Genomic DNA, 72,089 nt, shown 5'->3' on the forward strand with positions numbered 1-72,089 from the left:
AACCCGGGCCATGTCTGAGTACATAGAGGAGAATCTGGCTAGGGGATTCATCCGGAAATCTACCTCCCCGGCTGGAGCCGGATTCTTCTTTGTCAAGAAGAAGGATGGCTCGCTACGCCCCTGTATTGATTATAGAGGACTCAATCAGATCACGGTAAAAAACAAATATCCCGTGCCGCTCATCTCCGAGTTGTTTGATCGCCTTAAGGGCGCCAGGATCTTCTCCAAACTGGATCTACGTTGTGCGTATAACCTGGTCCGAATCCGTCAAGGAGACGAGTGGAAGATGGCATTCAATACCCGGGACGGTCACTATGAATACCGTGTAATGCCCTTCGGTCTCTGCAATGCTCCCGCTGTCTTCCAAGAATTGGTCAACGACATCTTCCGTGATCTTCTTTACTCCTGCGTGGTGGTATACCTGGACGATATCTTGGTCTTCTTTCCGGATCTTCCTACACACCGGAGGGATGTTTGTCAGGTCCTGCTTAGGCTCAGGCAGAACCACCTCTATGCAAAATACGAGAAGTGCCTCTTCGAGTAGACCTCTCTTCCATTCCTGGGCTACGTTATCTCCCAGACAGGCTTACGAATGGATCCCGAGAAGCTCTCTGCTGTCCTAAAGTGGCCCCGTCCGGAGGGGTTGAAGGCGATTCAGCGATTCCTGGGCTTCGCCAACTACTATCGTCTCTTCATTCCGCACTTCTCTTCCAGGACTGCTCCCATATCTGCGCTCACCCGTAAGGGAGCAAATCCTAAGGTATGGCCGCCCGAAGCTGAGGAGGCCTTCCTCTCCTTAAAGCAAGCCTTCTCCTCTGCCCCGGTACTGCACCGTCCAGACTGCAAACAAACAATTCTACCTGGAGGTTGATGCTTCCTCCTCCGGAGCTGGAGCGGTGCTCACCCAAAAGTCTTCTTCCGGGAGAATGGTAACCTGCGGCTTCTTCTCCAAACTCTTCTCCTCGTCTGAGCGCAACTACTCCATTGGAGACCGAGAATTGTTAGCCGTTAAATTGGCGCTGGAGGAGTGGCGCTACCTGCTTGAAGGGGCTCTATACCGGGTGATCATCTATACGGATCACAAAAATCTGGCATATCTCCAAAATGCCCAAAGACTCAATCCGCGTCAGGCCTGGTGGTATTTGTTCTTCGCCCGCTTCAACTTCGTTCTACATTTCCGCCCGGCGGACAAGAATGTCAAAGCCGATGCCTTGTCCCAATCCTTCCTGTCCTCCAATCAAGAGGAGGAGCCTATGCACATCATCGATCCCTCCAAGGTGATGAAGGTGGCCCCCTTGGATCTGACTCGTCTTCCACCCGGTAAGACGTTTGTAGCAGTACCTGATCATGAGAAGGTTCTTCGCTGGGGTCATTCATCTAAACTAGCCGGCCATGCTGGCCAAAAGAAGACCTTCCTGCTCATCACCCGGCATTACTGGTGGCCTACCCTGCGCAAGGATGTGGTAGACTTCATCTCAGCCTGTTCGTCCTGTGCCCGCGACAAAGTTCCCAGACATCTACCAGCCGGTCATCTCCTGCCTCTTCCCGTACCTGATGCCCCGTGGCAACACATTGCTATGGACTTTATCACAGACCTCCCTGTCTCTGCCGGTTGTACAGTCATTTGGGTGGTCGCCGACCGCTTCACTAAAATGACCCACTTCATCCCTCTGCCTGGTCTCCCGTCTGCATCAGAGCTAGCTAAGGACTTCTTCCTTCACATCTTCCGTCTCCATGGCCTACCCCTCCACATCGTGTCGGATCGAGGGGTTCAGTTCACTTCACTTTTCTGGAGAGCTACGTGTAAGCTGCTGGATGTCACCCTGGATTTCTCCTCCGCTTACCATCCACAGTCCAATGGTCAAGTGGAGCGGATCAACCAGATCCTTACCAGCTACCACCGGCACTTTGTTAACGCTCACCATTCTGATTGGGTGGATCTCCTGCCATGGGCCAAATTCTATTACAACAACCATGAGAGCGAATCGTCTTCCAAGTCTCCGTTCTTTATAGTCTATGGTCAACATCCCCGGATTCCGTTTCCCGTCTCCACTTCTGTGGACAACCCTGCCGCGGAGTCTCTAGTCAGCGAGTTTTCCACCATTTGGGAGAATACTAGTTCCGCACTTCTTCAGTCCTCCGAGCGGATGAAGAGACATGCTGACAAGAGACGTCTGGATCCGCCTCAATTCCGTCCGGGAGACAAGGTTTGGCTCTCCTCCAAACATGTTCGGCTCAAAATACCCTCCTACAAGTTGGGTCCTCGGTTCATCGGTCCATTCGAAGTCTTTAAACAAATCAATCCAGTGGCCTACAAGTTGAAACTCCCAGCCATCTTACGGATTCCCAACTCCTTCCACGTATCTCTCCTCAAACCAGTTGTCTTTAATTCTTTTTCCAACAATCCAGGTTCTTCCCCTGCTCTGGTTTCCGCTGAGGACGTTTTTGAGGTAGAGAATATTCTGGCCACCAAAAGGGTAAGAGGAAAAACCTTTTTTTCTGGTGGATTGGAAGGGGTTTGGCCCAGAGGAGAGAACTTGGGATCCCAGGGAGAACATCCATGCCCCGCTTCTCCTTGAAATTTTTTTTTCTGGCCTAAAAAAGAGGGGGCGTAAAGGGGGGGTTACTGTAGCATCGGCATCTCTGCCCCCTGCCAAGCAGAGACGCTGTCCCTCTCACCTCCCCACTCCCCGAACGGCGTCCTCATACGCTCCTCTTCCTGCTGCGGCAGCCCTAAGGAGTCCCCGGCCAATAGCCGGAGGACCTCCCATATATAAGGCACCTCCTCCAAAATGGAGGTGCCCGAGCAATAGTTGATGCACAGTATACTTATCTCTGCTTCAGCCCTCAGGTCCAGTTGCCAGCCTGACTACTGTTCCAGTCCGCCAGTCTGACTACTCTCCAGCCCGACAGTCTGTCTTCCGTTCAACCCGCCAGTCTGTCTATGGGCAAGTCCGCCTGCTTACCAGGAAGCACCTGCCAGTTACCTGCCTGCTACCTGCCGTGCCCGCTAGCCCGCTCACCTGGGAGCACTCGCCTGTTACTCGCCTGTTACCTGCCTGTTACCTGCCAGCCTACCTGGAGGCTCTGCTGTCACTTGCCGTGACCACCCGTCTGCTAACCTAGAGACTTCAGCCTGCTCAGCAGTCACGTGCCGTGACCACCCGTCCACTAACCCAGAGACTTCTGCCTGCTTGTTGTGCCCATCCGCTATACCGGTCAGTCCCAGTCATCTGACCCGTAGTAGCCACCTGCTCTCTTACAAGGTCGTCCCCAGAGTAGCACCTGGTCCCTCTGCTCGGTCCCTCCCTGGTCACGGAGTCGTTAGCCGCCGTACGACCGGGGTCGGTCTGAGTTGATACTTAATTACGCCCCTCTGGGTCCCTCCTTGCACCGCGGCACAGAGGTTCCACCACCCTGACCCGTAACACATTGTCACACACGACCATGCCTGGATGTAGGTTCAGCGGTCTCAGCCACAGATCTGCCTGCTCTTTCACAGCTGTCCACAACTCACAAGCAGTGTGAGGTTTATCACCTAAGCTTATGAGTTTCAGCACACTCTGTTGCCGCTTGGCTGAGGCAGTACTGCAGTGCTTCCAGCTTGTAACTGATGTGGTGATATCTGAGATGGAGGCTGAACATGAGGAGGAGGATGATGCGCAGGAGCTGTACACTGTGGGGGCAACTCTGACTGACATAGGGCCCGCAATCCTCGGTGTGGGGAGGATGTGTTCCATCCCAAGGTCTGACTGGGTCCCGGCTTCCACTATGTTTACCCAGTGTGCCATCAGGGAGATGTACTGTCCCTGGCCACAAGCACTTATCCACGTGTCCGTTGTCAGGTGGACTCTCCCAGTAACTGCGTTGTTGAGGGCACGGCAATGTTTTGGGACACGTGCTTGTGTAGTGCGGGGATGGCACACCGGGCAAAATAGTGTCGGCTGGGGACCGAGTACCGAGGGACGGCCACCGCCATAAGGTTGCGGAAGGATTCCGTCTCTACCAGCCTAAAAGGCAGCATTTCCAACGCAAGCAGTCGGGAAATGTGCAAATTTAGGACTGTGGCCTGTGGGGCGTTGGCTGCGAATTTGCGCTTTCGTTCAAAGGTCTGGGATATGGACAATTGAACGCTGCGGTCAGACGTGGACGTTGATGCTGGTTCTTGAGAAACTGCCATAACAAGTGAAGACTGAGAGGAGGGGGCATCTTTGCATGCAGTATGGACAGGGGATTGCCTTGCACGCACAACAGGGGGTTCTCTTACATGCACAACAGCGGAAGAAGCAGTGGTGACACCCACTGACACTGGTCGTGGACCCTGGGGTTCGCCCCACAGAGTCGGGTGCTTTGCTGACATGTGCCTGATCATGCTGGTGGTGGTCAGGCTGGTAGTTTTGTCACCCCTGCTGATGCTGGCCTGGCAGGTGGTACAAATGGCCTTTTGGGGATAACAGCAGAGTCTTTAAAAAAATTCCTGACTCTGGAAGACCTACCGGTTGTACTGGCAACGTCCCTCGTGTTGGTGTTACGGGGAACAGTTGCCCGACTTCTGTGTGCGGCCACCACACTGCTTCTTCCTGCCTGTTGGGGTACTCTGCCTCCCTCCCCCTGTGTGCTGCTGGCCTCGCTCTGCGTGTCCTCCTGCCACGTAGGGTCAGTTACTAGATCATCCACCACCTCCTCCTCTTCCACTTCTGCACCACACTCCTCCTCACATCGTGGCAATTGTGTCTCGTCATCGTCCGCCTCTTGTGACAAATTGCCAGCGTCGCCTTCCTGTGGCCGTGGCTGTTCAAATATTTGGCCATCGCTACATGGGATCTCCTCTTCCACCACTTCAAGCGGAGCAGGCGAGGGGCCCAAACATGGAAATGGACCAGTGAACAGCAATTCAGAGTGTCCAAGTGTGGGATCAGTTGCTGACGACACTCGGCATGGTGGGAGGAAGGAGCATCAGGGTGAGGAGGAGTATGCGGTCGAGACTCATGGCTACTAAAACTTGACCGTGTGGAAGACAGACCGGAGGTGGTGGTGCCCAGGTGACTGGAAGTATTATCTGCTATCCAATTAATAACCTGTTCACACTGATCAGTTCGCAATAGTGGTGTTGTTGTGTGCTTCCCTAGTAATTCGGTCAAGAACTGGGAGCGATAAGATGTGGCTGTTGGTTGTGGCACATTTTCACCTTGGCCACGGCCCCGTCCTCTGCACGCACCATCACCAGAACATCCAGTTTCACGTCCCTTGCCACGCGCCTTGCCCATTGTAAATTAAGTAAAATAGCTTACACTCGCATTATCAATGGCAAAAGGGTAATAGAAAGGAGATTAGAACCGTGGAAGAGGAAAACCACAGTTCTATTTCTCTGGTCTACACCAGAATCTTTTAAACAGATAAATTTGTGTCTGAACAGTCAGCGAGACACTCAAACTGTTTTTTTTCATGTAAAAAAGGCAAAAAGGTGGATTACACCCAGATTTGAACCGTGGAAGAGAAAAACCACAGTTCTAGTTATCTGGCCGAAACCAGACTCTTTTAAACAGATATATTTGTGTCTGAACACTCACAGACACACTCAATTTTTTTTTTTTGGGGGGGGAAATACCAAAAGGTTAAGAAGACGGGTATTTGTACAGTCTGACTGAGGAAAAAAAAAGAGGATTTAGATGAAAAAAAAAGGATTTTTCCTGGCCCCTGACACCGGGGGATAAGTCTAGCAATTTGAGAAGCAGCACACAGGACTGTAATGCAGCGTTTGTTGGTATAACCACTGCGTCTCCTATACAGCCTGCCTGATATCTGGGATTGATATAAGTCCTGAGAAGGACTGTTTGTTTGATTTGGCAGGCTTTAGAGACCCTACACTAACTATTTCGCACTATATATCTCTCCCTAGCTCAGCAGCGCTGTCCCTACACTGTCTAATCCGGAGCGACTGTGTCCAAGATGGCGGTGCCCGGTTTTAAATACTCGAGGTGACGCTGTGCGGCCAGCCAATCACTGTAATGCCCACAAACAACATGGCTGCGGCATTACAGTGACTGGCTGGCAATCCCTGCATGTTCATTGGCTCTCTAAAGAGCGCCAAACATGCAGGGCGGAGACCCGAGCTCCCACCCGAGCAACCCGGAAATGCTCGGTGCTCGCCGAAGATCCCGAGTAGTGAGATGCTCGGGCGAGTACCGAGCAGTGTCGAGCATGCTCGCTCAACACTAATAATGAGGAGAAAATGTAAAAAAATATATAAATTACAAGAACAAATTATCAGTAAGAAAAGTAAAAAACTTGCCGTGACCCGGATTCGAACCAGGGTTGCTGCGGCCACAACGCAGAGTACTAACCACTATACGATCACGGCTGATGCTGAAACATCACAGCTTGCTTCACAGGAGGAAAGGCCTTTGATGTTCATGCACGTCTCCAGGGTGTAATCTGATTGACTGTTCCAGCTCATATGGATCTGAAGACGCCTCAGCTCACAGATCATGTGCATAAATCACTTGTGACTTCACACAAAAGTTTCCAAATGGAAAAAAATTGGGAAAATTCAAACTTTAAAAAATATGAAAAGAGTAAAATGTTCTAGTTCCAAAATAAACTTGAACAATGTCAAATGCTCAGTGTCTGGAATGTGTCCTCCCGGCTACTTGAAGAGTAAGTTTTGCAAAAGTTCTAAAACTTTTTTGCACCAAATTTGAATGATTAAATGTATTTCTATTTTTACATCCAGAACGGTCTTCAATATTTTGTGGTTTGAAGAAGGAAGCAAATAGCAGTTAGTCCTCCCCATTATCAGACATCGGACCCAGCAGATGAGCGCTGTCTTCTAAGACCACAATGATTTGCTCCCTGGTAACAGGAAACAAGCAAAATTCTGAGTTTACATAAAAAAATATGAACAAATGTACAAGAATGTACAAAATTAGCCACAGATGCTGAAACTGAGATCTCCATAGTAATCTATAAGGGTATGTTCACATGTGGCGTCTCCCCCTGAGGAATTTCTACAGTGTAAAAAACCGATGTAAAATCTACAGGGGTAAATACTGTTGCAGATTTCACTGTGGAAAAGGTTCAGATTTTTATGCACATTTCACTCTGTGCATTGCAAAGGGTGGAATGTGAATGGACATACAGGTTAGGGATATTCCCAACTTCATAAATGGGTAATGTCGGATAGTCCTTGCAAAAAAAGAAGCAACTTTGCATTTTACTGCTTATTAAAATTTTAAGCCCTGTGCGCCAGATCGCAGGAGGCTTTGGCACCAAGAGTGCGCAAGGTGCAGATCTGCACAGAAGATGCTACAGCAGGAAGTGTAGCGCCCCGAGGGTTCGGCTGCTACAGGGGTATTGCACCTCTGTCAGAGGTGTGGTATTCAACTCCCGGGTAAGTATGGAGTATGGACCAGGGCTCAGTTAGCTGCATGCATCACACGCACCCCATTTCCGGGGGACAGCTCAACGGTGCTCCCATTTATACAGTAATGCAGGCACGACAGACCATGTCCCTGGCTGGAGTGGGGAGGGGGGAGGAAAACCCAGTGATGTAGGAGCAGGAGGGGACTGTTTCTGAGCATAGGTAGGAGCTCATTGGGTGCAGGTCACCTGAGCTCACTCTCAGTGGGGAGGTATAAAAGGTTGGCACCATCTTAGTTCTGTGTGAAGTACAGGGAGAGGAGAAGACAGGGAGCGGAGGCTCTTGTTGGAGCTCTGCTCAAAGGCAGGCCTAGGGTGAAGGCCGGAGCCTGAGAGGAGAAGGAGAAGTAGGCCTGGAGAAGAGGCCGAGGGAAGGAGGAGAAGAAGGAACAGGAAAGGAGGAGGAGTGACAGAGAAACAGAAGGGCTCAGAAACAAGAAGGCAGAAGGGACCCTAAGGACCCAGGAAATTACTGGTGACGGGTCAGGCAAGAAAAGGGTACCGGATCCCAAGTTGGTGGAGGCAAATAATCCTCAGCCAAGAACCGGAGGTCGTGATCATCACTTGGTGCGACCCCCTGCTACACCTTGCTAGGAAGGCACCATATAGGATAGCGGGGCCCACCTTTACCCGCATAGATCCGCGGCAGCTGGACAAAAGCTTGGTCACTGGTGGGGCACGAGCCAGAGGAAGGATAGAAGGGAGTCCTGTGCCATACTCCGGAATTGCCTGGGGGTTGACCGAGCCCCTCGCCTGGTGGACACGGCACCGCTTGGGCAGTCATTGCTGACAGAAATGACATGGATAACAACTGTGAGTAAAAGACCCTGGACTGCAACATGTTGTCTTTGTGCTTCTTACTTCGCCAGCACTAACGGTACTGGGACTCCCTGCACCATCACCCCCACCATCTACTACATTGCCCTGGGGCTGCACTCTTCCCGTGGGGAGTTATACTAACTCAGCTGCACACACCATCAGCCTCGGGGAACTGCCTTGCAGCGGCGGTTCATGATAGCCGCAATCCACGGGTGGCGTAGTCGGACATTGCAGAGCACATAGTAGACTACCACTGGTCTGACCACCCTGAGCCACGGGACCGGGTCGCCACTACTACTCCCAGCATTGTCCTGAAGCCCGGTCTCGAGTGCCCCACGGCCCAGGGGGCGAGTCAGAAGCATGTGCCAGCAGGGTGCTGGCTGCTTGCAGACAGGACCCAGGCGACACCAGTTAAGATCCGAAGCACCGACTATGCCAGTCAAGACCCGAGGACCCGATCTATGCCGGTCCAGACTGCGCCGATAAAGGCCCGAATCCCCGACCTGCGCCAGGCAAGATACCGAACCCCGACGATGCCAGTCAAGATCTGGAGCCCAGACATCTTCTCCCCAGATCTGGAAGACAGCCGTCGTCAGTCAAGCAATGAAGACCCCTGAGGAGACTCTGCCCAGAAGAGGACGCCTGCGGTTACAGGAGGATGACACGAGTGAGCCGGACCATCGCTTCCAGCATGGACGTACGGTACAGGTGTCGGGCTGGGCTTGGACAGCAGACAGGGTGGGGGTCAGTTGGAGCGAAGGAGGCTCAGCTTGCATTGGTAGACTTTCTCAGAAGGACTTAGCGGGACAACCTGGTGACCCCTGCTATGGCCAGTACTTCAGGAGCCAACGCAGTAGCTCCCACAGGGACGGGTGTATCACCCGTCAGAGTAACACTAGTATAATCCCTGAGAGACTTTTCTGCCGTTCTAATTGTACTTTAAAACTCATTATTAGTGATGAGCGAGCACTAAAATGCTCGGGTGCTCGAAGCTCGGGTCGAGCACATTGGAATACTCGGGTGCTCGACATGAGCAACGAGACCAATGTAAGTCTATGGGAAACTCAAGCATTTTTCTGGTGGTCCCCCCCGGCGGTCTGTAGAAGGTCAAAGATTGCCCAAATCGATGGGAACGGTGCTCAATTAAACGTCAGGCAGGCAGAATATATAGGCAGACAGGCAGGCAGGGTATATAGGAGGGTGCATGAAAAACATAGCAGGGCACTTGGAACACACTAGTGCCCTCCGATTTTCATGAACCCGTCTCTTTAAAAAAGCCGGCCAGCAATTCATCAGCGGCATACACCGGTACCCGAAAATTTAGAACAGAAAGAATAGAGCATCACACATAGATTAGATAGATAGAAACATGTCAGTCACATATATAATAAGTACAGTGACAGTGTTGGTTACTGTACTTGTTATTTAGTGTTAAAATAAAGGATTTATTAAAAAAAAAATTGGCGTAGGGTTCCCCGTAATTTTAGTCTCTAGCGGAGGTTAAGCAGACGGCTGGGGCAGATGTTTGAAGCCTGGGAAGGGGGTAATACCCACGGAGCTTCCCAGGCTACTAATATCAGCCCCCAGCTGAATACCTAGCCTTTACCAGCTATTAAAATGGGGGACCCCAAAAAAAAATGACTTGGGGTTCCCCCTATTTTAATAGCTAGCAAAGGCTAGGCAGACAGCTGGGGGCTGATATTAATAGCCCAGGAAGGGTGCCATGAATATTGGCCCCCTCCCAAGCTAGAAACATCAGCCGTCAGCCACCCCAGAAATGGCGCATCCATAGGATGCGCCAATTCTGGCACTTAGCCTCGCTCTTCCCACTGCCCTGTAGCGGTGGCAGTGGGGTAATAGGGCTGGGCTTGATGTCAGCTGGCACTATAAGCTGACATCAAGCCCAGGTTAGTAATGGAGAGGCGTCTATAAGACACCCCCATTACTAACCCCACAGTGAAAGTGAAAAAAAACACCAACACCCAGAATAAAATCCTTTAATTGAAATAAACACACAATTCTTTAATGTTCTAAATTAAACCATACTTACCATCACGCCCATTCCAGCTGAAGCCAACGATCTCCTGCAATAAAAATAAAATAATAAACCAACCTCATTCTTACCTTTCCATGGTTCCCAGGACGGCTCCAGCTCTGCTACATTCACATGACAGGCTGGATCGCAGCAGAAAGCTGCCATGTCCCACGTCACTGACAGCGTGGGAGAATTCTCCTGCGCTTGCAGTGAGCGCAGGAGAATTCTCTCATGCTCACTGCATGCGCAGGAGAATTCTCCCACACTGTCAGTGACATGCATGAGGTGAGCTGAGTTCATTGGACATGAACTCGGCTCATCTGGATGCCGTCACAGCCAGACACTGAGGAGCGCAAGCATGCCTGCACTTCTCAGTGTCTGCGGCATGGCAAGCTGGAATGGCCTTTTGGGGTTATCAGCAGAGTCTTTAAAAAAATTCCAGACTCTGGAAGACCTACCGGTTGTACTGGCAACGTCCCTCGTGTTGGTGTTACGGGGAACTGTTGCCTGCCTTCTGTGTGCGGCCACCACACTGCTTCTTCCTGCCTGTTGGGGTACTCTGCCTCCCTCACCCTGTGTGCTGCTGGCCTCGCTCTGCGTGTCCTCCTGCCACGTTGGGTCAGTTACTAGATCATCCACCACCTCCTCCTCTTCCACTTCCGCACCACGCTCCTCCTCCTCACTTCGTGGCAATTGTGTCTCGTCGTCGTCCACCTCTTGTGACAAATTGCCAGCATCGCCTTCCTGTGGCCGTGGCTGTTCAAATATTTGGCCATCGCTACATGGGATCTCCTCTTCCACCACTTCAAGCGGAGCAGGCGAGGGGCCCAAACATGGAAATGGACCAGTGAACAGCTATTCAGAGTGTCCAAGTGTGGGATCACGACGACACTCGGCATGGTGGGAAGAAGGAGCATCAGGGTGAGGAGGAGTATGTGTTTGTAGCACCCCGAGGGCTCGGCTGCTACAGGGGTATTGCACCTCAGTCCAGAGGTGTGATATTCCACTCCCGGGTAAGGATGGAGTGTGGACTAGGGCTCAGTAAGCTGCATGCACCACACACACCCCATTTCCGAGGGACAGCTCAACGGTGCTCCCACAAGATAGAAGTGCAGGCACGACAGCATCTGTTCCTGGCTGGAGTGGGGAGGGGGTGGAATACCCAGTGGTGTAGGAGCAGATAGGGGTGGGTCTCTGGGCATAGGTAGGAGCCCATTGGTTGCTAGTCACCTGGGCTCGGGTGTCAGAAGGAGGTATATAAGGTGGGCACCATCTTAGAACAGAGTTCAGTTCAGTCCAGTCCAGTTCAGTTCAGTGGAGACAGTCTGAGGAGAAGACGGGAAGCAGAGCCCCTGCATGGGCTCTGCTCTGCAGGCAGGCCTTGTCAGGAGGCTGGAGCCTGAGAGAGAGAGAGAGAAGAAGGAACAGAAAGGAAAGTAGGAAAGGAACTGGAACAGAGGAGAAAGGAAGCAAGGAACACAGAGAAAGGCCCAGAGACACGAAGGCAGAAGGAACCCCATATGCCCAGGAGATACAGGGTGAAGGGTTGGCAGAGCAGGGTACCGGAACCCGAATTGGTGGAGGCGACTAATCCTCAGCCAAAACCGGAGGTTGTGACCACATCTTGGTGCGACCCCTCACTACATCCACCAGAAAGGCATACCGTATAGGGTCAGGGAAACCGGAGAGAGGTTTCGCCAACAGAAGGCCCGAGGAAGCTGGACAAAGGTGGGTCCCTGGTGGGGACGGCCAGTAGAAAGGAAGAGAGGGGAGCTCTGAACCACACTCTGGAATTGCCTGGGAGTTGACCGAGTCCCTTGCCTGGTGAACGCAGCACGGCTCAGGCGGTCCCTCATGTGCACAAGTGACCGGAATAACAACCGTGAGTAAAGCTTTGAAAACTGCAACTGCACGTCTCTGTGATTCCTCGCCGCACCAGCACCACAAGTACTGGGACGCTCACACCATCACTCCCATCATCTCTCTCACATTAGCTGCCCTGAGGCAATACTCCTCCCGCGGGGAGTTATCCCATACTCGGCTGCGCAAACAACATCAGCCTCAGCGGTCGGCAGCGCAGCGGCGGTCCCCACTGACCGCAATCCACGGGTGGCGTAGTCGGACAATTACAATACCAATAGACTGCCACTGGTTTGACCGCCCTGGGCACGGACCGGGTCACCGCCACGGAGAACTACAACCCCCAGCGATCCGGCTCCGGGTATCCCCCTGCACAGCACAGGCCCAGGGGGTGCGTCAACTTTGGCGTAGTCGGCAGGATCATTACCAACCCGCCACAAGCGGGTATTGCGTGCCTGAAGAAAACTGCACATGTACCTTAAAAAGAAGTCTCCCGCCATTTCCAGAAGTTTCCCACTGTCCGGAGTCGTTTCCCGCCATCCGGAGCCGATTCCCGCCATCAGACGCCATTTTGGACCGTTTCCCGCCATCTTCATCCGTTTTTCCTGCCCTGGCAGAGCGGACGCCATTATGTGCGCACCAAAGGACAGCAGGAAGCCACCTCCCATCGTGGGCCAGGTCCCAGAGTGGCGCCAAAGAAGGAGCCCGCCCCCACCAGCCATGAATGCAGCAATGGAAATGTCCATCAACGTGGGCGGGCTGCCCCTGAAGGTGATTGTCAGCAGATGCCCCCAAGACCAACCCCCATGGGGGCGGATAGGAAAGAAAACTGAGGGGCTGGGTGCGGCCTGGATCAGTCTGGACCTGCTGCACCCGGAGATGGAGGGAGCAGAAAACTCCACCAGCACCCTGGCCCACAGCCTACTGCAAGCGGAGCCACCCTGCAGCCTGACAGAACTGCTGGCCCAACTGCCTAGAGACACGGACCGTACGCGCGCAGCGCTGGAAGATCTGAATAGAAGAATGGTCCGGGCGCAGCGGGATGTGTTTGCCGGGTGGAGAGAGGAGATGACCCGGCAGCACGGAGGTGACCAGCAGAGGACCCCGCCGGAACCGGGCAGCGCGCTTACCACTGGGCGCGGAGAAGAGGGACCGGCAGCTGCAGATGACGCCGCGGAGGAGGCCACGGAGACCGAGGCAGGTAATGGGGACGCCACCACCCCAAGCCCGGGGAACACCAGCCTGCCCTCACCCTCCGTTGCGGGACCCGAAGCCCCGGGGACCGTACCTGACACCACGCCTCCACCGCCACCAGCTAGGCCTCAGGCAGCAAGCACCGTCGTCACGCCCCGCCCCGCGCTGTGCCCTCTGAACCCTGGCGCCGTACAGCGTGAGACGTCACGGGCCAGGACGCAAGACCTAGCACACCCGGGCGCCGCTGCCTCACCAGCGCCCCCTACCTTGGCGGTGCCACCCCCGGGCGCGACCAACAAGCGACAACCGGCCTGGTTGCAAGGCCGAGTGCCCCCGGGTGCTGCCACCCGTCCGAAGCCCACAGTGCCACCCTTGGGCGCGGACGTGTATGCCCAATATACCAGCCCGGACGGGCTACCCTTTGAATGACCGCCGGAGTTCGCCAACCCCCATCTCCGGAAAGAGCGACCCCTGAGTGAGCCTTTGATCCCGGCCCCGGAGCCCGCCAACATCGCTCCACCCCTGCCGGAGGATGCCCAGTTTGCATGGGACCCCACTGGCGAGAACCTCATGGGCTTCACCCAGGAGACCCGGGCGGAAGAAGCCCAGCGCCTGGAGTGCTGCCGTCAGCAGCTAGCCAGCTATGAAAGAGAGCGGCGGCAGAGGCGCATCAGGGAGCAGCGACTCCAGGCCAGGAGCACGGAGCAAAAGAGGAGGGCCCGACAAGACACCCACGCCATCCGCGGACCCAGAGCCACCGGGACCGTAGTCAAGTTCCAGCTGGAGCATGGCTGGGGCTTCGTCAGAGACCCGGAGGCTGACACCGACGTCTTCGTCACTAGAAGGGACGTTGAAAGCCACCTGCCAGAGGGACATCACGGACGTGACCTGTACCCCGGCAACGTGGTCACCTACACCCGGCACAAGGGCGCAAAGGGACTGTACGCCCTCCACGTTCACCGGCTCACAGAGGAGGAACTGCAGTACCGCCCAGACACGGAATACACTGAGGATCCGGACGGACCAGAAGATTACCCGGAAGAGCGAGAAGGACACCGTTACCAGTAAACGGTAAAATGGAACTGTATATAGTTACCCGTCAGGGTACAAGAACTGTTGCTGAGTGAAGTGTGGTCCCCGTTGGGACTCGTGTGGAATAGTTAAAGGACTGTTACCCGTGTGCAAGTTAACCCCCTCAATCCCTAACCAGGCTGAGGACTGTGAGCAGCCACTCCCTTATCCCCACTGGCCGAGGACTGAGAGCGGCCATCCTGTAAATAGTTGCGCTTCTTAAAGCGCCCCCTACTGGTTTTATACAAAAACCGCAACGTCTACCTCAAGGCGGATTAAATGGACTGTTGCACCTTTTCCTGGTCGCAAGTTGCACCGCGGCCAGAGCTCAAGAATGTTTCACTTGAAAATGTTTAAAATGAAAAAGTTTTATATGCTGCTAGAATAATACTGCAAATGTTTTATGTGATGTTTTATATGCTAAAAGAGTTCCAGTGGCATTAGCAAGATGTTTTATGAAAAGGAGTACCAGTAACGTTAAAAAGAGAAGAATACCTCCCATAAAGGGATGAGTGAAAAGTTATTGTCTTATATACGAATGCATTCTAAAAACTTGTATGTTTAAATTGTCTTTGCTCTTTTCCAGCCCGAGGACGTGCTGTGATTTACCAGGGGGGAATGTAGCACCCCGAGGGCTCGGCTGCTACAGGGGTATTGCACCTCAGTCCAGAGGTGTGATATTCCACTCCCGGGTAAGGATGGAGTGTGGACTAGGGCTCAGTAAGCTGCATGCACCACACACACCCCATTTCCGAGGGACAGCTCAACGGTGCTCCCACAAGATAGAAGTGCAGGCACGACAGCATCTGTTCCTGGCTGGAGTGGGGAGGGGGTGGAATACCCAGTGGTGTAGGAGCAGATAGGGGTGGGTCTCTGGGCATAGGTAGGAGCCCATTGGTTGCTAGTCACCTGGGCTCGGGTGTCAGAAGGAGGTATATAAGGTGGGCACCATCTTAGAACAGAGTTCAGTTCAGTCCAGTCCAGTTCAGTTCAGTGGAGACAGTCTGAGGAGAAGACGGGAAGCAGAGCCCCTGCATGGGCTCTGCTCTGCAGGCAGGCCTTGTCAGGAGGCTGGAGCCTGAGAGAGAGAGAGAGAAGAAGGAACAGAAAGGAAAGTAGGAAAGGAACTGGAACAGAGGAGAAAGGAAGCAAGGAACACAGAGAAAGGCCCAGAGACACGAAGGCAGAAGGAACCCCATATGCCCAGGAGATACAGGGTGAAGGGTTGGCAGAGCAGGGTACCGGAACCCGAATTGGTGGAGGCGACTAATCCTCAGCCAAAACCGGAGGTTGTGACCACATCTTGGTGCGACCCCTCACTACATCCACCAGAAAGGCATACCGTATAGGGTCAGGGAAACCGGAGAGAGGTTTCGCCAACAGAAGGCCCAAGGAAGCTGGACAAAGGTGGGTCCCTGGTGGGGCCGGCCAGTAGAAAGGAAGAGAGGGGAGCTCTGAACCACACTCTGGAATTGCCTGGGAGTTGACCGAGTCCCTTGCCTGGTGAACGCAGCACGGCTCAGGCGGTCCCTCATGTGCACAAGTGACCGGAATAACAACCGTGAGTAAAGCTTTGAAAACTGCAACTGCACGTCTCTGTGATTCCTCGCCGCACCAGCACCACAAGTACTGGGACGCTCACACCATCACTCCCATCATCTCTCTCACATTAGCTGCCCTGAGGCAATACTCCTCCTGTGGGGAGTTATCCCATACTCGGCTGCGCAAACAACATCAGCCTCAGCGGTCGGCAGCGCAGCGGCGGTCCCCACTGACCGCAATCCACGGGTGGCGTAGTCGGACAATTACAATACCAATAGACTGCCACTGGTTTGACCGCCCTGGGCACGGACCGGGTCACCGCCATGGAGAACTTCAACCCCCAGCGATCCGGCTCCGGGTATCCCCCTGCACAGCACAGGCCCAGGGGGTGCGTCACGTTCGAGACTCACGGCTACTAAAACTTGACCGTGTGGAAGACAGACCGGAGGTGGTGGTGCCCAGGTGACTGGAAGTATTATCTGCTATCCAATTAATAACCTGTTCACACTGATCAGTTCGCAATACTGGCGTTGTAGTGTGCTTCCCTAGTAATTCGGTCAAGAACTGGGAGCGAGAAGATGTGGCTGTTGGTTGTGGCACATTTTCACCTTGGCCACGGCCCCGTCCTCTGCACGAACCATCACCAGAACGTCCAGTTTCACGTCCCTTGCCACGAGCCTTGCCCATTGTAAATGAAGTAAAATAGCTTACACTCGCACTATCAATAGAAGAAGGGTAATAGAAAGGAGATTAGAACCGTGGAAGAGGAAAACCACAGTTCTATTTCTCTGGTCTACACCAGAATCTTTCAAACAGATAAATTTGTGTCTGAACAGACAGGGAGACACTCAAACTGTTTTTTTTCATGTAAAAAAGGCAAAAAGGTGGATTACACCCAGATTTGAACCGTGGAAGAGAAAAACCACAGTTCTAGTTATCTGGCCGAAACCAGACTCTTTTAAACAGATATATTTGTGTCTGAACACTCACAGACACACTCAATTTTTTTTTTTTTTGGGGGGGGGGGGCAGGAAATACCAAAAGGTTAATAAGACGGGTATTTGTACAGTCTGACTGAGGAAAAAAAAAGAGGATTTAGATTTAAAAAAATGGATTTTTCCTGGCCCCTGAGTCCGGGGGATAAGTCTAGCAATTTGAGAAGCAGCACACAGGACTGTAATGCAGTGTTTGTTGGTATAACCACTGCGTCTCCTATACCGCCTGCCTGATATCTGGGATGGATATTAGTCCTCAGAAGGACTGTTTGTTTGATTTGGCAGGCTTTAGAGACCCTACACTACCTATTTCGCAGTATAAATCTCTCCCTAACTCAGCAGCACTCTCCCTACACTGTCTGATCCCGGGCAACTGTGTCCAAGATGGCGGTGCCCGGTTTTAAATACTCGAGGTGATGCTGTGCGGCCAGTCAATCACTGTAATGCCCACAACCAACTTGGCAGCGGCATTACAGTGACTGGCTGGCAATCCCTGCATGTTCATTGGCTCTGTAAAGAGCGCCAAACATGCAGGGCGGATGTTATGTTCTGCTACCAGAGCTAAGGAAAGAGAGGAGATCTGTCCCTACGATAGAACTCAGCTTAATCCCTACGATGTAACAGGGAACCTGATCCTGCGATCAGACCTGCTAAAGTCCTAAGCTAGTCTGTACGGAGACCTATAGATGTGGGGAAGGAATCCCTACAAGTACTAAGGACTGGGAGGAAAATGGGACACATCCTAACAGAAATAGTAGCAGACAGACGAACAAACAAAATATATAGAACATAGAGGTCCGTAGACCAAGCAAACTAACAGAGTTAGATACAGAGCACAGGCTAGCTAGAAAGTAGTTAAACAATGAAGTCCAGCAAAGCCAGAAGGGCGGAGCAGGATTAAATAGGCCAACAAGGTCATGTGACCAGCAAAGGAAAAAAACTAAGAACAAGGTTCTAACAGTACCCCCCCCCTTCTAAGAGGATCCTCCGGATCCCCTAGGACCAGGCTTATCAGGAAATCTCCTGTGAAATGCTCTGATAAGTCTGGACGCGGAAACATCATCCGACCTCACCCAAGAGTTATCCTCGGGTCCGAAACCTTTCCAGGCCACAAGATACTGCAAACTACCTCTATACTGTCTAGAGTTAAGGATGCGAGAAATTTCATATTCCCCGTCCTCCACCACCGGAGGAACAGAGGCAGAGGCGTCACAATCCGATACAACAGCTTTTTTCAACAGAGAGACATGAAATACCGGATTAATTCTCCAGGAGGTAGGAACCTCCAACCTAACAGCAGATTGGTTGACAACCTGAAGCACCTTAAAGGGCCCTACAAACTTGGGACCCAATTTCTTAGAAGGAATCCTCAACCGCAGATTCCTAGAGGACAACCAAACCATGTCACCAACAGCGAACAAAACCTCCTTTCATTTCCTATCAAAGTAGTCTTTAGATTTTCTGTTGGCCTCCTGAAGATTACCACGCACATCCGTCCAAACTCTCTCCAAATCACCGGAAAAATTCTCCTCCTCAGGCACGGCAGATCCCAACTTGGAGAACGACCCAAACGACGGATGTCTCCTAGAACAACAAAAAAAAGGCGAACAACCAGCAGAAGAAGATGTATGATTGTTCAGAGCAAATTCAGCAAGTGGCAGAAACTCAGACCACCCCTCTTGATTGTCTGCCACAAAACAACGCAAGAACTGCTCAACATCCTGGTTTTTCCTTTCTGTCTGGCCATTAGATTCAGGATGATATCCGGACGAGAACGACAAATGAACTCCCAACCTGTCACAAAAGGCACGCCAAAAACGAGCCACGAACTGAGGACCTCTATCAGAAACAATGTCAGTAGGAACGCCATGAAGTCTGACAATTTCCTTGACAAAGGCCTTAGCGAGAGTTTTAGCGCAGGGCAGTTTGACGAAGGGAACCAAGTGACACATCTTGCTAAAACGGTCCACGACCACCCAGATGACAGTAAAACCCTCAGAGGGGGGAAGGTCAGTTATAAAGTCCATAGCCAAATGTGTCCAAGGAGCACTGGGAACCTCCAAAGGACAAAGCAACCCCGCAGCAGGAGTATGTGAGGACTTAGATCTAGCACAAATAGTACATTGGCGCACCCACTTAATGACTTCCTTCTGCCATCCAGGCCACCAAAAACTGCGACCCACCAGTCTCTTGGTCTCAGAGATTCCGGGATGACCTGCCAACCGAGATTCGTGACACTCAACAAACAAATCTCTCCTAAAGGTCCCAGGCACAAACAACCTCCCATGAGGAGTGTTAGATGGGGCATTCTCCTGTGCTTTAAGAATCTCATCTTCCAAAACGGAGTCCAAAGCAGCTATCACAACACCTTCTTGTAAAATGTTCTCCTCTTTCTCAGCACCGACTATGGGAGAAAAACTGCGAGACAAGGCATCCGCCTTAACATTCTTAGTACCAGGGATGTAAGTAACGGAGAAATTAAACCGCGAGAAAAACAGTGCCCACCTAGCCTGACGGGCATTCAGGCGCTTGGCAGCATCAAGATATATCAGATTTTTATGATCCGTAAGAACCTGAACGGGAAATTCCGCACCTTCCAAGAAGTGGCGCCAGTGTTCAAATGCGAGTTTAATAGCCAATAATTCCCGATTACCAATATCGTAATTCAGTTCAGTCTCCGAAATTTTTTTTGAAAAAAAGGCACAGGGATGTAATCCATCCCCGTTATCCTGAGACAATACTGCGCCAACCCCCACAGAGGAAGCATCAACCTCAACCAAAAACGGCTTAGTCACATCAGGCTGCATAAGGATGGGAGCAGAGGTGAACCTCTCCTTGAGATACACAAAAGCTTCAATGGCCTCAGAAGACCACTGAACCGCATCAGCACCTTTCCTGGTGAGATCGGTCAGAGGTTTGACAATACTAGAAAAATTTTTTATGAATTTTCTGTAATAATTGGCGAAACCCAAAAACCTCTGTATCGATTTCAAACCAATAGGCCTAGGCCATTCCTGTACAGCTTGAACTTTAACCGGGTCCATCTCAAAACCTTTGCTGGAGATAATGTAGCCCAAAAAACTAATTCTCTGTACAGCAAACTCACATTTCTCCAGCTTAGCAAAAAGCGAATTGTCCATTAACAACTGTAATACCTCACGTACGCTCCGCCAATGAGACTCCAGATCTGGCAAATAAATCAAAATGTCATCCAAATACACAACCACATTTTTGCCGATCAAAGGTCTAAGGATGTCATTAATAAGATTCTGAAAAAATGCAGGAGCATTAGTAAGACCAAAAGGCATAACCAGATTCTCAAAATGACCCACAGGAGTGTTAAAAGCAGTCTTCCATTCGTCACCCTCCTTCATGCGCAACAGATTGTATGCCCCCTTAAGGTCAATTTTAGAGAACCACTTGGCCCCCATTAACTGGTTAAACAGATCAGGAATCAATGGCAGTGGGTAAGGATTGCGTACAGTAATTTTGTTAATCTCACGAAAATCCAGACAAGGACGTAAACCGCCGTCCTTTTTTTTTACAAAAAAAAATCCAACCGCCACAGGAGACTTAGAAGGCCTAATGTGACCGGCGGCCAAACTTGTCTGTATGTATTCCTCCAAAGCCTTTCTCTCAGGAATAGTAAGGTTAAATAAACGACTTTTAGGAAGAGTCGCTCCAGGGACAAATTCAATAGAACAATCATAGTCTCTATGGGGAGGCAAGACCTGCGATTCCTTCTCAGAAAAAACTCTCCAAAAATCCTGAATAGGAACAGGCAATTCTCCCCTATCCAAAGCTGCAATACGCCCGTTACAACACTTGTCATAACATTTATGGCTCCAGGATTTAATTTCACTGGTAGACCAATCCAGTACAGGATTGTGAAATTTTAACCAGGGCAATCCCAATATTACTGGAGAAGGCAAGTTATTCAACACTACCAAATCCAATTTCTCATGGTGAACACCATTAATAGTGAGAGGAAATTCACAGACCTTGAGAGTAATATTCTTCAAAGGGGAACCATCCACAGAAACCACAGCAATGGGGGATGATAAAGGTTCGGGTTTTAAATTGAGTCTTTCCAAGAATCCCCCATCAATTACATTCAGAGTAGACCCACAATCAACAAACACCCGAAATTCCATTAATTTTTCCTGAGCAATCGTGGAAGCAGCTAAAAATACACCCTTGGAATTTAAACAGGCAATACGGGCGTGACTGACCATTTTTTTTTCTTTCTTGATACGAAGCTCACAGCCTTTAATCAAATGACCAGATTTTCCGCAATAGAAACACAAGCCTTCAGAAAATCTGCGATCTTTTTCTTGAGAGCGAGGTGCCATCGCTCCAATCTCCATCGATTCACCACTGTTAGTACACACATTCTCATAACCAGAAACTGACATAGCAGAGGATTTGCTCTCATTAACCCTTGCACGCAGTCTCCTATCCACCCGTATAGCTAATTGCATAGCCTGTTGCAAATCTTCAGGTGTAGGATAAGCAATTAGCAGGTCTTTAACCCTTTCATTGAGCCCAGCAAGAAATAGACTTTTCAGAGCAGAATCGTTCCACCCTGTTTGAGTAGACCATCGACGGAAATGAGTACAATATTTTTCCACATTACCTGATCCCTGTCTCAAACGTCTTAACTCAGTCTCAGCTGATGCGACACGGTCAGGATCATCATATAATAGTCCCAAAGCAGAAAAAAAACTATCCACTGATCTGAAGCATGTATCACTAGGTTGCAAAGAAAAGGCCCACTCCTGAGGCTCTTTGCGCAAAAGTGACATTATAAACCCTATGCGCTGGGAATCATCCCCAGAGGACTTGGGTCTCAAACGAAAATACAATAAGCAAGCATTTTTAAATGAAAAAAATTCTCGGTGTTCACCAAAAAATAAATCCGGCAAACGTACCTTAGGCTCCAAGAAATGTGCTCCAGGACAGTTACTCACGTGCTGACGGAGCTCAGTCACCTCCAGAGAGAGTCCCTGCAGGTGTTTAGCCAAATCCTGAACCGACACCATGATGGAACAGAAAAAAAAAATCTTTCCTTAGAGCATTTGCTGGGCTGGACTTACTGTTATGTTCTGCTACCAGAGCTAAGGAAAGAGAGGAGATCTGTCCCTACGATAGAACTCAGCTTAATCCCTACGATGTAACAGGGGACCTGATCCTGCGATCAGACCTGCTAAAGTCCTAAGCTAGTCTGTACGGAGACCTATAGATGTGGGGAAGGAATCCCTACAAGTACTAAGGACTGGGAGGAAAATGGGACACCTCCTAACAGAAATAGTAGCAGCAGACGAACAAACAAAATATATAGAACATAGAGGTCCGTAGACCAAGCAAACTAACAGAGTTAGATACAGAGCACAGGCTAGCTAGAAAGTAGTTAAACAATGAAGTCCAGCAAAGCCAGAAGGGCGGAGCAGGATTAAATAGGCCAACAAGGTCATGTGACCAGCAAAGGAAAAAAACTAAGAACAAGGTTCTAACAGCGGAGACCCGAGCTCCCACCCGAGTAACCCGGAAATGCTCGGTGCTCGCCGAACATCCCGAGTAGTGAGATGCTCGGGCGAGTACCGAGCAGTGTCGAGCATGCTCGCTCAACACTAATAATGAGGAGAAAATGTAAAAAAATATATAAATTAGAAGAACAAATTATCAGTAAGAAAAATAAAAAACTTGCCGTGACCCGGATTCGAACCGGGGTTGCTGTGGCCACAACGCAGAGTACTAACCACTATACGATCACAGCTGATGCTGAAACATCACAGCTTGCTTCACAGGAGGAAAGGCCTTTGATGTTCATGCACGTCTCCAGGGTGTAATCTGATTGACTGTTCCAGCTCATGTGGATCTGAAGACGCCTCGACTCACAGATCATGTGCATGAATCGCTTGTGACTTCACACAAAAGTTTCCAAATGGAAAAAAATTGGGAAAATTCAAACTTTAAAAAATATGAAAAGAGTAAAATGTTCTAGTTCCAAAATAAACTTGAACAATGTCAAATGCTCAGTGTCTGGAATGTGTCCTCTCGGCTACTTGGAGAGGAAATTTTGCAAAAGTTCTAAAACTTTTTTGCACCAAATTTGAATGATTTAATGTATTTCTATTTTTACATCCAGAACTGTCTTCAATATTTAGTTTTTTGAAGAAGGAAGCAAATAGCAGTTAGTCCTCCCCATTATCAGACATCGGACCCAGCAGATGAGCGCTGTCTTCTAAGACCACAATGATTTGCTCCCTGGTAACAGGAAACAAGCAAAATTCTGAGTTTACATAAAAAAATATGAACAAATGTACAAGAATGTACAAAATTAGCCACAGATGCTGAAACTGAGATCTCCATAGTAATCTATAAGGGTATGTTCACATGTGGCGTCTCCCCCTGAGGAATTTCTACAGTGTAAAAAAACGATGTAAAATCTACAGGGGTAAATACTGTTGCAGATTTCACTGTGGAAAAGGTTCAGATCTTTATGCATGTTTCACTCTGTGCATTGCAAAGGGTGGAATGTGAATGGACATACAGGTTAGGGATATTCCCAACTTCATAAATGGGTAATGTCGGATAGTCCTTGCAAAAAAAGAAGCAACTTTGCATTTTACTGCTTATTAAAATTTTAAGCCCTGTGCGCCAGATCGCAGGAGGCTTTGGCGCCAAGAGTGCGCAAGGTGCAGATCTGCACAGAAGATGCTACAGCAGGAAGCATGTGCCAGCAGGGTGCTGGCTGCTTGTAGACAGGACCCAGGCGACACCATTTAAGATCCGAAGCCCCGACTATTGCCAGTCAAGACCCGAGGACCCAATCCATGCCGGTCCAGACTGCGCCGATCAAGGCCCGAATCCCCGACCTGCGCCAGGCAAGATACCGAACCCCTACGATGCCAGTCAAGATCTGGAGCCCAGCCATCTTCTCCCCAGATCTGGAAGACAGCCGTCATCGGTCAAGCAATGAAGACCCCCGAGGAGACTCTGCCCAGAAGAGGACGCCTGCGGTTACAGAAGGATGACACGAGTGAGCCGGACCATCGCTTCCAGCATGGACGTACGGTACAGGGGTCGGGCTGGGCTTGGACAGCAGACAGGGTGGGGGTCAGTTGGAGCGAAAGAGGCTCAGCTTGCATTGGTAGACTTTCTCAGAAGGACTTAGCGGGACAACCTGGGGACCCCTGCTATGGCCATTACTTCAGGAGCCAACGCAGTAGCTCCCACAGGGACGGGTATATTACCCGTCAGAGGAACACTAGTATAATGCCTGAGAGACTTTTCTGCCGTTCTAATTGTACTTTAAAACTCATTATATGTTCTGCACTGTATAATCCTACTTGTGATTACCCTGTTTAACTGTTTCTTAACTACGGCAAGTTCTCGCCATAGCGAGGGAAATAAATAGTTCATTGGCTGCTCCTGCCTCGTGTCTATCTGCGCGTTGCATCCGGTTACCTGCTTTACACATGGTCGTCTGAATGAGCCCTTACACCTGCGGTCGGGCTGGGACTTGCATCAGTAATGTGTGTCCCCAATTGCGCACCTAATATGTTAGCCTGAAACTGACCTTAGTCAACATTTTATGTGAAATTGAACAGATATGGCACGTAACTTATCGTAAGACCAGATTTGAGTGGGTCTACTTTGTAGCTCCTGCAGTATGTTCTGGTCAAGATCAGGAATGTCCAGGGGAAAATCTGAAGCCGTTTTATTCCGATCATAACCCCACAATCAGACATTCACACAACCTACAAGAAAAATTACTGACAATGAAAAGCAACTCAATTACATACACTTATCAGCTAAACGTTTAATGACAAACATCATCATTGCGTTATATTTTCTCAAAACTGAACTCATAGTAATTCAGAAGAGCTTTTGCCAACACAGCTGCAAACTTGGGCCGTTCGGCACTTTCCCGAATCCACTTGGGCAGCTCGATTTGAATTGCGTCGACTTCTCCAGATGTTTTTGAACCGTAAGTGCTGGTAATATATCCTCCTGAGAAGTAATTCCCACCATTGGGCCCTGGATTTGATGGTGAGGGAACACAGACATAATTAACGTTCTGCTCCTCGATAAGCATTCCCAAACTTTGCCTGCCGCGCAGCAATTCTTCAAAAGATGTACCCAAACGTCTTTTTGACAAAGCATAAATGGAAGTGTCGGACGCTGAAAATTTACCAGAATCTAGATTTGTTTTGGAAATGAGATAGCCAAGTTCAATCCATTGCTCGGCATGGGACTGACCATGGATGTCGATGACTAAACCTTGTGACATACGAGACTTGGCTGCTCGGATAAAATCCATAAACTCATCCCAAGCCTTATCGGCGTCCGGGACACCAAAAGCTGCTTCATCCTTGTCTCGGTTAGGATCCAATTTGGACCTTGACAAATTATTAATCACAATATGAGGACAGTACCCGGACGTTAGGCGACATATCTCTTTGGCCACGGCTAATGCCATTTCCTGAGTGTACAGATCCTTCACTGTAGTAACCTTACAATTAACAGAATCCGTCACTGCCCCCACGGGACAGGAATGTGTGTAGTAGCACTTTCCAGTAGCTTTTTCATAGCATCCTGCATCTCGCGAAGGTATTGAAGATGGTGTTAGTGATCCACCATGAGGAGCAGTCAGGATTAAACTCATGTTGCCAACCTGGTATTCAATATATTTGTTGGTGCCATAAATGACCTCTTGAGCATGGCCTTTATTGAGCCATAGGGTCAGAAGAAAGACCGTCCACCACATTCTCGATAGAAATACTAAAATCAAAGCAAAAAAAAGTTCTCAAGCCATGCCACTCAGGACATTAGATCAGAACAGCCTAATAATGTCATTACGTGCCACGTAAGGCTGGTTTCACACCTCAAACATTCATGGTCCTTGCATGGGGGTCTCCTTACCTGAACTCAAGAGACTCATAAATGCAGGGAGACTGTTGAGGTTAGATCAGGAGACCTGCGACTGGTTCAACCATTGTGGTCCATGCATTTTGGATGTGTGAAACCAACTTAATGCCTATAAAGTCCCGGCTTTTGTAAATCCAACAGGTTGGATCCTTCTCTTCCCCAATATTATCTGTTTGGGGAGGGTCTAGAGGCCCCTCATACTCATTAGACTGTCAGACAACCCCGCTGATATCGACAGGTTCCTTAGTCTAATGTGTATGGGGGTCTTAACACTAAGGTTCTGTAGTAATAACAGCTGCTAGTTCCCGGAGTGGGAAACCTTATAGTTGTAGACTTCTCTGGCAGATAAAGTTAAGGCAAAAGTCTAGAAAAAAAAAGTGAAACTTTACAATTGAGCCATTCTAAATAATGTAAAATACAAATTATTGTAAAAGATAAAAAAACGAAACAATATAAAGTGGTGTGAATGCCGGTTCCTCACCTTCCCAAGTCTGCGGCAGCGACAACGGGAATATTCTGTTCGGATTGCACTATGTTTATGGTGGATTTTATCGTGGCTGCACATGTTCATATCACCATAGTACTGTAATATGTTATCGTCTTCTAAAAATGGAAGGTCAAGTAGTTAATAATTACAGCAATCTGGTGACTTAAATCCACCATGTTACTCTATGTCCAATTACTTATTCTCTTAGTTACTAATAAATAAAAATATGAAATTGTTTTGGTTGGTTCTCAAATAATTATATTACAGTTTTATGGTTTTTTTTTTTTACTTATATTGAGATGAAGGTCTAAAATAACTCTTCAAAAGACCCTTCAATATAATGTATGTTAGTGATTAGGAGGAGAATATTAAGAAATTCATGCATCCAAAATAGCTTTTTTTAGCCCCTACAAAGCCTATATTTTTAAGTCTCTTCCCTCTTCTTTTTCAAAAGTTTCATTCATGAAAGATTTTGTGTTAGGGTCGGATTGTGTAAACAGGTTAGTAGACATCGCCTTGTATAAAGATGAGTGAATTAGTTTGTAACAATTTGAATTTTTTTCCCATTTCTCAAAAAAATCAGATTCTCCTGAATCCAAACTTTTTCTAAATCACTGTAAAAAAAACTTTGTAAAAAAAAAAAAAAAAAAAAAAAGGGCTAAGGATTAAGTGTCAGGTAATTGCTACCTACCTGCGTGCTGTGCCCATTGCCGTTCTTCCCCGGCACAGAGCGGTCACGGACCCCTCCTGCCATAGATTCAGCTGCCTCTGCTGACGTCACGTCAAGCTTCCTTTTCGTCCTGTTCTGTCGATGGAGCGTGACTGTCGACGTCATGGTGACTGACAGCTCCATCTCCCAGTTAGGCAGCGGGGATGGGGCTGTCTATCAGAATGACGTCGACAATCCCGCCCTGTAAACAAAGCAGAGCAGAAAAGAAGTTGACGCTCTGTCGTCGTGACGTTCATGGGACATCGGATTTGAGTCAAATAAATTAGCAGCAAATCGAATTTCTTGGTCAAATCTGAGCGAACTTCTGAATTCAAATTTCACCAAATTTGCAAATCTCTAGACTTGTGGCGCAAAAATATGACAATTCTACGTTGAAACTAAATGTAAAGAATTTAAACAAAACTCATTACTGGTGTAAAAAAAAAAAAGTTCTAAAAGATTTTGCACGGAAATATCTATGTTTAACACAGATACAGTGTAAACTAATATCTGACATGAGAGTAACTGGACGTCGCGTGAGAACCATTGCGTTTGAGTCCAGAGCAAACATGAAACTATACAAGGTTCCTCATGTCTCTTCGTATATAAACCTCAGATATAATAAAGCTTTACATAATAAACACAATGGAGACGATTCTGCTCTCATCATTTGCTTTGTGTTACCTATTTGTTCCTCTTCCTCTTACTTTTATCCAGTGTGGATTTTTTTTTTTCACAGTCTGTTATTCGCTTTTTACCATTAGTTTTCCAGAAAACACAAGCATTGTCTGCCTGATTAGATGCCGCACAGTTCTGGATACATCAGTGATAGAGAACAGAGAGGTTTGGTGGTGTAAAACTAGAAGATCACATCCTGTCCATAGTCTGTGCAGGGTACTGCAGCTCTGCTCTATTCAGCTGGGAGCTAAACTGCAGTACCAAGCACAGTCCAATGACTATAGTGGCGCTATAGTGACTGTTCCTGGATACAAAGCAGAACCTTCTATTAAATCTGAGACGGCTGCTTAAAATCAACAACTGATCAATGCACATAATAGATGTTAAATGTACGATCGTTACTACGACTGCTGGGAATCCCACCAATAATGAGAAATGGGGTACAGGGCCTCCTATTTGTATGAAGCGATGGTTCTGCATAGCGGAGTAGCAACGCGTTATACTCGACTATCTCCTACCGTCTCATAGACAATGAGTGGAGCAGGGTTGCATATGTTTGACCACCACTCCATGTGGGATATTGGACCCCAGATCATTCAGTGTTCTGGAGGTGAGACCCTCATTGATCAGACATTCATGAAACGGATCAGTGATTATGCCCAATTCTTTTTAAAGGGGTTATCCGATGACACCCAGAGCTGCTCTCTTCCACATCGAAAGTGAGCGATGCCGATGGCGTTTACGACCCCTGCACAATATATAGCGATCGTGTTTGTGTCTCTGCAGGCGTGACGGTGGTAACATCATCGCAACGATGCAGAAGTGATCGGCTCTGGACGTTGCTAGATAACCTTTAATCTCTTTACTAATCTTTGGAGGACCCCTGACAACCCTTTTCCCATAAATTTTGGACACATCAAGTGGTGTGAAACAGGTTTTAAATAACTATTATATATTCATATAAACATTGAAAACAATGTTATATAATCCAGAAATGCAAACATTCTTTTAAAGTGTAACAATCATTTCAGGAGAACTCGCAGCAGAATGTCTGTGCAGCTTCCAGGTTCTCCATCTCCATAGTACTTTATGAGCACCAACTGTCATCTCCTATCTCAGAAATCAATACAGAGCTTAGGCGCCTCATTCCAGCCGCCCATCGGAGCACCTGTGATGTGATAGCGGGGTGCCGATGGGTTGCCATGACAGCTGGGAGTTTGCTGATGTCCCCTGTGGCTGTAATTACAATCCTCCTGTGAACGTCGGCCCGTAGCCGGCGTTCATAGGAGATCATGATTTTTTCATCCAGCACTGCTATGTACAGTGGGGGAAATAAGTATTTCATCCCTTGCTGTTTTGTAAGTTTGCCCACTGACACAGACATGAACAGTCTATAATTTTAAGGGTAGGTTAATTTTAACATTGAGAGATAGAATATCCCCCCAAAAAATCAAGAAAATCATATTGTATAAATTATATACATTTATTTGCATTTTGAAGTGAGAAATAAGTATTTGATCCCTCTGGCAAACAACACTTAATACTTGGTGGCAAAACCCTTGTTGGCAAGCACAGCAGTCAGACGTTGTTTGTAGTTGATGATGAGGGTTGCGCACATGTCAGGAGGAGTTTTGGTCCACTCCTCTTTGCAGATCATCTCTAAATCACTCAGATTTTGAGGCCGTTGCTTGGCAACTCAGAGCTTCAACACCCTCCATAAGTTTTCTATGGGATTAAGGTCTGGAGACAGGCTAGGCCACTCCATGACCTTACTGTGCTTCTTTTTGAGCCACTCCTTTGTTGCCTTGGCTGTATGTTTTGGGTCATTGTGTTGCTGGAAGACCCAGCCACGACCCATTTACAATGCTGTTACTGAGGGAAGGAGGTTGTTGGCCAAAATCTCACAATACATGACCCCATCCATCTTCCCTTCAGTACGGTGCAGTCTTCATGTCCCCTTTGCAGAAAAGTACCCCAAAAGTATAATGTTTCCCCCACCATGATTCACAGTTGGGACGATGTTCTTAGGGTTGCACTCATCCTTCTTCTTCCTCCAAACACGGCGAATTGAGTTAATGCCAAAAGCTCAACTTTTGTCTCATCTGACCACAGCACCTTCTCCCAATAACTCACAGAATCATCCAGGTGTTCATTGGCAAACTTCAGACGGGCCTGCACATGTGCCTTCTTGAGCAGGGGGACCTTGCGGGCACTGCCGGATTTTAAACCTTTAAGGCATAATGTGTTACCAATGGTTTTCTTCGTGACTGTGGTCCCAGCTGCCTTGAGATTATTAACAAGTTCGACTTGTGTAGTTTTAGGCTGATCTCTCACCTTCCTTATGATCAAGGATACTCCACGAGGTGAGATTTTGCATGGTGCCCCAGATCGATGTCGATTGACAGTTTTGTAGCCATTCCAGCTTTGTGCAGGTCTATGATCTTGTCCCTGACATCCTTAGAAAGCTCTTTGGTCTTGCCTATGTTGTAGAGGTTAGAGTCTGACTGATTAATTGAGTCTGTGGACAGGAGTCTTTTATACAGGTGACTATGTAAGACAGCTGTCTTTAATGCAGGTAATGAGTTGATTAGGAGCGTCTAACTGGTCTGTAGGAGAACTCTTAATGGTTTGTAGGGGATCAAATACTTATTTCGCACTGCAAAATGCAAAAAAATGTATCTAATTTATACAATGTGATTTTATTGATTTTTTTTTTTTGGATAGTCTATCTCTCAATGTTAAAATGAACCTACCCTTAAAATGATAGACTGTTCATGTCTTTGTCAGTGGGCAAAGTTACAAAAACAGCAAAGGATCAAATACTTATTTCCTCCACTGTATAGTAGAAGCGATCAGACGATCGCAGCTTCAGGTCCCCTAAGGGGACTATTAAATTCAGTAAAAAAAAAAAAAAAGGTTTTAGACATCTGAAAAAAAGAAACACAAAAAAGTTCAAATCACACCCCGTTTGCCCCATTAAAAATGAAACAATTAAAAATAAAAAATACACATATTTGGTATCGCTTCATTCGTAAAATTTTAATTTATCAAAATATAAAATAAATTAATCGGATTGGTAAATGGCATAACAAAAAAAAAGAATAAAGAGGATTACGTTTTTTTGGCCACCACATTGCAATAAAATGCAATAAGACATTGTATCTAACCCAAAATGGTGTCAGTAAAAACATCTGCTCAGGACTCAAAAAAAATGAGCCCTCACACAGCCCCAGATCCCAAAAAGTGAAAACACTACGGGTCTTGGAAAATGGCAACACGAGCAAAAAATTTATTAACTTTTTTTTTTTTTTTTTTTTTTTTTTACAAATTTTAATTTTTTTTTCACCACTTAAATAAAAAAACACAACTATAAATGTTTGGTGTCTGCGTATTCGTACTGACTTGGAGAATCATATTGCCAAGTGAGTATTACCATATAGTGAACATGGTAAATAAAAAAGAAACAATTGTGGAATTGCATTTTTTTTTTTTTTTTGCAATTTCAACGCACTTTTTAGCGAATCGCATGATAAAATGAATGGTGTCATTCAAAATTACAGCTCGTCCTGCAAAAACAAGCCCTCATATGGCTATGTGAATGGAAAAATAAAAAAGTTATGGCTCTAGGATGAAGGGGAAGAAAAAAAGAAAACTAAGAAAACTAAAAATCGCCCGGGGATTGAAGGGTTTAAATAAAGCTGTCAAGTTAAAAAAAAAAAGCCCAGACATAAACTTGCCGTGACCCGGATTCGAACCTGGGTTGCTGCGGCCACAACGCAGAGTACTAACCACTATACGATCACGGCAGGCGGTGGGAAGCTTTGCTCTCTTACATGTGGTTAAAAGAAATCTTTTGATGTGTGAAAATCATTGCAGCTAATTGTGATCACTCCCAGGAGGAGAGGCGGCACGTGCAACATTTACATACTGGTCACAATACAGTACGGTATTATATGAGAGAGGTGTAGACACCAGCATGTAGGAAAAGGCTTAAAAGATGTCCAGGCTAATAAGAAATATTGTAAATCGTTTTTTTTTTTGGGGGGGGCCCCTGAATTGTGCAATACATTTTCAAATAAATATATTTTTTCTCATTTATCGATTTTTGTCTTTCAATCACCATAAGTTTATTAATTTTTGTTGACCGGCGTACGAGCACTTTTCTTTTTTTGACGGACAAGTTGTAGTTTTCAATGGTACCATTTAATATACCATGTAATGCACTGAAAAACTAAAAAAAAAAAAGTGAGAGATGGAGAGGAAAAAAAAAAAAATTCTTCTATTGATTTTTCTTATCACTTCTTACAGCGTTCAGAGTGTGATAACATGTTATCTGTATTCTTCAGGTCAGTACGGTTATGGCGATACCGAGAACACCCCACGAGACCCGCCGCATACTGGGAACACCCCACAAGACCCGCCGTATACTGGGAACAACCCCACAAGACTCGCCGTATACTGGGAACAACCCCACAAGACTCGCCGTATACCGGGGACATTCCACAAGACCCGCTGTATACTGGGAACAACCCCACAAGACTCGCCGTATACTGGGAACACCCAACAAGACCCGCCGTATACTGGGAACAACCCCACAAGACCTGTGGTATACCAGGAACACCCAACAAGACCCGCCGTATACCGGGAACACCCCACGAGACCTGCCGTATACCAGGAACACCCAACAAGACCCGCCGTATACCGAGAACACCCCACAAGACCCATCGTATACCGGGAACACCCCCACAAGACCCGCCGTATACCAGGAACACCCCACAAGACCCTCCATATACCAGGAACTCCCCACGAGACCCGCCGTATACCGGGAATATCCCACGAGACCAGCCGTATACCAGGAACACCCCACAGGACCTGCCGTATACCGGGAACACACCCACAAGACCCGCCGTATACTGGGAACAACCCCACAAGACCTGTGGTATACCAGGAACACCCAACAAGACCCGCCGTATACCGGGAACACCCCACGAGACCTGCCGTATACCAGGAACACCCAACAAGACCCGCCGTATACCGAGAACACCCCACAAGACCCACCGTATACCGGGAACACCCCCACAAGACCCGCCTATACCAGGAACACCCCACAAGACCCTCCATATACCAGGAACTCCCCACGAGACCCGCCGTATACCGGGAATATCCCACGAGACCAACCGTATACCAGGAACACCCCACAAGACCTGCCGTATACCGGGAACACCCCCACAAGACCCGCCGTATACCAGGAACACCCCACAAGACCCTCCATATACCAGGAACACCCCACAAGACCCCCCGTATACCGGGAACACCCCACAAGACCCTCCATATACCAGTAACACCCCAACAAGATCTTCCGTATACCGGGAACACCCCACAAGACCCACCGTATGCTGGGAACACCGCACAAGACCTTCCGTATAATTTGAACACCCCACAAGACCAGCTTTATACAGAGAACACCCCACAAGACCTGCTGTATGCCGAGAACACCCCACAAGACCTGCCATTTTGGAAATGTTTTGACCCAGCTGTCTGGGCTTCACTTTTTGGCTATTATCAGTCACTCAGATACTTAGTTTCCCATTTTTCCCGCTTCCAATACTTAACCGCTTCGCGACGCCCCACTGTAGATAAACGTTGGCGCTTGCTGGGCTCTGTGCAGCGCCGACGTTTAAAAACGGTGGGTGGTCCCGCAGCGCTCAGGACCCCCAGGGTCCTGCAAGCGCTACGGTACCGGTTCAGAGCGATAGCTCTGACATGTGGCATCATGGGGACCTGATTGGATCATGTCCCCATGATGTTAACCTGTTCCTATCTTCTAGATGCCGCGATCCATAGCGATCGCGGCATTTAAAAGATAGTGACAGCCGGTGATAGGCGATCGGGACCCCCCACATACCTTAGCAGCGGCGGGGATCCCGGTGCTGTGACCTCTGACATTATGGAGACCTGATTGGCTCAGGTCTCGATGATATCAGCGTCACACCAGCCAATCAGAGAGATCACTAGGGAAGTTTGTTTTAGCAACAAACTTTCCCGGGCGATCTGGCTGATAAATACACTGTTTCTCCTCCGATCTCAGTGAGAGAGCAGAGGAGAACAGTGTGACAAGAGCTGTCAGCCTTGCCACTGTAAAAGTGAGAAAAAAATAAAACAAGAAAGTAAGGTTAGGGTTAGTCAGTCCTGTCAGATCAGTCAGTCCTGTCAGTCAGTCAGTCCTGTCAGATCAGTCAGTCCTGTCAGTCAGTCAGTCCTGTCAGATCAGATCAGTCAGTCCTGTCAGATCAGTCAGTCCTGTCAGTCAGTCCTGTCAGATCAGTCAGTCCTGTCAGTCAGTCAGTCCTGTCAGATCAGTCAGTCCTGTCAGTCAGTCAGTCCTGTCAGATCAGTCAGTCTTGTCAGTCAGTCCTGTCAGTGAGTCAGTCTGGTCCAGTCCGGTCAGTCCAGTCTGGTCAGTCCAGTCCGGTCAGTCCAGTCTGGTCCGTTCAGTCCAGTCAAAAAATATAAAAATAAAAGAGGAGGTGTATGCCCTGCTATGTTCTGACACTGATTACAGTGCAGTCTCAGATGGAGATATGGATTTTGAGGGCTTTAGTAGCGGCGACACTGAGAGCTCAGAAATGAGCAGTGATTCTGGTCCATCCTCAAGCCCAAGGACCAGTACAGCAATAGGGGCAAATAGCGCTACTGGAGAAGCGTCTCCAAATCAGGGAACACTGCCCAGTACAAGCGCTGTCCCTGCTACTAGTGAATTGGCGCACGCCAGTGTACTGTTATGTTCTGCTACCAGAGCGAAGGAAAGAGAGAAGATCTGTCCCTACGATAGAACTCAGCTTAATCCCTACGATGTAACAGGGAACCTGATCCTGCGATCAGACCTGCTTAAGTCCTAAGCTAGTCTGTACGGAGACCTATAGATGTGGGGAGGGAATCCCTACAAGTACTAAGGACTGGGAGGAATATGGGACACCTCCTAACAGAAATAGTAGCAGACAGACAAACAAAATATATAGAACATAGAGGTCAGTAGACCAAGCAAACTAACAGAGCAAGACACAGAGCACAGGCTAGCTAGAAAGTAGATATACAATGAAGTCCAGCAAAGCCAGAAGGGCGGAGCAGGCTTAAATAGGCCAACAAGGTCATGTGACCAGCAAAGGAAAAAAAAAACTAAGAGCAAGGTTCTAACAGTACCCCCCCTTCTAAGAGGATCCTCCGGATCCCCTAGGACCAGGCTTATCAGGAAATCTCCTGTGAAACGCTCTGATAAGTCTGGACGCGGAAACATCATCCGACCTCACCCAAGAGTTATCCTCGGGTCCGAAACCTTTCCAGGCCACAAGATACTGCAAACTACCTCTATACAGTCTAGAGTTAAGGATGCGAGAAATTTCATATTCCCCGTCCTCCACCACCGGAGGAACAGAGGCAGAGGCGTCACAATCCGATACAACAGCTTTTTTCAACAGAGAGACATGAAATACCGGATTAATTCTCCAGGAGGTAGGAACCTCCAACCTAACAGCAGATTGGTTGACAACCTGAAGCACCTTAAAGGGCCCTACAAATTTGGGACCCAATTTCTTAGAAGGAATCCTCAACCGCAGATTCCTAGAGGACAACCAAACCATGTCACCAACAGCGAACAAAACCTCCTGTCGTTTCCTATCAAAATAGTCCTTAGATTTTCTGTTGGCCTCCTGAAGATTACCACGCACATCCGTCCAAACTCTCTCCAAATCACCGGAAAAATTCTCCTCCTCAGGCACGGCAGATCCCAACTTGGAGAACGACCCAAACGACGGATGTCTCCCAGAACAAAAAAAAAAAAGGCGAACAACCAGCAGAAGAAGATGTATGATTGTTCAGAGCAAATTCAGCAAGTGGCAGAAACTCAGACCACCCCTCTTGATTGTCTGTCACAAAACAATGCAAGAACTGCTCAACATCCTGGTTTTTCCTTTCTGTCTGGCCATTAGATTCAGGATGATATCCGGACGAGAACGATAAATGAACTCCCAACCTGTCACAAAAGGCACGCCAAAAACGAGCCACGAACTGAGGACCCCTATCAGAAACAATGTCAGTAGGAACGCCATGAAGTCTGACAATTTCCTTGACAAAGGCCTTAGCGAGAGTTTTAGCGCAGGGCAGTTTGACAAAGGGAACCAAGTGACACATCTTGCTAAAACGGTCCACGACCACCCAGATGACAGTAAAACCCTCAGAGGGGGGAAGGTCAGTTATAAAGTCCATAGCCAAATGTGTCCAAGGAGCACTGGGAACCTCCAAAGGACAAAGCAACCCCGCAGCAGGAGTATGAGAGGACTTAGATCTAGCACATATAGTACATTGACGCACCCACTTAATGACTTCCTTCTGCCATCCAGGCCACCAAAAACTGCGACCCACCAGTCTCTTGGTCTCAGAGATTCCGGGATGACCTGCCAACCGAGATTCGTGACACTCAACAAACAAATCTCTCCTAAAGGTCCCAGGCACAAACAACCTCCCATGAGGAGTGTTAGAAGGGGCATTCTCCTGTGCTTTAAGAATCTCATTTTCCAAAACGGAGTCCAAAGCAGCTATCACAACACCTTCTTGTAAAATGTTTTCCTCTTTCTCAGCACCGACTATGGGAGAAAAACTGCGAGACAAGGCATCCGCCTTAACATTCTTAGTACCAGGGATGTAAGTAACGGAGAAATTAAACCGCGAGAAAAACAGTGCCCACCTAGCCTGACGGGCATTCAGGCGCTTGGCAGCATCAAGATATATCAGATTTTTATGATCCGTAAGAACCTGAACGGGAAATTCCGCACCTTCCAAGAAGTGGCGCCAGTGTTCAAATGCGAGTTTAATAGCCAATAATTCCCGATTACCAATATCGTAATTCAATTCAGTCTCCGAAAATTTTTTTGAAAAAAAGGCACAGGGATGTAATCCATCCCCGTTATCCTGAGACAATACTGCGCCAACCCCCACAGAGGAAGCATCAACCTCAACCAAAAACGGCCTAGTAACATCAGGCTGCATAAGGATGGGAGGAGAGGTGAACCTCTCCTTGAGATACACAAAAGCTTCAATGGCCTCAGAAGACCACTGAACAGCATCAGCACCTTTCCTGGTGAGATCAGTCAGAGGTTTGACAATACTAGAAAATTTTTTTATGAATTTTCTGTAGTAATTGGCGAAACCCAAAAACCTCTGTATCGATTTCAAACCAATAGGCCTAGGCCATTCCTGCACAGCCTGAACCTTAACCGGATCCATCTCAAAACCTTTGCTGGAGATAATGTAGCCCAAAAAACTAATTCTCTGTACAGCGAACTCACATTTCTCCAGCTTAGCAAAAAGCGAATTGTCCATTAATAACTGTAATACCTCACGCACGCTCCGCCAATGAGACTTCAGATCCGGCGAATAAATCAAAATGTCATCCAAATACACAACCACATTTTTGCCGATCAAAGGTCTAAGGATGTCATTAATCAGATTCTGAAAAAATGCAGGAGCATTAGTAAGACCAAAAGGCATAACCAGATTCTCAAAATGACCCACAGGAGTGTTAAAAGCAGTCTTCCATTCGTCACCCTCCTTCATGCGCAACAGATTGTATGCCCCATTAAGGTCAATTTTAGAGAACCACTTGGCCCCCATTAACTGGTTAAACAGATCAGGAATCAATGGCAGTGGGTAAGGATTGCGTACAGTAATTTTGTTAATCTCACGAAAATCCAGACAAGGACGTAAACCGCCGTCCTTTTTTTTTACAAAAAAAAATCCAACCGCCACAGGAGACTTAGAGGGCCTAATGTGACCGGCGGCCAAACTTGTCTGTATGTATTCCTCCAAAGCCTTCCTCTCAGGAATAGTAAGGTTAAATAAACGACTTTTAGGAAGAGTCGCTCCAGGGACAAATTCAATAGAACAATCATAGTCTCTATGGGGAGGCAAAACCTGCGATTCCTTCTCAGAAAAAACTCTCCAAAAATCCTGAATAGGAACAGGCAATTCTCCCCTATCCAAAGCTGCAATACGCCCGTTACAACACTTGTCATAACATTTATGGCTCCAGGATTTAATTTCACTGGTAGACCAATCCAGTACAGGATTGTGAAATTTTAACCAGGGCAAACCCAATATTACTGGAGAAGGCAAGTTATTCAACACTACCAAATCCAATTTCTCATGGTGAACACCATTAATAGTGAGAGGAAATTCACAGACCTTGAGAGTAATATTCTTCAAAGGGGAACCATCCACAGAAACCACAGCAATGGGGGATGATAAAGGTTCGGGTTTTAAATTGAGTCTTTCCACGAATCCCCCATCAATTACATTCAGAGTAGACCCGCAATCAACAAATACCCGAAATTCCATTAATTTTTTCTGAGCAATCGTGGAAGCAGCTAAAAATATACCCTTGGAATTTAAACAGGCAATACGGGCATGACTGACCATTTTTTTTTCTTTCTTCATACGAAGCTCACAGCCTTTAATCAAATGACCAGATTTTCCGCAATAGAAACACAAGCCTTCAGAAAATCGACGGTCTTTTTCTTGAGAGCGAGGTGTCACCGATCCAATCTCCATCGGTTCACCACTGTTAGTACACACATTCTCATAACCAGAAACTGACATAGCAGAGGATTTGCTCTCATTAACCCTTGCACGCAGTCTTCTATCCACCCGTATAGCTAATTGCATAGCCTGTTGCAAATCTTCAGGTGTAGGATAAGCAATTAGCAGGTCTTTAACCCTTTCACTGAGCCCAGCAAGAAATAGACTTTTCAGAGCAGAATCGTTCCACCCTGTTTGAGTAGACCAACGACGGAAATGAGTACAATATTTTTCCACATTACCTGATCCTTGTTTTAAACGTCTCAACTCAGTCTCAGCTGATGCGACACGGTCAGGATCATCATATAATAGTCCCAAAGCAGAAAAAAAACTATCCACTGATCTGAAGCATGTATCACTAGGTTGCAAAGAAAAGGCCCACTCCTGAGGCTCTTTGCGCAAAAGTGACATTATGAACCCTACGCGCTGGGATTCATCCCCAGAGGACTTAGGTCTCAAACGAAAATACAATAAGCAAGCATTTTTAAATTAAAAAAATTCTCGGTGTTCACCAAAAAATAAATCCGGCAAACATACCTTAGGCTCCAAGAAATGTGCTCCAGGACAGTTACTCACGTGCTGACGGAGCTCGGCCACCTCCAGAGAGAGTCCCTGCAGGCGATGAACCAAATCCTGAACCGACACCATGATGGAACAGAAAAATCTTTCCTTAGAGAATTTGCAGGCTGGACTTACTGTTATGTTCTGCTACCAGAGCTAAGGAAAGAGAGGAGATCTGTCCCTACGATAGAACTCAGCTTAATCCCTACGATGTAACAGGGAACCTGATCCTGCGATCAGACCTGCTTAAGTCCTAAGCTAGTCTGTACGGAGACCTATAGATGTGGGGAGGGAATCCCTACAAGTACTAAGGACTGGGAGGAATATGGGACACCTCCTAACAGAAATAGTAGCAGACAGACGAACAAACAAAATATATAGAACATAGAGGTCAGTAGACCAAGCAAACTAACAGAGCAAGACACAGAGCACAGGCTAGCTAGAAAGTAGATATACAATGAAGTCCAGCAAAGCCAGAAGGGCGGAGCAGGCTTAAATAGGCCAACAAGGTCATGTGACCAGCAAAGGAAAAAAAAAACTAAGAGCAAGGTTCTAACATGTACAAGGGGCATTGCCACATGATCTAGCATTTCCCAGATGGGAGGCTTCGGATTCGGCTGCTCCATTCAGCCCTGATTTCAACGCCATTCCTGGCATAAATGTGGAGGTGGAAGATTTTGGACCAATTCATTTTTTTAATTTGTTTTTTTTTTTTTTACAGATAGCTTGCTAGAGAATTCATAAGCCAGAATCCCCGATGTTACTATGCTAGGGCAAATTTATGGACACCAACTAATGTCCCGGAAATAAAAAATTTTTTAGGACTTACATTTGTCATGGGGCTTGTTAAAAAACCGAGCATTCGATCCTACTGGTCCAACCACCCTGTTCAAGCCACCCCTATGTTTTCAGTCGTTCTTACTAGGACCCGTTATGAAATGCTCATGCGGTTTTGGCATTTTAACGACAATAGTCAATGCCTGACCAGAAATGCCCCAGAACATGACAGGTTATATAAAATTAGACCCATCATTGAAAATTTGTCAGAAAAATTCTTAAGGCTCTACACCCCAACACAAGATATTTCTATAGATGAGTCCCTTGTAAAATTCAAAGGAAGACTGCACCTCAAGCAATTTATCCCATCTAAAAGGGCAAGGTTTGGAATAAAGATCTATAAAATGTGCGAAAGTTCAACCGGATACACATCCGCTTTCCGCATATATGAGGGGAAAGATAGCCAGCTAAACCCACCAGGATGCCCTACTTATCTGGGGACATCTGGAAAAATTGTTTGGGAGCTGATAAGTTCATTTTTTCAAAAAGGCTACAATCTATATGTGGATAATTATTACACCAGCATACCCCTATTTAAAAGTCTGGTTGAACACAACATCGGGGCTTGTGGGACCATCCGTAAAAACCGTCAGGGGTTTCCACAACCATTGGTCAACCAAAAGTTTCAAAAGGGGCAGTCAGGGGCTGTAAGCAACGGAGAGCTGCTTGCCCTGAAATATAGGGATAAGAGGGATATTTTTGTCCTCAGCTCGATCCACACAGATGCCACAAGGGCCACTGTAGAACTAGGATCCACCACTCCGAAGCAAAAACCTGTGTCAGTCATTGACTACAACAAACACATGGGGGGTGTGGACCTTGCAGACCAGGTTCTACAGCCATACCAGGTATCAAGAAAGTCCTATACCTGGTATAAAAAGTTGGTTATCTATTTGTTTCAGGTGGCCACATACAATTCTTTTGTGTTGTACAAAAAACAGGAAATTCCGATCCTTTTCTTGATTATCAAGAAAAGGTAATTGAAAATCTTGTTTTTCAAAGTGTTAGCCCCGCTCATCCATTAGAATCTGAGGATGTGAAAAGACTCACTGAGCGACATTTTATTGCACTTATTCCAGCAACGGAAACAAGAAGGAACCCCCAGAAAAGATGTCGTGTATGTACTAAGAGAGGAATGAGGCGTGATACCCGCTACTATTGCCCACAATGCCCTTCATTGCCAGCCTTATGCGTCACTGACTGCTTTAAAATCTTCCACACAGAACCACATTTTTAAACTGTAAAAATGTATCCCAATTTGTCATTCAAACATTTGGTTCATTTAGTGAATGACACATTCGAGTAGGGCTCACTTAATTTCCAGGGGGGGTTCTCCAGAATTTAAACCTTCCATTGCGTGCTTGTTTCTGGAAATCATCCATCGAGTTAAAATGGTCACTAAACCCATAGATGAATTCCCAGAGGGGTGTAATTTCCAAAATGGGGTCACTTCAGGGGGGATTCTTTAGCTCTGGTACTCTGAAAAGTGCCAGAACAGCATAATCCCCCCTGAAGTGACCCCATTATGGAAATGACACCTCTGTGGGAATTCATCTATGGGTTTAGTGACCATTTACCTACTTATTTTCCCACCACTAGATTAATTTATACAGAGGAGTAGATTGTAAAATTCGGTCACTTGTTGTGGGTTTCCTCTGTTTAGGCACCTCAGGGGCTCTCCAAATGCAACATGGCGTCCGCTATCCATTCCAGTCAAATTTCCATTCCAAAAGTCAAATGGCGCTCCTTACCTTCCGAGCCATGCCGTGCGCCCAAACAGTGGCTTTGCACCACATATGGGGTATCAGCGTGCTCAGGAGAAATTGCACAACACATTTTGGGGTCCATTTTTTCTGGCTGCCCTTGTGAAAATTAAAAATATGAGGCTAAAGTAGCAGTTTTGTGATAAAAATGTGTTTTTTTATTTTCACCCTTCAACATTATAAAATTGTGTGAAGCCCCTGGGGGTTCAAGGTGCTCACCACACATCTAGATAAGTTCCTTGAGGGGTCTAGTTTCCAAAATGGGGTGACTTGTTGGGGGTTTCCTCTGTTTAGGCACCTCAGGGGCTCTCCAAATGCAACATGGCGTCCGCTATCGATTCCAGTCAAATTTCCATTCCAAAAGTCAAATGGCGCTCCTTACCTTCCGAGCCATGCCGTGCGCCCAAACAGTGGCTTTGCACCACATATGGGGTATCAGCGTGCTCAGGAGAAATTGCACAACACATTTTGGGGTCCATTTTTTCTGGCTGCCCTTGTGAAAATTAAAAATTTGAGGCTAAAGTAGCAGTTTTGTGAAAAAAAGTTAAATGTTCATTGTTTTCTTCCACATTCCAAAAATTCCTGTGAAGCACCTGAAGGGTTAATAAACTTCTTGAATGTGGTTTTGAGCACCTTGGGGGGTGCAGTTTTTAGAATGGTATCACTTTTGGGTATTTTCTGTCATAAAGGCTCCTCAAAGTCACTTCAAATAAGATGTGGTCCCTAAAAAAATGTTTTTGTAAATTTTGTTGTAAAAATGAGAAATCACTGGTCAACTTTTAACCCTTATAGCTTCTTAACAGAAAAAAATTTTGGTTCCAAAATTGTGCTGATGTGAAGTAGACATGTGGGAAATGTTATTCATTAACTATTTTGTGTGATATATCTCTCTGATTAAAGGGCATGAAAATTCAAAGTTTGAAAATTGCAAAATTTTCAAAATTTTCGCCAAATTTCCGATTTTTTCACAAATAAACGCCAGTGATATCGAAGAAATTTTACCACAATCATGAAGTACAATATGTCACGAAAAAACAATCTCAGAATCAGGGGGATCCGTTGAAGCGTTCCAGAGTAATTACCTCATAAAGTGACAGTGGTCAGAATTGAAAAAATTGGCCCGGTCACGAAGGCAAAAACAGGCTCTGGCGCGAAGTGGTTAAGAAATTCATGCATCCAAAATAGCTTTTTTTAGCCCCTACAAAGCCTATATTTTTAAGTCTCTTCCCTCTTCTTTTTCAAAAGTTTCATTCATGAAAGATTTTGTGTTAGGGTCGGATTGTGTAAACAGGTTAGTAGACATCGCCTTGTATAAAGATGAGTGAATTAGTTTGTAACAATTTGAATTTTTTTCCCATTTCTCAAAAAATTCAGATTCTCCTGAATCCAAACTTTTTCTAAATCACTGTAAAAAAAACTTTGTAAAAAAAAAAAAAAAAAAAGGGCTAAGGATTAAGTGTCAGGTAATTGCTACCTACCTGCGTGCTGTGCCCATTGCCGTTCTTCCCCGGCACAGAGCGGTCACGGACCCCTCCTGCCATAGATTCAGCTGCCTCTGCTGACGTCACGTCAAGCTTCCTTTTCGTCCTGTTCTGTCGATGGAGCGTGACTGTCGACGTCATGCTGACTGACAGCTCCATCTCCCAGTTAGGCAGCGGGGATGGGGCTGTCTATCAGAATGACGTCGACAATCCCGCCCTGTAAACAAAGCAGAGCAGAAAAGAAGTCGACGCTCTGTCGTCGTGACGTTCATGGGACATCGGATTTGAGTCAAATAAATTAGCAGCAAATCGAATTTCTTGGTCAAATCTGAGCGAACTTCTGAATTCAAATTTCACCAAATTTGCAAATCTCTAGACTTGTGGCGCAAAAATATGACAATTCTACGTTGAAACTAAATGTAAAGAATTTAAACAAAACTCATTACTGGTGTAAAAAAAAAAAAGTTCTAAAAGATTTCGCACGGAAATATCTATGTTTAACACAGATACAGTGTAAACTAACATCTGACATGAGAGTAACTGGACGTCGCGTGAGAACCATTGCGTTTGAGTCCAGAGCAAACATGAAACTATACAAGGTTCCTCGTGTCTCTTCGTATATAAACCTCAGATATAATAAAGCTTTACATAATAAACACAATGGAGACGATTCTGCTCTCATCATTTGCTTTGTGTTACCTATTTGTTCCTCTTCCTCTTACTTTTATCCAGTGTGGATTTTTTTTTTTCACAGTCTGTTATTCGCTTTTTACCATTAGTTTTCCAGAAAACACAAGCATTGTCTGCCTGATTAGATGCCGCACAGTTCTGGATACATCAGTGATAGAGAACAGAGAGGTTTGGTGGTGTAAAACTAGAAGATCAGATCCTGTCCATAGTCTGTGCAGGGTACTGCAGCTCTGCTCTATTCAGCTGGGAGCTAAACTGCAGTACCAAGCACAGTCCAATGACTATAGTGGCGCTATAGTGACTGTTCCTGGATACAAAGCAGAACCTTCTATTAAATCTGAGACGGCTGCTTAAAATCAACAACTGATCAATGCACATAATAGATGTTAAATGTACGATCGTTACTACGACTGCTGGGAATCCCACCAATAATGAGAAATGGGGTACAGGGCCTCCTATTTGTATGAAGCGATGGTTCTGCATAGAGGAGTAGCAACGCGTTATACTCGACTATCTCCTACCGTCTCATAGACAATGAGTGGAGCAGGGTTGCATATGTTTGACCACCACTCCATGTGGGATATTGGACCCCAGATCATTCAGTGTTCTGGAGGTGAGACCCTCATTGATCAGACATTCATGAAACGGATCAGTGATTATGCCCAATTCTTTTTAAAGGGGTTATCCGATGACACCCAGAGCTGCTCTCTTCCACATCGAAAGTGAGCGATGCCGATGGCGTTTACGACCCCTGCACAATATATAGCGATCGTGTTTGTGTCTCTGCAGGCGTGACGGTGGTAACATCATCGCAACGATGCAGAAGTGATCGGCTCTGGACATTGCTAGATAACCTTTAATCTCTTTACTAATCTTTGGAGGACCCCTGACAACCCTTTTCCCATAAATTTTGGACACATCAAGTGGTGTGAAACAGGTTTTAAATAACTATTATATATTCATATAAACATTGAAAACAATGTTATATAATCCAGAAATGCAAACATTCTTTTAAAGTGTAACAATCATTTCAGGAGAACTCGCAGCAGAATGTCTGTGCAGCTTCCAGGTTCTCCATCTCCATAGTACTTTATGAGCACCAACTGTCATATCCTATCTCAGAAATCAATACAGAGCTTAGGCGCCTCATTCCACCCGCCCATCGGAGCACCTGTGATGTGATAGCGGGGTGCCGATGGGTTGCCATGACAGCTGGGAGTTTGCTGATGTCCCCTGTGGCTGTAATTACAATCCTCCTGTGAACGTCGGCCCGTAGCCGGCGTTCATAGGAGATCATGATTTTTTCATCCAGCACTGCTATGTACAGTGGGGGAAATAAGTATTTCATCCCTTGCTGTTTTGTAAGTTTGCCCACTGACACAGACATGAACAGTCTATAATTTTAAGGGTAGGTTAATTTTAACATTGAGAGATAGAATATCCCCCCAAAAAATCAAGAAAATCATATTGTATAAATTATATACATTTATTTGCATTTTGAAGTGAGAAATAAGTATTTGATCCCTCTGGCAAACAACACTTAATACTTGGTGGCAAAACCCTTGTTGGCAAGCACAGCAGTCAGACGTTGTTTGTAGTTGATGATGAGGGTTGTGCACATGTCAGGAGGAGTTTTGGTCCACTCCTCTTTGCAGATCATCTCTAAATCACTCAGATTTTGAGGCCGTTGCTTGGCAACTCAGAGCTTCAACACCCTCCATAAGTTTTCTATGGGATTAAGGTCTGGAGACAGGCTAGGCCACTCCATGACCTTACTGTGCTTCTTTTTGAGCCACTCCTTTGTTGCCTTGGCTGTATGTTTTGGGTCATTGTGTTGCTGGAATACCCAGCCACGACCCATTTACAATGCTGTTACTGAGGGAAGGAGGTTGTTGGCCAAAATCTCACAATACATGACCCCATCCATCTTCCCTTCAGTACGGTGCAGTCTTCATGTCCCCTTTGCAGAAAAGTACCCCAAAAGTATAATGTTTCCCCCACCATGATTCACAGTTGGGACGATGTTCTTAGGGTTGCACTCATCCTTCTTCTTCCTCCAAACACGGCGAATTGAGTTAATGCCAAAAGCTCAACTTTTGTCTCATCTGACCACAGCACCTTCTCCCAATAACTCACAGAATCATCCAGGTGTTCATTGGCAAACTTCAGACGGGCCTGCACATGTGCCTTCTTGAGCAGGGGGACCTTGCGGGCACTGCCGGATTTTAAACCTTTAAGGCATAATGTGTTACCAATGGTTTTCTTCGTGACTGTGGTCCCAGCTGCCTTGAGATTATTAACAAGTTCGACTTGTGTAGTTTTAGGCTGATCTCTCACCTTCCTTATGATCAAGGATACTCCACGAGGTGAGATTTTGCATGGTGCCCCAGATCGATGTCGATTGACAGTTTTGTAGCCCATTCCAGCTTTGTGCAGGTCTATGATCTTGTCCCTGACATCCTTAGAAAGCTCTTTGGTCTTGCCCATGTTGTAGAGGTTAGAGTCTGACTGATTAATTGAGTCTGTGGACAGGAGTCTTTTATACAGGTGACTATGTAAGACAGCTGTCTTTAATGCAGGTAATGAGTTGATTAGGAGCGTCTAACTGGTCTGTAGGAGAACTCTTAATGGTTTGTAGGGGATCAAATACTTATTTCGCACTGCAAAATGCAAAAAAATGTATCTAATTTATACAATGTGATTTTATTGATTTTTTTTTTTTTGGATAGTCTATCTCTCAATGTTAAAATGAACCTACCCTTAAAATGATAGACTGTTCATGTCTTTGTCAGTGGGCAAAGTTACAAAAACAGCAAAGGATCAAATACTTATTTCCTCCACTGTATAGTAGAAGCGATCAGACGATCGCAGCTTCAGGTCCCCTAAGGGGACTATTAAATTCAGTAAAAAAAAAAAAAAGGTTTTAGACATCTGAAAAAAAGAAACACAAAAAAGTTAAAATCACACCCCGTTTGCCCCATTAAAAATGAAACAATTAAAAATAAAAAATACACATATTTGGTATCGCTTCATTCGTAAAATTTTAATTTATCAAAATATAAAATAAATTAATCGGATTGGTAAATGGCATAACAAAAAAAAAGAATAAAGAGGATTACGTTTTTTTGGCCACCACATTGCAATAAAATGCAATAAGACATTGTATCTAACCCAAAATGGTGTCAGTAAAAACATCTGCTCAGGACTCAAAAAAAATGAGCCCTCACACAGCCCCAGATCCCAAAAAGTGAAAACACTACGGGTCTTGGAAAATGGCAACACGAGCAAAAAATTTATTTACTTATTTTTTTTTTTTTATTTTTTTTTACAAATTTTAATTTTTTTTTCACCACTTAAATAAAAAAACACAACTATAAATGTTTGGTGTCTGCGTATTCGTACTGACTTGGAGAATCATATTGCCAAGTGAGTATTACCATATAGTGAACATGGTAAATAAAAAAGAAACAATTGTGGAATTGCATTTTTTTTTTTTTTTGCAATTTCAACGCACTTTTTAGCGAATCGCATGATAAAATGAATGGTGTCATTCAAAATTACAGCTCGTCCTGCAAAAACAAGCCCTCATATGGCTATGTGAATGGAAAAATAAAAAAGTTATGGCTCTAGGATGAAGGGGAAGAAAAAAAGAAAACTAAGAAAACTAAAAATCGCCCGGGGATTGAAGGGTTTAAATAAAGCTGTCAAGTTAAAAAAAAAAAGCCCAGACATAAACTTGCCGTGACCCGGATTCGAACCGGGGTTGCTGCGGCCACAACGCAGAGTACTAACCACTATACGATCACGGCAGGCGGTGGGAAGCTTTGCTCTCTTACATGTGGTTAAAAGAAATCTTTTGATGTGTGAAAATCATTGCAGCTAATTGTGATCACTCCCAGGAGGAGAGGCGGCACGTGCAACACTTACATACTGGTCACAATACAGTACGGTATTATATGAGAGAGGTGTAGACACCAGCATGTAGGAAAAGGCTTAAAAGATGTCCAGGCTAATAAGAAATATTGTAAATCGTTTTTTTTTTTTTTTTTTTTTGGGGGGCCCCTGAATTGTGCAATACATTTTCAAATAAATATATTTTTTCTCATTTATCGATTTTTGTCTTTCAATCACCATAAGTTTATTAATTTTTGTTGACCGGCGTACGAGCACTTTTCTTTTTTTGATGGACAAGTTGTAGTTTTCAATGGTACCATTTAATATACCATGTAATGCACTGAAAAACTAAAAAAAAAAAAGTGAGAGATGGAGTGGAAAAAAACAACAATTCTTCTATTGATTTTTCTTATCACTTCTTACAGCGCTCAGAGTGTGATAACATGTTATCTGTATTCTTCAGGTCAGTACGGTTATGGCGATACCGAGAACACCCCACGAGACCCGCCGCATACTGGGAACACCCCACAAGACCCGCCGTATACTGGGAACAACCCCACAAGACTCGCCGTATACCGGGGACATTCCACAAGACCCGCTGTATACTGGGAACAACCCCACAAGACTCGCCGTATACTGGGAACACCCAACAAGACCCGCCGTATACTGGGAACAACCCCACAAGACCTGTGGTATACCAGGAACACCCAACAAGACCCGCCGTATACCGGGAACACCCCACGAGACCTGCCGTATACCAGGAACACCCAACAAGACCCGCCGTATACCGAGAACACCCCACAAGACCCACCGTATACCGGGAACACCCCCACAAGACCCGCCGTATACCAGGAACACCCCACAAGACCCTCCATATACCAGGAACTCCCCACGAGACCCGCCGTATACCGGGAATATCCCACGAGACCAGCCGTATACCAGGAACACCCCACAGGACCTGCCGTATACCGGGAACACACCCACAAGACCCGCCGTATACTGGGAACAACCCCACAAGACCTGTGGTATACCAGGAACACCCAACAAGACCCGCCGTATACCGGGAACACCCCACGAGACCTGCCGTATACCAGGAACACCCAACAAGAGCCGCCGTATACCGAGAACACCCCACAAGACCCACCGTATACCGGGAACACCCCCACAAGACCCGCCTATACCAGGAACACCCCACAAGACCCTCCATATACCAGGAACTCCCCACGAGACCCGCCGTATACCGGGAATATCCCACGAGACCAACCGTATACCAGGAACACCCCACAAGACCTGCCGTATACCGGGAACACCCCCACAAGACCCGCCGTATACCAGGAACACCCCACAAGACCCTCCATATACCAGGAACACCCCACAAGACCCCCCGTATACCGGGAACACCCCACAAGACCCTCCATATACCAGTAACACCCCAACAAGATCTTCCGTATACCGGGAACACCCCACAAGACCCACCGTATGCTGGGAACACCGCACAAGACCTTCCGTATAATTTGAACACCCCACAAGACCAGCTTTATACAGAGAACACCCCACAAGACCTGCTGTATGCCGAGAACACCCCACAAGACCTGCCATTTTGGAAATGTTTTGACCCAGCTGTCTGGGCTTCACTTTTTGGCTATTATCAGTCACTCAGATACTTAGTTTCCCATTTTTCCCGCTTCCAATACTTAACCGCTTCGCGACGCCCCACTGTAGATAAACGTTGGCGCTTGCTGGGCTCTGTGCAGCGCCGACGTTTAAAAACGGTGGGTGGTCCCGCAGCGCTCAGGACCCCCAGGGTCCTGCAAGCGCTACGGTACCGGTTCAGAGCGATAGCTCTGACATGTGGCATCATGGGGACCTGATTGGATCATGTCCCCATGATGTTAACCTGTTCCTATCTTCTAGATGCCGCGATCCATAGCGATCGCGGCATTTAAAAGATAGTGACAGCCGGTGATAGGCGATCGGGACCCCCCACATACCTTAGCAGCGGCGGGGATCCCGGTGCTGTGACCTCTGACATCATGGAGACCTGATTGGCTCAGGTCTCGATGATATCAGCGTCACACCAGCCAATCAGAGAGATCACTAGGGAAGTTTGTTTTAGCAACAAACTTTCCCGGGCGATCTGGCTGATGAATACACTGTTTCTCCTCCGATCTCAGTGAGAGAGCAGAGGAGAACAGTGTGACAAGAGCTGTCAGCCTTGCCACTGTAAAAGTGAGAAAAAAATAAAACAAGAAAGTAAGGTTAGGGTTAGTCAGTCCTGTCAGATCAGTCAGTCCTGTCAGTCAGTCAGTCCTGTCAGATCAGTCAGTCCTGTCAGTCAGTCAGTCCTGTCACATCAGATCAGTCAGTCCTGTCAGATCAGTCAGTCCTGTCAGTCAGTCCTGTCAGATCAGTCAGTCCTGTCAGTCAGTCAGTCCTGTCAGATCAGTCAGTCCTGTCAGTCAGTCAGTCCTGTCAGATCAGTCAGTCCTGTCAGTCAGTCCTGTCAGTGAGTCAGTCTGGTCCAGTCCGGTCAGTCCAGTCTGGTCAGTCCAGTCCGGTCAGTCCAGTCTGGTCCGTTCAGTCCAGTCAAAAAATATAAAAATAAAAGAGGAGGTGTATGCCCTGCTATGTTCTGACACTGATTACAGTGCAGTCTCAGATGGAGATATGGATTTTGAGGGCTTTAGTAGCGGCGACACTGAGAGCTCAGAAATGAGCAGTGATTCTGGTCCATCCTCAAGCCCAAGGACCAGTACAGCAATAGGGGCAAATAGCGCTACTGGAGAAGCGTCTCCAAATCAGGGAACACTGCCCAGTACAAGCGCTGTCCCTGCTACTAGTGAATTGGCGCACGCCAGTGTACTGTTATGTTCTGCTACCAGAGCGTAGGAAAGAGAGGAGATCTGTCCCTACGATAGAACTCAGCTTAATCCCTACGATGTAACAGGGAACCTGATCCTGCGATCAGACCTGCTTAAGTCCTAAGCTAGTCTGTACGGAGACCTATAGATGTGGGGAGGGAATCCCTACAAGTACTAAGGACTGGGAGGAATATGGGACACCTCCTAACAGAAATAGTAGCAGACAGACGAACAAACAAAATATATAGAACATAGAGGTCAGTAGACCAAGCAAACTAACAGAGCAAGACACAGAGCACAGGCTAGCTAGAAAGTAGATATACAATGAAGTCCAGCAAAGCCAGAAGGGCGGAGCAGGCTTAAATAGGCCAACAAGGTCATGTGACCAGCAAAGGAAAAAAAAAACTAAGAGCAAGGTTCTAACATGTACAAGGGGCATTGCCACATGATCTAGCATTTCCCAGATGGGAGGCTTCGGATTCGGCTGCTCCATTCAGCCCTGATTTCAACGCCATTCCTGGCATAAATGTGGAGGTGGAAGATTTTGGACCAATTCATTTTTTTAATTTGTTTTTTTTTTTTTTTACAGATAGCTTGCTAGAGAATTCATAAGCCAGAATCCCCGATGTTACTATGCTAGGGCAAATTTATGGACACCAACTAATGTCCCGGAAATAAAAATTTTTTTAGGACTTACATTTGTCATGGGGCTTGTTAAAAAACCGAGCATTCGATCCTACTGGTCCAACCACCCTGTTCAAGCCACCCCTATGTTTTCAGTCGTTCTTACTAGGACCCGTTATGAAATGCTCATGCGGTTTTGGCATTTTAACGACAATAGTCAATGCCTGACCAGAAATGCCCCAGAACATGACAGGTTATATAAAATTAGACCCATCATTGAAAATTTGTCAGAAAAATTCTTAAGGCTCTACACCCCAACACAAGATATTTCTATAGATGAGTCCCTTGTAAAATTCAAAGGAAGACTGCACCTCAAGCAATTTATCCCATCTAAAAGGGCAAGGTTTGGAATAAAGATCTATAAAATGTGCGAAAGTTCAACCGGATACACATCCGCTTTCCGCATATATGAGGGGAAAGATAGCCAACTAAACCCACCAGGATGCCCTACTTATCTGGGGACATCTGGAAAAATTGTTTGGGAGCTGATAAGTTCATTTTTTCAAAAAGGCTACAATCTATATGTGGACAATTATTACACCAGCATACCCCTATTTAAAAGTCTGGTTGAACACAACATCGGGGCTTGTGGGACCATCCGTAAAAACCGTCAGGGGTTTCCACAACCATTGGTCAACCAAAAGTTTCAAAAGGGGCAGTCAGGGGCTGTAAGCAACGGAGAGCTGCTTGCCCTGAAATATAGGGATAAGAGGGATATTTTTGTCCTCAGCTCGATCCACACAGATGCCACAAGGGCCACTGTAGAACTAGGATCCACCACTCCGAAGCAAAAACCTGTGTCAGTCATTGACTACAACAAACACATGGGGGGTGTGGACCTTGCAGACCAGGTTCTACAGCCATACCAGGTATCAAGAAAGTCCTATACCTGGTATAAAAAGTTGGTTATCTATTTGTTTCAGGTGGCCACATACAATTCTTTTGTGTTGTACAAAAAACAGGAAATTCCGATCCTTTTCTTGATTATCAAGAAAAGGTAATTGAAAATCTTGTTTTTCAAAGTGTTAGCCCCGCTCATCCATTAGAATCTGAGGATGTGAAAAGACTCACTGAGCGACATTTTATTGCACTTATTCCAGCAACGGAAATAAGAAGGAACCCCCAGAAAAGATGTCGTGTATGTACTAAGAGAGGAATGAGGCGTGATACCCGCTACTATTGCCCACAATGCCCTTCATTGCCAGCCTTATGCGTCACTGACTGCTTTAAAATCTTCCACACAGAACCACGTTTTTAAACTGTAAAAATGTATCCCAATTTGTCATTCAAACATTTGGTTCATTTAGTGAATGACACATTCGAGTAGAGCTCTCTTAATTTCCAGGGGGGGTTCTCCAGAATCTAAACCTTCCATTGCGTGCTTGTTTCTGGAAATCATCCATCGAGTTAAAATGGTCACTAAACCCATAGATGAATTCCCAGAGGGGTGTAATTTCCAAAATGGGGTCACTTCAGGGGGGATTCTTTAGCTCTGGTACTCTGAAAAGTGCCAGAACAGCATAATCCCCCCTGAAGTGACCAAATTATGGAAATGACACCTCTGTGGGAATTCATCTATGGGTTTAGTGACCATTTACCTACTTATTTTCCCACCACTAGATTAATTTATACAGAGGAGTAGATTGTAAAATTCGGTCACTTGTTGTGGGTTTCCTCTGTTTAGGCACCTCAGGGGCTCTCCAAATGCAACATGGCGTCCGCTATCCATTCCAGTCAAATTTCCATTCCAAAAGTCAAATGGCGCTCCTTACCTTCCGAGCCATGCCGTGCGCCCAAACAGTGGCTTTGCACCACATATGGGGTATCAGCGTGCTCAGGAGAAATTGCACAACACATTTTGGGGTCCATTTTTTCTGGCTGCCCTTGTGAAAATTAAAAATTTGAGGCTAAAGTAGCAGTTTTGTGATAAAAATGTGTTTTTTTATTTTCACCCTTCAACATTATAAAATTGTGTGAAGCCCCTGGGGGTTCAAGGTGCTCACCACACATCTAGATAAGTTCCTTGAGGGGTCTAGTTTCCAAAATGGGGTGACTTGTTGGGGGTTTCCTCTGTTTAGGCACCTCAGGGGCTCTCCAAATGCAACATGGTGTCCGCTATCGATTCCAGTCAAATTTCCATTCCAAAAGTCAAATGGCGCTCCTTACCTTCCGAGCCATGCCGTGCGCCCAAACAGTGGCTTTGCACCACATATGGGGTATCAGCGTGCTCAGGAGAAATTGCACAACACATTTTGGGGTCCATTTTTTCTGGCTGCCCTTGTGAAAATTAAAAATTTGAGGCTAAAGTAGCAGTTTTGTGAAAAAAAGTTAAATGTTCATTGTTTTCTTCCACATTCCAAAAATTCCTGTGAAGCACCTGAAGGGTTAATAAACTTCTTGAATGTGGTTTTGAGCACCTTGGGGGGTGCAGTTTTTAGAATGGTATCACTTTTGGGTATTTTCTGTCATAAAGGCTCCTCAAAGTCACTTCAAATAAGATGTGGTCCCTAAAAAAATGTTTTTGTAAATTTTGTTGTAAAAATGAGAAATCACTGGTCAACTTTTAACCCTTATAGCTTCTTAACAGAAAAAAATTTTGGTTCCAAAATTGTGCTGATGTGAAGTAGACATGTGGGAAATGTTATTCATTAACTATTTTGTGTGATATATCTCTCTGATTAAAGGGCATGAAAATTCAAAGTTTGAAAATTGCAAAATTTTCAAAATTTTCGCCAAATTTCCGATTTTTTCACAAATAAACGCAAGTGATATCGAAGAAATTTTACCACAATCATGAAGTACAATATGTCACGAAAAAACAATCTCAGAATCAGGGGGATCCGTTGAAGCGTTCCAGAGTAATTACCTCATAAAGTGACAGTGGTCAGAATTGAAAAAATTGGCCCGGTCACGAAGGCAAAAACAGACTCTGGCGCGAAGTGGTTAAGAAATTCATGCATCCAAAATAGCTTTTTTTAGCCCCTACAAAGCCTATATTTTTAAGTCTCTTCCCTCTTCTTTTTCAAAAGTTTCATTCATGAAAGATTTTGTGTTAGGGTCGGATTGTGTAAACAGGTTAGTAGACATCGCCTTGTATAAAGATGAGTGAATTAGTTTGTAACAATTTGAATTTTTTTCCCATTTCTCAAAAAATTCAGATTCTCCTGAATCCAAACTTTTTCTAAATCACTGTAAAAAAAACTTTGTAAAAAAAAAAAAAAAAGGGCTAAGGATTAAGTGTCAGGTAATTGCTACCTACCTGCGTGCTGTGCCCATTGCCGTTCTTCCCCGGCACAGAGCGGTCACGGACCCCTCCTGCCATAGATTCAGCTGCCTCTGCTGACGTCACGTCAAGCTTCCTTTTCGTCCTGTTCTGTCGATGGAGCGTGACTGTCGACGTCATGCTGACTGACAGCTCCATCTCCCAGTTAGGCAGCGGGGATGGGGCTGTCTATCAGAATGACGTCGACAATCCCGCCCTGTAAACAAAGCAGAGCAGAAAAGAAGTTGACGCTCTGTCGTCGTGACGTTCATGGGACATCGGATTTGAGTCAAATAAATTAGCAGCAAATCGAATTTCTTGGTCAAATCTGAGCGAACTTCTGAATTCAAATTTCACCAAATTTGCAAATCTCTAGACTTGTGGCGCAAAAATATGACAATTCTACGTTGAAACTAAATGTAAAGAATTTAAACAAAACTCATTACTGGTGTAAAAAAAAAAAAAAGTTCTAAAAGATTTCGCACGGAAATATCTATGTTTAACACAGATACAGTGTAAACTAACATCTGACATGAGAGTAACTGGACGTCGCGTGAGAACCATTGCGTTTGAGTCCAGAGCAAACATGAAACTATACAAGGTTCCTCGTGTCTCTTCGTATATAAACCTCAGATATAATAAAGCTTTACATAATAAACACAATGGAGACGATTCTGCTCTCATCATTTGCTTTGTGTTACCTATTTGTTCCTCTTCCTCTTACTTTTATCCAGTGTGGATTTTTTTTTTTCACAGTCTGTTATTCGCTTTTTACCATTAGTTTTCCAGAAAACACAAGCATTGTCTGCCTGATTAGATGCCGCACAGTTCTGGATACATCAGTGATAGAGAACAGAGAGGTTTGGTGGTGTAAAACTAGAAGATCAGATCCTGTCCATAGTCTGTGCAGGGTACTGCAGCTCTGCTCTATTCAGCTGGGAGCTAAACTGCAGTACCAAGCACAGTCCAATGACTATAGTGGCGCTATAGTGACTGTTCCTGGATACAAAGCAGAACCTTCTATTAAATCTGAGACGGCTGCTTAAAATCAACAACTGATCAATGCACATAATAGATGTTAAATGTACGATCGTTACTACGACTGCTGGGAATCCCACCAATAATGAGAAATGGGGTACAGGGCCTCCTATTTGTATGAAGCGATGGTTCTGCATAGAGGAGTAGCAACGCGTTATACTCGACTATCTCCTACCGTCTCATAGACAATGAGTGGAGCAGGGTTGCATATGTTTGACCACCACTCCATGTGGGATATTGGACCCCAGATCATTCAGTGTTCTGGAGGTGAGACCCTCATTGATCAGACATTCATGAAACGGATCAGTGATTATGCCCAATTCTTTTTAAAGGGGTTATCCGATGACACCCAGAGCTGCTCTCTTCCACATCGAAAGTGAGCGATGCCGATGGCGTTTACGACCCCTGCACAATATATAGCGATCGTGTTTGTGTCTCTGCAGGCGTGACGGTGGTAACATCATCGCAACGATGCAGAAGTGATCGGCTCTGGACATTGCTAGATAACCTTTAATCTCTTTACTAATCTTTGGAGGACCCCTGACAACCCTTTTCCCATAAATTTTGGACACATCAAGTGGTGTGAAACAGGTTTTAAATAACTATTATATATTCATATAAACATTGAAAACAATGTTATATAATCCAGAAATGCAAACATTCTTTTAAAGTGTAACAATCATTTCAGGAGAACTCGCAGCAGAATGTCTGTGCAGCTTCCAGGTTCTCCATCTCCATAGTACTTTATGAGCACCAACTGTCATATCCTATCTCAGAAATCAATACAGAGCTTAGGCGCCTCATTCCACCCGCCCATCGGAGCACCTGTGATGTGATAGCGGGGTGCCGATGGGTTGCCATGACAGCTGGGAGTTTGCTGATGTCCCCTGTGGCTGTAATTACAATCCTCCTGTGAACGTCGGCCCGTAGCCGGCGTTCATAGGAGATCATGATTTTTTCATCCAGCACTGCTATGTACAGTGGGGGAAATAAGTATTTCATCCCTTGCTGTTTTGTAAGTTTGCCCACTGACACAGACATGAACAGTCTATAATTTTAAGGGTAGGTTAATTTTAACATTGAGAGATAGAATATCCCCCCAAAAAATCAAGAAAATCATATTGTATAAATTATATACATTTATTTGCATTTTGAAGTGAGAAATAAGTATTTGATCCCTCTGGCAAACAACACTTAATACTTGGTGGCAAAACCCTTGTTGGCAAGCACAGCAGTCAGACGTTGTTTGTAGTTGATGATGAGGGTTGTGCACATGTCAGGAGGAGTTTTGGTCCACTCCTCTTTGCAGATCATCTCTAAATCACTCAGATTTTGAGGCCGTTGCTTGGCAACTCAGAGCTTCAACACCCTCCATAAGTTTTCTATGGGATTAAGGTCTGGAGACAGGCTAGGCCACTCCATGACCTTACTGTGCTTCTTTTTGAGCCACTCCTTTGTTGCCTTGGCTGTATGTTTTGGGTCATTGTGTTGCTGGAATACCCAGCCACGACCCATTTACAATGCTGTTACTGAGGGAAGGAGGTTGTTGGCCAAAATCTCACAATACATGACCCCATCCATCTTCCCTTCAGTACGGTGCAGTCTTCATGTCCCCTTTGCAGAAAAGTACCCCAAAAGTATAATGTTTCCCCCACCATGATTCACAGTTGGGACGATGTTCTTAGGGTTGCACTCATCCTTCTTCTTCCTCCAAACACGGCGAATTGAGTTAATGCCAAAAGCTCAACTTTTGTCTCATCTGACCACAGCACCTTCTCCCAATAACTCACAGAATCATCCAGGTGTTCATTGGCAAACTTCAGACGGGCCTGCACATGTGCCTTCTTGAGCAGGGGGACCTTGCGGGCACTGCCGGATTTTAAACCTTTAAGGCATAATGTGTTACCAATGGTTTTCTTCGTGACTGTGGTCCCAGCTGCCTTGAGATTATTAACAAGTTCGACTTGTGTAGTTTTAGGCTGATCTCTCACCTTCCTTATGATCAAGGATACTCCACGAGGTGAGATTTTGCATGGTGCCCCAGATCGATGTCGATTGACAGTTTTGTAGCCCATTCCAGCTTTGTGCAGGTCTATGATCTTGTCCCTGACATCCTTAGAAAGCTCTTTGGTCTTGCCCATGTTGTAGAGGTTAGAGTCTGACTGATTAATTGAGTCTGTGGACAGGAGTCTTTTATACAGGTGACTATGTAAGACAGCTGTCTTTAATGCAGGTAATGAGTTGATTAGGAGCGTCTAACTGGTCTGTAGGAGAACTCTTAATGGTTTGTAGGGGATCAAATACTTATTTCGCACTGCAAAATGCAAAAAAATGTATCTAATTTATACAATGTGATTTTATTGATTTTTTTTTTTTTGGATAGTCTATCTCTCAATGTTAAAATGAACCTACCCTTAAAATGATAGACTGTTCATGTCTTTGTCAGTGGGCAAAGTTACAAAAACAGCAAAGGATCAAATACTTATTTCCTCCACTGTATAGTAGAAGCGATCAGACGATCGCAGCTTCAGGTCCCCTAAGGGGACTATTAAATTCAGTAAAAAAAAAAAAAAGGTTTTAGACATCTGAAAAAAAGAAACACAAAAAAGTTAAAATCACACCCCGTTTGCCCCATTAAAAATGAAACAATTAAAAATAAAAAATACACATATTTGGTATCGCTTCATTCGTAAAATTTTAATTTATCAAAATATAAAATAAATTAATCGGATTGGTAAATGGCATAACAAAAAAAAAGAATAAAGAGGATTACGTTTTTTTGGCCACCACATTGCAATAAAATGCAATAAGACATTGTATCTAACCCAAAATGGTGTCAGTAAAAACATCTGCTCAGGACTCAAAAAAAATGAGCCCTCACACAGCCCCAGATCCCAAAAAGTGAAAACACTACGGGTCTTGGAAAATGGCAACACGAGCAAAAAATTTATTTACTTATTTTTTTTTTTTTTACAAATTTTAATTTTTTTTTCACCACTTAAATAAAAAAACACAACTATAAATGTTTGGTGTCTGCGTATTCGTACTGACTTGGAGAATCATATTGCCAAGTGAGTATTACCATATAGTGAACATGGTAAATAAAAAAGAAACAATTGTGGAATTGCATTTTTTTTTTTTTTTGCAATTTCAACGCACTTTTTAGCGAATCGCATGATAAAATGAATGGTGTCATTCAAAATTACAGCTCGTCCTGCAAAAACAAGCCCTCATATGGCTATGTGAATGGAAAAATAAAAAAGTTATGGCTCTAGGATGAAGGGGAAGAAAAAAAGAAAACTAAGAAAACTAAAAATCGCCCGGGGATTGAAGGGTTTAAATAAAGCTGTCAAGTTAAAAAAAAAAAGCCCAGACATAAACTTGCCGTGACCCGGATTCGAACCGGGGTTGCTGCGGCCACAACGCAGAGTACTAACCACTATACGATCACGGCAGGCGGTGGGAAGCTTTGCTCTCTTACATGTGGTTAAAAGAAATCTTTTGATGTGTGAAAATCATTGCAGCTAATTGTGATCACTCCCAGGAGGAGAGGCGGCACGTGCAACACTTACATACTGGTCACAATACAGTACGGTATTATATGAGAGAGGTGTAGACACCAGCATGTAGGAAAAGGCTTAAAAGATGTCCAGGCTAATAAGAAATATTGTAAATCGTTTTTTTTTTTGGGGGGGGCCCCTGAATTGTGCAATACATTTTCAAATAAATATATTTTTTCTCATTTATCGATTTTTGTCTTTCAATCACCATAAGTTTATTAATTTTTGTTGACCGGCGTACGAGCACTTTTCTTTTTTTGACGGACAAGTTGTAGTTTTCAATGGTACCATTTAATATACCATGTAATGCACTGAAAAACTAAAAAAAAAAAAGTGAGAGATGGAGTGGAAAAAAACAACAATTCTTCTATTGATTTTTCTTATCACTTCTTACAGCGTTCAGAGTGTGATAACATGTTATCTGTATTCTTCAGGTCAGTGCGGTTATGGCGATACCGAGAACACCCCACGAGACCCGCCGCATACTGGGAACACCCCACAAGACCCGCCGTATACTGGGAACAACCCCACAAGACTCGCCGTATACTGGGAACAACCCCACAAGACTCGCCGTATACCGGGGACATTCCACAAGACCCGCTGTATACTGGGAACAACCCCACAAGACTCGCCGTATACTGGGAACACCCAACAAGACCTGTGGTATACCAGGAACACCCAACAAGACCCGCCGTATACCGGGAACACCCCACGAGACCTGCCGTATACCAGGAACACCCAACAAGACCCGCCGTATACCGAGAACACCCCACAAGACCCATCGTATACCGGGAACACCCCCACAAGACCCGCCGTATACCAGGAACACCCCACAAGACCCTCCATATACCAGGAACTCCCCACGAGACCCGCCGTATACCGGGAATATCCCACGAGACCAGCCGTATACCAGGAACACCCCACAGGACCTGCCGTATACCGGGAACACACCCACAAGACCCGCCGTATACTGGGAACAACCCCACAAGACCTGTGGTATACCAGGAACACCCAACAAGACCCGCCGTATACCGGGAACACCCCACGAGACCTGCCGTATACCAGGAACACCCAACAAGACCCGCCGTATACCGAGAACACCCCACAAGACCCACCGTATACCGGGAACACCCCCACAAGACCCGCCTATACCAGGAACACCCCACAAGACCCTCCATATACCAGGAACTCCCCACGAGACCCGCCGTATACCGGGAATATCCCACGAGACCAACCGTATACCAGGAACACCCCACAAGACCTGCCGTATACCGGGAACACCCCCACAAGACCCGCCGTATACCAGGAACACCCCACAAGACCCTCCATATACCAGGAACACCCCACAAGACCCCCCGTATACCGGGAACACCCCACAAGACCCTCCATATACCAGTAACACCCCAACAAGATCTTCCGTATACCGGGAACACCCCACAAGACCCACCGTATGCTGGGAACACCGCACAAGACCTTCCGTATAATTTGAACACCCCACAAGACCAGCTTTATACAGAGAACACCCCACAAGACCTGCTGTATGCCGAGAACACCCCACAAGACCTGCCATTTTGGAAATGTTTTGACCCAGCTGTCTGGGCTTCACTTTTTGGCTATTATCAGTCACTCAGATACTTAGTTTCCCATTTTTCCCGCTTCCAATACTTAACCGCTTCGCGACGCCCCACTGTAGATAAACGTTGGCGCTTGCTGGGCTCTGTGCAGCGCCGACGTTTAAAAACGGTGGGTGGTCCCGCAGCGCTCAGGACCCCCAGGGTCCTGCAAGCGCTACGGTACCGGTTCAGAGCGATAGCTCTGACATGTGGCATCATGGGGACCTGATTGGATCATGTCCCCATGATGTTAACCTGTTCCTATCTTCTAGATGCCGCGATCCATAGCGATCGCGGCATTTAAAAGATAGTGACAGCCGGTGATAGGCGATCGGGACCCCCCACATACCTTAGCAGCGGCGGGGATCCCGGTGCTGTGACCTCTGACATCATGGAGACCTGATTGGCTCAGGTCTCGATGATATCAGCGTCACACCAGCCAATCAGAGAGATCACTAGGGAAGTTTGTTTTAGCAACAAACTTTCCCGGGCGATCTGGCTGATAAATACACTGTTTCTCCTCCGATCTCAGTGAGAGAGCAGAGGAGAACAGTGTGACAAGAGCTGTCAGCCTTGCCACTGTAAAAGTGAGAAAAAAATAAAACAAGAAAGTAAGGTTAGGGTTAGTCAGTCCTGTCAGATCAGTCAGTCCTGTCAGTCAGTCAGTCCTGTCAGATCAGTCAGTCCTGTCAGTCAGTCAGTCCTGTCAGATCAGATCAGTCAGTCCTGTCAGATCAGTCAGTCCTGTCAGTCAGTCCTGTCAGATCAGTCAGTCCTGTCAGTCAGTCAGTCCTGTCAGATCAGTCAGTCCTGTCAGTCAGTCAGTCCTGTCAGATCAGTCAGTCCTGTCAGTCAGTCCTGTCAGTGAGTCAGTCTGGTCCAGTCCGGTCAGTCCAGTCTGGTCAGTCCAGTCCGGTCAGTCCAGTCTGGTCCGTTCAGTCCAGTCAAAAAATATAAAAATAAAAGAGGAGGTGTATGCCCTGCTATGTTCTGACACTGATTACAGTGCAGTCTCAGATGGAGATATGGATTTTGAGGGCTTTAGTAGCGGCGACACTGAGAGCTCAGAAATGAGCAGTGATTCTGGTCCATCCTCAAGCCCAAGGACCAGTACAGCAATAGGGGCAAATAGCGCTACTGGAGAAGCGTCTCCAAATCAGGGAACACTGCCCAGTACAAGCGCTGTCCCTGCTACTAGTGAATTGGCGCACGCCAGTGTACTGTTATGTTCTGCTACCAGAGCGAAGGAAAGAGAGGAGATCTGTCCCTACGATAGAACTCAGCTTAATCCCTACGATGTAACAGGGAACCTGATCCTGCGATCAGACCTGCTTAAGTCCTAAGCTAGTCTGTACGGAGACCTATAGATGTGGGGAGGGAATCCCTACAAGTACTAAGGACTGGGAGGAATATGGGACACCTCCTAACAGAAATAGTAGCAGACAGACGAACAAACAAAATATATAGAACATAGAGGTCAGTAGACCAAGCAAACTAACAGAGCAAGACACAGAGCACAGGCTAGCTAGAAAGTAGATATACAATGAAGTCCAGCAAAGCCAGAAGGGCGGAGCAGGCTTAAATAGGCCAACAAGGTCATGTGACCAGCAAAGGAAAAAAAAAACTAAGAGCAAGGTTCTAACATGTACAAGGGGCATTGCCACATGATCTAGCATTTCCCAGATGGGAGGCTTCGGATTCGGCTGCTCCATTCAGCCCTGATTTCAACGCCATTCCTGGCATAAATGTGGAGGTGGAAGATTTTGGACCAATTCATTTTTTTAATTTGTTTTTTTTTTTTTTACAGATAGCTTGCTAGAGAATTCATAAGCCAGAATCCCCGATGTTACTACGCTAGGGCAAATTTATGGACACCAACTAATGTCCCGGAAATAAAAAATTTTTTAGGACTTACATTTGTCATGGGGCTTGTTAAAAAACCGAGCATTCGATCCTACTGGTCCAACCACCCTGTTCAAGCCACCCCTATGTTTTCAGTCGTTCTTACTAGGACCCGTTATGAAATGCTCATGCGGTTTTGGCATTTTAACGACAATAGTCAATGCCTGACCAGAAATGCCCCAGAACATGACAGGTTATATAAAATTAGACCCATCATTGAAAATTTGTCAGAAAAATTCTTAAGGCTCTACACCCCAACACAAGATATTTCTATAGATGAGTCCCTTGTAAAATTCAAAGGAAGACTGCACCTCAAGCAATTTATCCCATCTAAAAGGGCAAGGTTTGGAATAAAGATCTATAAAATGTGCGAAAGTTCAACCGGATACACATCCGCTTTCCGCATATATGAGGGGAAAGATAGCCAACTAAACCCACCAGGATGCCCTACTTATCTGGGGACATCTGGAAAAATTGTTTGGGAGCTGATAAGTTCATTTTTTCAAAAAGGCTACAATCTATATGTGGATAATTATTACACCAGCATACCCCTATTTAAAAGTCTGGTTGAACACAACATCAGGGCTTGTGGGACCATCCGTAAAAACCGTCAGGGGTTTCCACAACCATTGGTCAACCAAAAGTTTCAAAAGGGGCAGTCAGGGGCTGTACGCAACGGAGAGCTGCTTGCCCTGAAATATAGGGATAAGAGGGATATTTTTGTCCTCAGCTCGATCCACACAGATGCCACAAGGGCCATTGTAGAACTAGGATCCACCGCTCCGAAGCAAAAACCTGTGTCAGTCATTGACTACAACAAACACATGGGGGGTGTGGACCTTGCAGACCAGGTTCTACAGCCATACCAGGTATCAAGAAAGTCCTATACCTGGTATAAAAAGTTGGTTATCTATTTGTTTCAGGTGGCCACATACAATTCTTTTGTGTTGTACAAAAAACAGGAAATTCCGATCCTTTTCTTGATTATCAAGAAAAGGTAATTGAAAATCTTGTTTTTCAAAGTGTTAGCCCCGCTCATCCATTAGAATCTGAGGATGTGAAAAGACTCACTGAGCGACATTTTATTGCACTTATTCCAGCAACGGAAACAAGAAGGAACCCCCAGAAAAGATGTTGTGTATGTACTAAGAGAGGAATGAGGCGTGATACCCGCTACTATTGCCCACAATGCCCTTCATTGCCAGCCTTATGCGTCACTGACTGCTTTAAAATCTTCCACACAGAACCACGTTTTTAAACTGTAAAAATGTATCCCAATTTGTCATTCAAACATTTGGTTCATTTAGTGAATGACACATTCGAGTAGAGCTCACTTAATTTCCAGGGGGGGTTCTCCAGAATCTAAACCTTCCATTGCGTGCTTGTTTCTGGAAATCATCCATCGAGTTAAAATGGTCACTAAACCCATAGATGAATTCCCAGAGGGGTGTAATTTCCAAAATGGGGTCACTTCAGGGGGGATTCTTTAGCTCTGGTACTCTGAAAAGTGCCAGAACAGCATAATCCCCCCTGAAGTGACCCCATTATGGAAATGACACCTCTGTGGGAATTCATCTATGGGTTTAGTGACCATTTACCTACTTATTTTCCCACCACTAGATTAATTTATACAGAGGAGTAGATTGTAAAATTCGGTCACTTGTTGTGGGTTTCCTCTGTTTAGGCACCTCAGGGGCTCTCCAAATGCAACATGGCGTCCGCTATCCATTCCAGTCAAATTTCCATTCCAAAAGTCAAATGGCGCTCCTTACCTTCCGAGCCATGCCGTGCGCCCAAACAGTGGCTTTGCACCACATATGGGGTATCAGCGTGCTCAGGAGAAATTGCACAACACATTTTGGGGTCCATTTTTTCTGGCTGCCCTTGTGAAAATTAAAAATTTGAGGCTAAAGTAGCAGTTTTGTGATAAAAATGTGTTTTTTTATTTTCACCCTTCAACATTATAAAATTGTGTGAAGCCCCTGGGGGTTCAAGGTGCTCACCACACATCTAGATAAGTTCCTTGAGGGGTCTAGTTTCCAAAATGGGGTGACTTGTTGGGGGTTTCCTCTGTTTAGGCACCTCAGGGGCTCTCCAAATGCAACATGGCGTCCGCTATCGATTCCAGTCAAATTTCCATTCCAAAAGTCAAATGGCGCTCCTTACCTTCCGAGCCATGCCGTGCGCCCAAACAGTGGCTTTGCACCACATATGGGGTATCAGCGTGCTCAGGAGAAATTGCACAACACATTTTGGGGTCCATTTTTTCTGGCTGCCCTTGTGAAAATTAAAAATTTGAGGCTAAAGTAGCAGTTTTGTGATAAAAATGTGTTTTTTTATTTTCACCCTTCAACATTATAAAATTGTGTGAAGCCCCTGGGGGTTCAAGGTGCTCACCACACATCTAGATAAGTTCCTTGAGGGGTCTAGTTTCCAAAATGGGGTGACTTGTTGGGGGTTTCCTCTGTTTAGGCACCTCAGGGGCTCTCCAAATGCAACATGGCGTCCGCTATCGATTCCAGTCAAATTTCCATTCCAAAAGTCAAATGGCGCTCCTTACCTTCCGAGCCATGCCGTGCGCCCAAACAGTGGCTTTGCACCACATATGGGGTATCAGCGTGCTCAGGAGAAATTGCACAACACATTCTGGGGTCCATTTTTTCTGGCTGCCCTTGTGAAAATTAAAAATTTGAGGCTAAAGTAGCAGTTTTGTGATAAAAATGTGTTTTTTTATTTTCACCCTTCAACATTATAAAATTGTGTGAAGCCCCTGGGGGTTCAAGGTGCTCACCACACATCTAGATAAGTTCCTTGAGGGGTCTAGTTTCCAAAATGGGGTGACTTGTTGGGGGTTTCCTCTGTTTAGGCACCTCAGGGGCTCTCCAAATGCAACATGGCGTCCGCTATCGATTCCAGTCAAATTTCCATTCCAAAAGTCAAATGGCGCTCCTTACCTTCCGAGCCATGCCGTGCGCCCAAACAGTGGCTTTGCACCACATATGGGGTATCAGCGTGCTCAGGAGAAATTGCACAACACATTTTGGGGTCCATTTTTTCTGGCTGCCCTTGTGAAAATTAAAAATTTGAGGCTAAAGTAGCAGTTTTGTGATAAAAATGTGTTTTTTTATTTTCACCCTTCAACATTATAAAATTGTGTGAAGCCCCTGGGGGTTCAAGGTGCTCACCACACATCTAGATAAGTTCCTTGAGGGGTCTAGTTTCCAAAATGGGGTGACTTGTTGGGGGTTTCCTCTGTTTAGGCACCTCAGGGGCTCTCCAAATGCAACATGGCGTCCGCTATCGATTCCAGTCAAATTTCCATTCCAAAAGTCAAATGGCGCTCCTTACCTTCCGAGCCATGCCGTGCGCCCAAACAGTGGCTTTGCACCACATATGGGGTATCAGCGTGCTCAGGAGAAATTGCACAACACATTCTGGGGTCCATTTTTTCTGGCTGCCCTTGTGAAAATTAAAAATTTGAGGCTAAAGTAGCAGTTTTGTGATAAAAATGTGTTTTTTTATTTTCACCCTTCAACATTATAAAATTGTGTGAAGCCCCTGGGGGTTCAAGGTGCTCACCACACATCTAGATAAGTTCCTTGAGGGGTCTAGTTTCCAAAATGGGGTGACTTGTTGGGGGTTTCCTCTGTTTAGGCACCTCAGGGGCTCTCCAAATGCAACATGACGTCCGCTATCGATTCCAGTCAAATTTCCATTCCAAAAGTCAAATGGCGCTCCTTACCTTCCGAGCCATGCCGTGCGCCCAAACAGTGGCTTTGCACCACATATGGGGTATCAGCGTGCTCAGGAGAAATTGCACAACACATTTTGGGGTCCATTTTTTCTGGCTGCCCTTGTGAAAATTAAAAATTTGAGGCTAAAGTAGCAGTTTTGTGATAAAAATGTGTTTTTTTATTTTCACCCTTCAACATTATAAAATTGTGTGAAGCCCCTGGGGGTTCAAGGTGCTCACCACACATCTAGATAAGTTCCTTGAGGGGTCTAGTTTCCAAAATGGGGTGATTTGTTGGGGGTTTCCTCTGTTTAGGCACCTCAGGGGCTCTCCAAATGCAACATGGCATCCGCTATCGATTCCAGTCAAATTTCCATTCCAAAAGTCAAATGGCGCTCCTTACCTTCCGAGCCATGCCGTGCGCCCAAACAGTGGCTTTGCACCACATATGGGGTATCAGCGTGCTCAGGAGAAATTGCACAACACATTTTGGGGTCCATTTTTTCTGGCTGCCCTTGTGAAAATTAAAAATTTGAGGCTAAAGTAGCAGTTTTGTGAAAAAAAGTTAAATGTTCATTGTTTTCTTCCACATTCCAAAAATTCCTGTGAAGCACCTGAAGGGTTAATAAACTTCTTGAATGTGGTTTTGAGCACCTTGGGGGGTGTAGTTTTTAGAATGGTATCACTTTTGGGTATTTTCTGTCATAAAGGCTCCTCAAAGTCACTTCAAATAAGATGTGGTCCCTAAAAAAATGTTTTTGTAAATTTTGTTGTAAAAATGAGAAATCACTGGTCAACTTTTAACCCTTATAGCTTCTTAACAGAAAAAAATTTTGGTTCCAAAATTGTGCTGATGTGAAGTAGACATGTGGGAAATGTTATTCATTAACTATTTTGTGTGACATATCTCTCTGATTAAAGGGCATGAAAATTCAAAGTTTGAAAATTGCAAAATTTTCAAAATTTTCGCCAAATTTCCGATTTTTTCACAAATAAACGCAAGTGATATCGAAGAAATTTTACCACAATCATGAAGTACAATATGTCACGAAAAAACAATCTCAGAATCAGGGGGATCCGTTGAAGCGTTCCAGAGTAATTACCTCATAAAGTGACAGTGGTCAGAATTGAAAAAATTGGCCCGGTCACGAAGGCAAAAACAGGCTCTGGCGCGAAGTGGTTAAGAAATTCATGCATCCAAAATAGCTTTTTTTAGCCCCTACAAAGCCTATATTTTTAAGTCTCTTCCCTCTTCTTTTTCAAAAGTTTCATTCATGAAAGATTTTGTGTTAGGGTCGGATTGTGTAAACAGGTTAGTAGACATCGCCTTGTATAAAGATGAGTGAATTAGTTTGTAACAATTTGAATTTTTTTCCCATTTCTCAAAAAATTCAGATTCTCCTGAATCCAAACTTTTTCTAAATCACTGTAAAAAAAACTTTGTAAAAAAAAAAAAAAAAAAAAGGGCTAAGGATTAAGTGTCAGGTAATTGCTACCTACCTGCGTGCTGTGCCCATTGCCGTTCTTCCCCGGCACAGAGCGGTCACGGACCCCTCCTGCCATAGATTCAGCTGCCTCTGCTGACGTCACGTCAAGCTTCCTTTTCGTCCTGTTCTGTCGATGGAGCGTGACTGTCGACGTCATGCTGACTGACAGCTCCATCTCCCAGTTAGGCAGCGGGGATGGGGCTGTCTATCAGAATGACGTCGACAATCCCGCCCTGTAAACAAAGCAGAGCAGAAAAGAAGTTGACGCTCTGTCGTCGTGACGTTCATGGGACATCGGATTTGAGTCAAATAAATTAGCAGCAAATCGAATTTCTTGGTCAAATCTGAGCGAACTTCTGAATTCAAATTTCACCAAATTTGCAAATCTCTAGACTTGTGGCGCAAAAATATGACAATTCTACGTTGAAACTAAATGTAAAGAATTTAAACAAAACTCATTACTGGTGTAAAAAAAAAAAAGTTCTAAAAGATTTCGCACGGAAATATCTATGTTTAACACAGATACAGTGTAAACTAACATCTGACATGAGAGTAACTGGACGTCGCGTGAGAACCATTGCGTTTGAGTCCAGAGCAAACATGAAACTATACAAGGTTCCTCGTGTCTCTTCGTATATAAACCTCAGATATAATAAAGCTTTACATAATAAACACAATGGAGACGATTCTGCTCTCATCATTTGCTTTGTGTTACCTATTTGTTCCTCTTCCTCTTACTTTTATCCAGTGTGGATTTTTTTTTTTCACAGTCTGTTATTCGCTTTTTACCATTAGTTTTCCAGAAAACACAAGCATTGTCTGCCTGATTAGATGCCGCACAGTTCTGGATACATCAGTGATAGAGAACAGAGAGGTTTGGTGGTGTAAAACTAGAAGATCACATCCTGTCCATAGTCTGTGCAGGGTACTGCAGCTCTGCTCTATTCAGCTGGGAGCTAAACTGCAGTACCAAGCACAGTCCAATGACTATAGTGGCGCTATAGTGACTGTTCCTGGATACAAAGCAGAACCTTCTATTAAATCTGAGACGGCTGCTTAAAATCAACAACTGATCAATGCACATAATAGATGTTAAATGTACGATCGTTACTACGACTGCTGGGAATCCCACCAATAATGAGAAATGGGGTACAGGGCCTCCTATTTGTATGAAGCGATGGTTCTGCATAGCGGAGTAGCAACGCGTTATACTCGACTATCTCCTACCGTCTCATAGACAATGAGTGGAGCAGGGTTGCATATGTTTGACCACCACTCCATGTGGGATATTGGACCCCAGATCATTCAGTGTTCTGGAGGTGAGACCCTCATTGATCAGACATTCATGAAACGGATCAGTGATTATGCCCAATTCTTTTTAAAGGGGTTATCCGATGACACCCAGAGCTGCTCTCTTCCACATCGAAAGTGAGCGATGCCGATGGCGTTTACGACCCCTGCACAATATATAGCGATCGTGTTTGTGTCTCTGCAGGCGTGACGGTGGTAACATCATCGCAACGATGCAGAAGTGATCGGCTCTGGACGTTGCTAGATAACCTTTAATCTCTTTACTAATCTTTGGAGGACCCCTGACAACCCTTTTCCCATAAATTTTGGACACATCAAGTGGTGTGAAACAGGTTTTAAATAACTATTATATATTCATATAAACATTGAAAACAATGTTAAATAATCCAGAAATGCAAACATTCTTTTAATACTACATTAAAGTGTAACAATCATTTCAGGAGAACTCGCAGCAGAATGTCTGTGCAGCTTCCAGGTTCTCCATCTCCATAGTACTTTATGAGCACCAACTGTCATCTCCTATCTCAGAAATCAATACAGAGCTTAGGCGCCTCATTCCACCCGCCCATCGGAGCACCTGTGATGTGATAGCGGGGTGCCGATGGGTTGCCATGACAGCTGGGAGTTTGCTGATGTCCCCTGTGGCTGTAATTACAATCCTCCTGTGAACGTCGGCCCGTAGCCGGCGTTCATAGGAGATCATGATTTTTTCATCCAGCACTGCTATGTACAGTGGGGGAAATAAGTATTTCATCCCTTGCTGCTTTGTAAGTTTGCCCACTGACACAGACATGAACAGTCTATAATTTTAAGGGTAGGTTAATTTTAACATTGAGAGATAGAATATCCCCCCAAAAAATCAAGAAAATCATATTGTATAAATTATATACATTTATTTGCATTTTGAAGTGAGAAATAAGTATTTGATCCCTCTGGCAAACAACACTTAATACTTGGTGGCAAAACCCTTGTTGGCAAGCACAGCAGTCAGACGTTGTTTGTAGTTGATGATGAGGGTTGTGCACATGTCAGGAGGAGTTTTGGTCCACTCCTCTTTGCAGATCATCTCTAAATCACTCAGATTTTGAGGCCGTTGCTTGGCAACTCAGAGCTTCAACACCCTCCATAAGTTTTCTATGGGATTAAGGTCTGGAGACAGGCTAGGCCACTCCATGACCTTACTGTGCTTCTTTTTGAGCCACTCCTTTGTTGCCTTGGCTGTATGTTTTGGGTCATTGTGTTGCTGGAATACCCAGCCACGACCCATTTACAATGCTGTTACTGAGGGAAGGAGGTTGTTGGCCAAAATCTCACAATACATGACCCCATCCATCTTCCCTTCAGTACGGTGCAGTCTTCATGTCCCCTTTGCAGAAAAGTACCCCAAAAGTATAATGTTTCCCCCACCATGATTCACAGTTGGGACGATGTTCTTAGGGTTGCACTCATCCTTCTTCTTCCTCCAAACACGGCGAATTGAGTTAATGCCAAAGAGCTCAACTTTTGTCTCATCTGACCACAGCACCTTCTCCCAATAACTCACAGAATCATCCAGGTGTTCATTGGCAAACTTCAGACGGGCCTGCACATGTGCCTTCTTGAGCAGGGGGACCTTGCGGGCACTGCCGGATTTTAAACCTTTAAGGCATAATGTGTTACCAATGGTTTTCTTCGTGACTGTGGTCCCAGCTGCCTTGAGATTATTAACAAGTTCGACTTGTGTAGTTTTAGGCTGATCTCTCACCTTCCTTATGATCAAGGATACTCCACGAGGTGAGATTTTGCATGGTGCCCGAGATCGATGTCGATTGACAGTTTTGTAGCCCATTCCAGCTTTGTGCAGGTCTATGATCGTGTCCCTGACATCCTTAGAAAGCTCTTTGGTCTTGCCTATGTTGTAGAGGTTAGAGTCTGACTGATTAATTGAGTCTGTGGACAGGAGTCTTTTATACAGGTGACTATGTAAGACAGCTGTCTTTAATGCAGGTAATGAGTTGATTAGGAGCGTCTAACTGGTCTGTAGGAGAACTCTTAATGGTTTGTAGGGGATCAAATACTTATTTCGCACTGCAAAATGCAAAAAAATGTATCTAATTTATACAATGTGATTTTATTGATTTTTTTTTTTTTGGATAGTCTATCTCTCAATGTTAAAATGAACCTACCCTTAAAATGATAGACTGTTCATGTCTTTGTCAGTGGGCAAAGTTACAAAAACAGCAAAGGATCAAATACTTATTTCCTCCACTGTATAGTAGAAGCGATCAGACGATCGCAGCTTCAGGTCCCCTAAGGGGACTATTAAATTCAGTAAAAAAAAAAAAAAGGTTTTAGACATCTGAAAAAAAGAAACACAAAAAAGTTCAAATCACACCCCGTTTGCCCCATTAAAAATGAAACAATTAAAAATAAAAAATACACATATTTGGTATCGCTTCATTCGTAAAATTTTAATTTATCAAAATATAAAATAAATTAATCGGATTGGTAAATGGCATAACAAAAAAAAAGAATAAAGAGGATTACGTTTTTTTGGCCACCACATTGCAATAAAATGCAATAAGACATTGTATCTAACCCAAAATGGTGTCAGTAAAAACATCTGCTCAGGACTCAAAAAAAATGAGCCCTCACACAGCCCCAGATCCCGAAAAGTGAAAACACTACGGGTCTTGGAAAATGGCAACACGAGCAAAAAATTTATTTACTTATTTTTTTTTTTTTATTTTTTTTTACAAATTTTAATTTTTTTTTCACCACTTAAATAAAAAAACACAACTATAAATGTTTGGTGTCTGCGTATTCGTACTGACTTGGAGAATCATATTGCCAAGTGAGTATTACCATATAGTGAACATGGTAAATAAAAAAGAAACAATTGTGGAATTGCATTTTTTTTTTTTTGCAATTTCAACGCACTTTTTAGCGAATCGCATGATAAAATGAATGGTGTCATTCAAAATTACAGCTCGTCCTGCAAAAACAAGCCCTCATATGGCTATGTGAATGGAAAAATAAAAAAGTTATGGCTCTAGGATGA

General features: G+C 45.6%; 1 protein-coding gene and 3 non-coding genes across 4 annotated transcripts; all 4 read right to left on the reverse strand.

The window, feature by feature from the left end:
• Window positions 1–6,289: 6,289 nt before the first annotated feature.
• Window positions 6,290–6,361, reverse strand: TRNAH-GUG (transfer RNA histidin (anticodon GUG)). Its single transcript has one exon. It is a non-coding gene; the product is annotated as a tRNA-His (tRNA).
• An 18,384-nt stretch (window positions 6,362–24,745) lies between these two features.
• LOC141153330 (uncharacterized) lies at window positions 24,746–26,451 on the reverse strand. Its single transcript, XM_073638044.1, has 2 exons — window positions 26,351–26,451; window positions 24,746–25,722 (listed from the first exon to the last, which is right to left on the reverse strand). The coding sequence occupies exon 2, from the start codon at window positions 25,706–25,708 to the stop codon at window positions 24,785–24,787; it is 924 nt and encodes a 307-aa protein (XP_073494145.1). The 5' UTR covers window positions 25,709–25,722; window positions 26,351–26,451; the 3' UTR covers window positions 24,746–24,784.
• A 20,990-nt stretch (window positions 26,452–47,441) lies between these two features.
• TRNAH-GUG (transfer RNA histidin (anticodon GUG)) lies at window positions 47,442–47,513 on the reverse strand. Its single transcript has one exon. It is a non-coding gene; the product is annotated as a tRNA-His (tRNA).
• Window positions 47,514–58,825: 11,312 nt separating this feature from the next.
• TRNAH-GUG (transfer RNA histidin (anticodon GUG)) lies at window positions 58,826–58,897 on the reverse strand. The gene has a single exon. It is a non-coding gene; the product is annotated as a tRNA-His (tRNA).
• Window positions 58,898–72,089: the final 13,192 nt, after the last annotated feature.

The sequence above is a fragment of the Phyllobates terribilis genome, unplaced genomic scaffold (genome assembly GCF_046119375.1).
Source record: "Phyllobates terribilis strain yellow unplaced genomic scaffold, ASM4611937v1 Scaffold_7__3_contigs__length_470593459, whole genome shotgun sequence".
Lineage (NCBI taxonomy): Eukaryota > Metazoa > Chordata > Amphibia > Anura > Dendrobatidae > Phyllobates > Phyllobates terribilis.

Coding starts and splice junctions, on each gene's coding strand:
- LOC141153330 (XM_073638044.1), bottom strand. CDS start 25,708: ATGTGGTGGACGGTCTTTCTTCTGACCCTATGGCTCAATAAAGGCCAT.